At 41.4% G+C, this 53,844-nt stretch overlaps 1 protein-coding gene across 1 annotated transcript; it reads left to right on the forward strand.

The window, feature by feature from the left end:
* Positions 1-12,946: 12,946 nt before the first annotated feature.
* On the forward strand, positions 12,947-51,600 carry LOC112559559 (glutamate receptor-like). Its single transcript, XM_025230891.1, is given in 22 exon segments — positions 12,947-13,461; positions 25,530-25,685; positions 32,035-32,096; positions 32,098-32,284; positions 33,028-33,221; positions 38,140-38,193; positions 38,421-38,594; positions 38,857-39,060; positions 39,642-39,749; positions 40,667-40,727; positions 40,765-40,790; positions 43,975-44,044; positions 44,596-44,738; positions 45,777-46,129; positions 46,403-46,601; positions 47,210-47,230; positions 47,232-47,303; positions 47,607-47,758; positions 48,002-48,121; positions 48,380-48,504; positions 49,131-49,258; positions 50,423-51,600. Coding segments are annotated over 20 exon segments (2,769 nt in total). The 5' UTR covers positions 12,947-13,067; the 3' UTR covers positions 48,399-48,504; positions 49,131-49,258; positions 50,423-51,600.
* The last annotated feature ends 2,244 nt before the right edge of the window (positions 51,601-53,844 follow it).

Raw genomic sequence — 53,844 nt, forward strand, 5'->3', positions numbered from 1 at the left:
TAACCATAAGTTATGTCGGAAACTGTTTGATGTCCAGAAGAGTCTGTAGGAAGAGACAAACAGGGCTTCTGCTAAGGCTAAATTCTTTGGGGTCCCAGGGACCCTTTCTTCAGATTTTTGAGGGGTCCCTGTTCTTCGCCCAAATTTGAAGGGGACCCCATTGACGAAAATTAAAGGGGTCCTCCGAACTTTTAATGCGTACTGTACGCAATTTTTTGCGTAAGCAGAAGCCCTGGACAAAGGAAAGAGGAAAGTTCGTATTTTTGCAACGAAACGTTTCCTAAACGACCCCAGCATACTTCGAAGAAGATACTCTATGGCAAGACGGGTAGACATCCTTTACATATAACAACAGGTATAAAATGTATCAAATACTGGATGAAGCTATTTAGATTACCTGTTAACAAAGTAAACAGACAGGCATGTGTGGTGTGATGTGTACACAGGGAGACACTGGGCGCCTGATGTCAAACGTTTGGAACGAAAGATGGGTTTGTGGCTGGATGGCTACACAGGGAGCAGAGAATGAACAGTGGTTTTTAAAGTAGACTCCAAGGACCGGCTGATATCAGGTTTTATACAAAGCTAGTATTTATCCTTTGAAGATAGTAGCACTAATATCCCTGGTTCCAAGCATTTGAGCCGGAAAAGTACCTTAGAATTGTTACAAATAGATGGTATAGAACTTGCTAAGCTTCAGACTTGGGACATGGTACAGCAATCAGAAAAATGGTTCTTAGGTAACAGTCAATACGAGACCTGCCCATTCAAATGAATGTGACCATGAAAACAAATACTAGTATTTGCAAATGAAAGCAAGCAATGATACTTTTTATGTAATATCACATTACCGCCAGAGTCACTTTGGTTAATATCTTGTAAAAATTGACATGACTATATTCAAGTTAGCCAAATTTATCACAAGTGAGAATTAGGAGTAATAATGTTCATATTACTTTTAAATGCGGGGATTATATTTTTTCGATAAGTAGACTACATATTTATATTTATATATATATCAACTGTTCTCATCGTTGTTATTATTAGACTAAATATATGTTTATAATTCAGCAGTAAAGTTATATAATTGATGCGTAGATATAGGTAATACTAAGGAAGTGAATTTGTGTATGTGTTGTATACAGACATGACGTTCATGTGTCTGTGTGCATATGTAAGATTCTATATCTATTTGTATGTACGTGTATGCATATCAATGTATGTGTAGGTATGTCTTTGTATGTGTATATCTATGTGCATGTATACATGTAGGGGTACACACGGAATTGTGCATTGAAAAATACAAGATAACATGTAGGAGAGTCAGCTGATGATTAAACTCCATTTTAATATTTTATCACACAACCCGCGCACGCATGCAAAAAAAAAAAAAATAAAACAGAAAGACAAAAAAAAAAAAAAAATAAAAAAAAGAGAAAATTCTGCACACAAAGGCAGATGTTGAAGTGAGTTTTTTTAATTATTGTGAATACATTAATTTTGAGCTTTTTTCTGTATATAAAATGCAATTATCTGTTGTCTTTGCATTCTCTCTATACATATATAATATATATTTCGTAACTACATAATACCTTCTCTGGTTCATAGCTACATACTAAGTATGCTTGGTATCTACAAAACCTACCTTGTATATACACGTTAGTAAAATAACAAAGATATAGAAACACACATATGCACACAGAGACATCCTCGTCATACAAAAATAATCTACTTTAATATTGTCTTCGGTATCTAACATCCGGTAGTTAATATCCTGGTTCAATATTTGATAACCATATCTCGAGTTCGTTACAACGGGCCGTTATTACCAAAAGCTCCATCATTCTTTTATCTCTTCCGACATTTTACACTAATTTACAGAGTTTTATGTGCACTCTTTCAACCGTACCAGGTCACTCTCCAAATCTCTGATCCATAAATAAGGATAGGCTGTATCATTGGGTCAATATTTTTGAAAATTGTTTCTGCTTTGGGATGTTTGAAAATAAAAAAAATTCTGATGAAAGTTTCCTTGCTCCCGCAAGCCACTTCGATGACTTTCCAGACAAATTTATGACATTTTAAAGTGGAGTTGAAGATTACACCTCAGTCAGTATATCCAGACTCTGCCAAAAGCTTTTCACCGACATTTTCCCAGTCTTTGATAAATATCTATTTTGCAAAACTTTTATCTCTGTGGAGTCCATGGTGACTGTGAGATCTCATTTGTCACAAAATGCTTCAATAATTTGTGAAGGAGGTTCACCAGGATGGTCAGCAACAATAATAGCATCATTTTCATTGTGTGTCTGTGTGTTTGTGCCTCCGAAAATCTCTGTTTTGTCTGATTTGAGATAATGCCACGGAAGGTTCAATAGACAGTGATCGCTGATACCAAATTGGTTTTTTACTACATTTATTTTGTTTCATACAATACATACAATTTTTCTTACTTGCAATTTCTGTAGCATATATGTTTTTTCGCACAACCAAAGAAAAAAAAAACCGAAAACGATATTTTAAAATCCAGTCTGAAGCTGGCATTGGATGAAAAGCTTGCTGGCCTCAAATGTAGCCGAGGGCTGCTTGTAGAAGTGTTGTGAGGCATCCTGGGAATAAACAGGAAGAAGGGAAAGGGAGGCGTGCTAAGGAACATAGGAGAGCAGACGGAGAGTTAATGAACTTAGATTGTCCAGCTAAAGCTGGAGACACGCGTGAATGGCGTGCGGATGTCTGTCAACACGCGATCGCCGACTGTGGCCGCGCCATCATGAAAAGCGAGAGGTCAGACATGGCTGCCAGAGAGGTCGTTGGACACCCGCTTAAGTGCAAGATGCAGTTTGTGTTGCGATGTTCCCAAATCAAGAATATTGGAGTCATGGCAACACGCTTGTCACGTCTGTTAGAAGTTCTTTCCTGTCTTCTTTCACCGAAGTGTATTCCCCGTTTGTTGTTGCCATTAGCTGTGATAGAATGTTCTCGTGACGAGCTGAGTGCGAGAAGAAACAAGTTTCCGCTCGAGCGGACCGGGCTATAGAGTAATTATATAACAATTGTGTTTATAAATTCAGATGAAGAATAGTTATTACCTCAATTTCAACAAACAGTCATAACTAAAAGGAAGCAGTGCCTACACGTGTTGGTCCAAAAAGTTTATTTCAGCGTCCCTTGCTCTCTTTTTGTGTTTTTTTAACACGACAACAACCCCGACAATGAGTGTTCTTGAACATTGATACATAATATAAGCTATAATGTAACACATAAGGTATAATGTGACATCATAATCTAATCTGTAGTTTAAAATACAACAAACTTGTGGCAGCTCTTTACCGAGCATGGTTAGTCTTATAAGCCAAGACCCTGAGTAAGGACACTAACGATTAGCTCTACAGGTCTCAGACTGGTTGTTGTGTTACACGGCTAAATCTCGTCCTATGTCACGTGACAACGAGCATCTGGACCATTCTCGAGGTTCCGGACATCTCAGTTAACGGACAAGAGCTGGATGGTCATCAGTTTGTACTTAACCAGCGGATAGTGCTTGATGGTCATCAAGTCGTGGATCGTCGGCTGTACAACAGCGACTACATTCTGCGGTGGACATCCTCATTCTATTCTTCTTTCTCGTCCAACTCTCTCCAGCATCCTCTGTTCGCCGCCATTCTCTGCACAGATAACAGTCCACTCTTGGACATTGTCTTTTTATTTTTCTTGTCTCCATCTTTTTCTACCTTTCTCTGCAGGATCATCTTAGCTTGTGTTGCTTCACTGTGGACAGTAGCATTTTTAAAACCAAATTATTTCTCTTTCCTCTTCCCATCGGTGGGGTAGTCTTTGTAGGAGATGTTTCTCCTGGAGCGTTTCATCTTCGTGGGCGTAATTCTCTTTGGCTGTCTCCTGTCTGCTGTCAGAGCTGGTCTCACATTCCTATAAGGAGATGAAGATGATCACTAAACGCCTGATTTTGAATGGAGATAGACGTTGCGAAGATCTCATTCCACACGCGTTTGCAGTTCGGTGAGTGCGGTTGATGTTGCAAGTAATTCTCGGTTGTTATTTTGAGGTGGAAGATTTACTTGGTAGTCCCGAAGTCTGCTCTGAAACTGCACAATTCCTGTGCGTGGGGATGCTGATGATTGTCTGGACTCCAACTCTGCTAGGATGGTGTCGGTTGGTGTTGGCGCTCCTTTCTTTAGCGACCTCGGTGCTGCCTCTGTTACTCCATGAAAATTGGGGTAGTCATGGTCACGTGGGATCAGAACATCCAGCATCTGTGGGTCTCCTGGGCTTTACGATTGTATAATTCAGAATAGTGCTCTGTCGATTGCTGAGGACAGATTCATTTTGAGCCAATTTTTATTGTCACAAACAATGCCATGCTTAGCACTTGCTTGATTATCATACGCGCGCGTAATTTTGTTGTTGTTGTTGTTGTTGTTGTTGTTGTTGTTGTGTGTGTGTTTGTGAGCGTGCAAGAGAAAATATTCGTAGCTCATTGTATCAGTGGTACATATTGATTTATTTCTGTCCAGAATGTCCAATTCGTTCAGAGGATTATCTTTTTCTCTCCTGACTTGTGATGAAAATGAAACCATGGCAACCCCGAGTTACCAATAACTAACCCCTGGACCCATCATCTCACCATCTCATCATCTCTCTAGGGACTGGAGAAAATATGTCACCGTGATGCAGGGACAGACAAGTTGGGGGTCATGGCAAAGACAAAGTCAGACAGACAGACACTCAGACACTCATATATTCCGATGCATAGAATTTTAGAAAACTATACAAATTGAATTGCTTTCATCTGAAAATGCCGGAGGTCCATCTCCAAAGAAACGGGAATGCACTGTAATATGACATCTACCTAAACACCCGTCATATATTTAATATTATTAATAGTTAGAGAACGATGGACAACAAAAGACTGTCTACTTGAACCAAACGCAGATTAATTATTAATTTGAATTAATATTTCCCCAAACTAAATTTTCTACATTAGCTAATGATGTCATTATTACAGTACGAGCGTGCAAGGTACAGAACAGAGAGTAGAAAGAAAGAGAGACAAAGAAGAAAATAAATGAAAAGAAAGGGAAAGAAGAAAGAAGGAAAGTGAAGATTGGGAAATGCTGATGCAGGCTAGTCAAGGGTGCCGAAGCAGAGCGGTAATTAGATTGTGTTTAGCTGGCTTCTCCTCCGGCCTCTGGACGGTCGATATACAAGTCTCCATTAGTTACAGACACACTCCTCCACGCTCTGCACTGCCGTTAACTCGCCACAACGAGGCTGGAAATGTCACAGTAATAGAGCATGTCTTCTGCATATTACTGCTGTTTTTATGTATAGATATGCAGGATAAAGGATTGAAGTATACGAGAGATAACAGCGTGCCAGCGAGCTTGTAGAGGATGAAGAAAGTGGTGTGCATGCATGGTCATACTGGGACTGCATCTGTAATGACAGGGACAAGGGGAGAGGAATCGAAAGAATGTCAGAAGGAAGACACGAAAGCTCTCCTCCCACCATTTTGCTTATATGTAAATATATGTCTATATAATAGAGTCGTAAATGAAACTAAAAACAAATAACTGGGAGGATATAAACTAGAAGTAGATTAAGCGAAAATAAATGACTGTTCTTGTTGCTAGATGTGTGCTAGATGGAGATCGCCTTGAGAATTAATAAATATCATTCAGCAAAAATTAGAGAGGGGAACTTTGTATGTATTCAGACACATCGATTGTTATGTAATGTAAGCTTATTTCGCTAGAGCAGAAATGCGCAGTACACACTGGACATCTTTATGTGAAAGCACACACACACTTCACACACACACACACACACACACACACACGTGCGCACACACGCACGCACGTTAAATCGGCAAAAGAAATATTTTAAATTTAAGCTCAAAAGCTAACCCTCTGCGTTTTAGATAAAACGAGGTCGGATGCTTTTTACATTGCCCTGGGCTTCTGTTTGGAAAAAGCACACACGGTACCCTGCTTTACAAACCAGTCACGATTAGTGTCCTGCAAGAAATGAGAGAGAGGAAGGGCTAAATTAACCAAACGAATGATTCAGCTCACATAACTAAGGGCAGCAGCTAGGTTTTGATGCTCAAGTCGACGCTCAATACGTGAGCTGCTTCATCGCCTCCTTCTTTCCTCTTGGAACAAATGGTCCACAGAGAGAGAGAGAGAGAAATATCACATAGTACTAAGTAAAGTAAAGAAGGAAACAACAGCCACAGATCTGAGCTTTTTAACATCAGCTTCAAGCAACACAACATCCACATCATCGAATTTAATATTTCATCGAGCAGGACATCGTCAGGCGCTGGTAGAGCAGTAGTGGCGAAGAGAAAAGTCGTGTTGGTAGAAGAAGTAGTCGTTATTTACAACAGCACTATGAAGTCTTTCGTCAGAAAACTGAAAAGGAGACATGGTCCTCGCTCATCAATATTTTATAACTTGAAAAACAACGAGAGTAGTCCGTCACCCAGGGGTTCTTTCTGTCCTCCAGAAGAGACACAGCCCCTCTAAAGTGAAGAAAGGTTTGAAGAAATTAAGAGCGCAAAGAATGAAAGACTGTTTCTAAACTGGACGTGAAGTTGGGGCGACACAGGTTTTTTTTTCCTGGAGAGTTGGTGGGCAACACCAGACAGTGATAAAGCACGGGCTGAATTGCCAGACACAGCCGTAATCCGTACTTGGCATGCAAGAAGCGCCACCTAGATCTGGCTAGTCGCCCTTCCTCACACCCCCACCCTCTGCTCACCCCCGACAAAAAAGACGACATGCTGGAGAGGAAGACGTGGAGCTGTCGCTGTAGCAGTGATGGTCTAATCATGGAGAGGCCCCCACACTGTCATGGCGGCTAAAGGCATTGTCAGTCATAAGCACACCATCTTGCATCTTCTTCCAGGAAAAACAACTTTCAGAAACAGACCCTTACTCCTGTTAGACAATTATTTTATTATTTTTCTTGAAATTAAACGAGCTCCAAGTTATTGGCATTGCTCTTATGTTCTTCATGCCATCTGTGGGCTGAGCAAAAGTGTGGCTTTGACAACTTAACATCCAGCTGAAGTTTTTTTCGTTTCTTTAATTTCCGTTCATTGTGGTCCTGATGGCGCTGCTGCCGACCACGACTGCTGCCTGAGGCAATACTCTTCCTAAGACTGAAAAAGTGAGACTGCACAGAAAAGCAACACACTTTCATGCCTAGATTACTGCATCGGAAAAACATTCTTCCTCTTTTCTAGAGTGCATTGCATATTAATGATGGAATAATGAGAGCCTTATTAAGCCGTATACTGCAGGGGAAACAACTCGCTTCTCTTGCGTAATGAGCTTGAGAAAGAGCTGATGGCACGAAGGACTATTTTTTTCTTCTTCTTCAAAAGCAAATCCTCACAGCTCCCTCCAGCATGACAAAGAGTTAGTGAAGGACTCCATTAGGAAGCACTGCGTCTTCAAAGAGCCAAGCACAAAATCTGGCAACAAAAGACAGGAGGAAAAAAAACTTATTCATCCCCATTAGATGGAAGATTTTTGTCTTTCCGCCACACACTGTATTCGTACGCCTTAAGGCGTGCATAAAATGATAATCTTTGGGGAAAGGGATCCACGATAGAATAATATCTGCCTTTTAGAATTAATGATCTTCAGAGGTTTGTCCGTTTAGAGACATTTGGTTGTCGTAAACCACAGATGTTCGCCAGAATAGCAACGGTTCCTGCGCTGTTGTCTCCTCTACCCTGTCACTAGCAGTTTTATGATGCTTTTATTATATTAGTTTTATGTCTTTACATTTATTTTACCGCAGAATGTGTCTTTATGTACAATGTTAGCATAATATTACAACTTAATTCAAGCCATGTGGAAGGCAATCCATTAAATTATTATACATTAAAAAACCAGGCAGGTCCAGCCTCCCCCCTAACCATGTCCTTTACAAATGCACAAAATACCCTTAATGATATGGGTGCTAGGATACTAAAAAAGTATATAATCAAGGTATATTAATGTTTACCATTCGGTCCAATCTTCTGCTTTCTGATCATCATTCCTACTGCTGCAAATATGTAGTCGACCTGCTTGCTCGCTCACACAAATACCTACTAAACTCGCTTACTAGCGCCCACAAAGTCCTCATTTCTTGTGATGGAATTAAGAAGAACTAAACACTGGTGTAAAACATTTTTCTTTCACCTGACAGACTGCCATCACTGAACAATATTTTTTATGGTGAAACTCAGTCTGTCGACCTTTTTGCCGATACAACTGTGTCACAAAAGTTAATGTATGTCAATGCTAGTACAATTATTTAAGTTACTATGCTTATTTACAATTCATAAATACATAAATAATAGATAATAGATAATACTATACAGGGTTTAAATGTAAAAGCAGATGTTAAAGACCTCTGAATCACGTTGTTAACTCTTCCAGAAAGAGGTAACTATATTTATAAAAGTGCTTATTTGTAACAATTCTCATTTTTCTGTGATAGGCGTTAACCTGATTTCATCTAGCTCACCTTTATATTTCACCACAATTTGCGAATTCCTATGAGCAAAATTTATTGTTTTCTGGTGACTATAAAATATAGTTTTGGTTTTACTTAACATTCTGCATTCTAACCACGGTAGAACAGGTAATAATTATTTTGAAACCTTATTTTATCCCCACAAACTGTACCCTGCTCAGTGTTAAAGTCTTCTTAAGATACGTATTGAGACTCGTGTAAAAACGATCAGGGTGACATAAAAAGTTTTGTTTTCTTTGCAAAAAATCTGCAAAATTAAGCTCTGACTTTCTGAAAGAGCTTCACTGGTGGCATTTTCAGCTCAGGGCACTAAGAACAACGAGTTCCAATGTTAGTTGCGGGTCTGTACTTTGTTTGCTCAGTCGTCATTCATCCGTTCAGAGCAGCGATTCCTGCCTCAGCTTGTGGTTGCTGGTGAGTTGCTTGGTGTGGGACATGCTTGCAGGTAACACAACCCAGGGAAAAGGCACCGACTTGCTCTCCTAGTCCTGGTGTCCTAGCATCTCTGACAGAAGTCTGGTCAGCTGGGAGCTCCCGGCATCCAACACCTTCACCGGTAACCCGATGTATGCATTCAGCGTGACCTGTCATAAAATTCGTCTTGATTTGTGGATGCTCGGGGTCCTGACTTTTATTATAAATTTGTGTAGGCTTTGTGGGAAAATGTTGCCTTTGTTTATTGACTAATACGGACTTTCGGGCCTAGTCTTGACCCCACACAAAAGGATCATGTTTTCATTCAGTATTAACGTATTCAGTCACCTGAGTATGTCTTCTCAAACCCATGTAAAGGGTGACCTCAGATATTTGTTTAATTATTATCAGTGTGTTAATTAATCGTTATTTAGTGCGTACATTGAACTTTAGGTGTAAGCGGAGGTGAAACTCGGATGGTTTTTGCGCTTTGCACGTGCTGTTTGTTATCGAGACAAACTCACACTGTGTAGGTATCAGTGAAGACATAGAGGGGAGAATATCTTTTAAAATGCATCAGTGCAGATACTATTTTCTTAAATCTGGGTTAATACCTCCTTATGTCATCAAAACACTCGCCTGCAAACATTATCCTCTTCAGAAAGAGGGAAAATCTTGATGCCATCTACAAGCATCATGCTCAGAAACAAGGCCACACAGTGACGTCACGTTTGTACACAGATGTGTGTAATTAACGTACGGCTCCAGCTTTCCCACTGGGTGAGAGGTCCTCACGACCTAAAGCTATCCATTACAATCCTGCTGTCTGTGTTGTTGGTGGCTTTCTGTGCATGGTGATGTTTGTAAGCGTGTATATCAAGAACACAAATTTAAGAAAATATTATCTTTCAAAGGTTTCATCCAATCGTTACAAAAAAATGTGCATCCCAGCAGGATGCAATGTCAGGCACTTGCTTGCATTTTGCATGACAAGTGAGTGTGTCTCCGTGTCGTGATACATCCGATGTCGGTGGAGCGTGCTGCCGCTAGATGTCCACAGGGTATTGGCGTCGGCAGTCGCACACGCACACGCGCGGCAACAGGCACATGCATTATGGGTAAACAACAAGTGCTGTCCATACAGCGGGAAAGGAGGTGACGATGATTATGGATTGAGGATGACTTTGCAGATATTACAAGTACAGTCAAAACACTTAAACAAGACAAATACATCTTTAACAACATATTTTCTTACTATAGCCAGTTTAGGTAGGGTAATTTTGACCCGACATATACAAATATAAGTATTCTACTGTTATGAATGTGAGCACTTTCTTCCTCCATCAAACACAGTCATGTATCAACCACTCAAGCAGAATACCACACAGTCCCTAGCTCATACAGCGAAAGCACCTACAAATGCGGTGTCCACCCTTGGACGCCGTCTTCTTCCTCAAGTTCGCTCTGTGCTGGGTACAGAGCTCATAAAGCGGGTGTGTGACACTAACCAACTCTAACATGCGGCATGAAATTTAATTGTTTGCAGAATCAAGTAGAATAAATATCTAGCTTATTTCATACATATATATTAATATTAAAACATATAAGTATGTTCTTAACCGGGCAATCTTAAAATTGAATCGGCATTCTGGACTGTCCAGTGGCAGATCTTGAGATGATGTACCTTCACCACACATCCTTATTAGCGACAACGGTTCTTTATTTGATCGGTTGAAAAAAGAGAGCTCTCTTGTGTCAAAAATAACACGAAAATGACAAAACGCAGCAATATATTATAACCCAAACAAAATAATCAAATAAACAGTAGTATTTGAGCTTGTAGACAATGTAGAGTATTTGTTAAAAATAGATTATGAGCGCTTTTTATCTTTTAGATTTTTTAAAACACAAATTAACAACAGAAGTGAGAATTATTTTAATTGAAATTTATTTTTATGCAAGTCTTCATGAAACAGTTTTTGAAACAAGAACGAAAAGATTTTTAAAAATAGCTTCAAAGTCCTTCCTACTTGATATCTTAGTGCAATGCATGATGGGAGCAGTCATTTCACCAGACTGAAGGCGAGATATAGCCAGACTAAGAATCGCTAATCTGGTAAAGACAGACAGAAAGATTGTGGTTATCATGGTTGCTACACAGTGCCTTTAGTTCTGGAGGATAAGGTTGAAGTACTGAGCTCGCCTGTGTGGTTTGCTGAGGCAGGATGACCCGGAGCGCCCCGACACTTGGCTGTAAGGTGTGTTCCTGGAAAGGGACAAGTCCGAAAAAGCAGCAAGCGAAATTGCTTTCGGCCAAAAACCGAGCTAAAACGCTTTTCTGACGAATCTTCTAGTCTGTGAAATTAGAAGTGTTTTCTGCACTTTAGCGAGTAAAAACGTTAATAGTACTTGTCGTAATCTAGTCTTGTGCCTTGAAATGTCATTCACCTCCACCACCACCACCAGCACCACCACCACCACCACCGATTCTGTGTGGTGTTTGGTGTAGTGGGGTTGGTTGATATGCGCTTACTGATTCCATGTGAAGGTGTCAGCTTAACCTCGTAGCCTCGTCATCACGAGTGAACTTTGCGCCGTCACCCTCGTGCCTCTCCAGACCAACGAGGATCTTGGAACGGCTGCTCATGATAGGCTGAGGACACTGGAAGGTGTTGTCTCTTGAAGCACCTTACGGCAGCAGCTCTGTATCAGACCACTTGAAATAAACTTTCTGTGCGTGATATGCAGAATGTTTTCTTTGGGTCAAAGAATTCGACTCTTAGAGGCTTCCTCTTCTGAAGAAGTTTATGATGGCAAAAATAAGGCATTTGCGCTTCAGAACACATGCTCTCTCGGGCATTCCAGGGTCACTCGTATGCAGCGCGTGCAAATATTTTGTAAACAGCGATCAGTAAGGAGATAGTCGTGGAATCAATACTGGCTTCTTTGTTCTTAAAAAGGGTAATGATGCCGACATCCCTCGTGTCTTGTGCATCGATTCTTCTTGCCCCGCGTAGCCCGGAGGTTCAGGCCATGGGCTGCCCATAACTTCACCAAGCTGATGTTAAAATGCTTTAAAGCACAGCTAACAAATACACCTTCTTCTTGGAAGAAATCAGTCTCTTTCCTTCAGTTTTCCTATAAATAATCCGGAAATACTATGTACACAATGGTAATGACTTTAATGGTTTCCGATATTGCCATTGTCGTTATAGGGACATAAGGATAGACAGCAGAAACAAAGAAAGACGAGCAACAGGAAGTTGACCTTAAATGAATACTGGTATAATAAAACTCCTTGCCAAGAGAAAGATGTATTGGATGAGTCCTCTCAGACAAATATGAAGGAGCTTAGCAGTGCTCGGCCTGCGTTGTCTAATTCTCCAGTGACGGCAGACTGGGATGGGGCCGGGGTGGAGGGCAAAGTGCTGGCCAGAAGTCAGGAAAGGGAGAGAAACCGATACAGACGGCTGGAGAAACGAGCGGAGCGGGAAGTGGTTGTGGGGGTCGGTGGTGGTGGTGCACAAATCAATACTTACGAAAGAGAAGTTGTCGTGGCCTTTGTGAGTTCGTTAGACACTTTGGCTCTACAGGAGAATTGTTCGGTGCCGGGGAAATGGGATCCAGCAATGCAGGAAGACCTACTGCGATAGACACAACAAAGAAATAAAAAGAATAGAAGATACACGTATTACAAAAAAAGGAAAACAATCCTGAAAACAGACAAACAGACACGCAGACACTTTAGGATGCAAACAGTACCAGAACTCTATAGGGAATTAAGAATAAAGAATGACCACTAAACCGTGTAATTAAACACAATCAATGATGGAGAGAAAGTTGGAAATAAAAACAGTCAGCAGTTAAACAACTCGTCGCATCCCTCATCTATCAAACACAGCATTTAGTCTCAAGTGCAGGTGAATGTGCAAACAGACCAACAGAAAAAAAGAGCGATGAGACGGCAGGATGCAAGGGGGCGGGGAAGTGGGAGGAGCCATGCTAAAACAGTTGTCCGCTGGACTGCTGGCGTGTCAAGATGCTGCACGAGCGGCTGTACAGCTGTCCGTTGGACTGCTGGCGTTTCCAGCTGCTGCATGAGCGGCTGTAGGGAGCTGCTGGACTGTCGCCCACCTTCACAGTTCACAGCATCCTCCCAGCGCCTGTCCGCCGCGCTGGCGTGTGTGTGGGAGCACGTGCAAAGTGCAGACCACGTGACAGCAGCAGCTTCTCAGCGCACGAGCGTCCAGGCCTGCGCCTTGGGAGGGGGAGTCGTGAGTGTGTTGGTGGAGGACCCATTGACTGGCGATGGAGGAGAGACGAGGCGTAGATACCTTCACCGCCATTCAAACTGTGAAGTCCCGCGCCAGGCGCCAGTGAACGTGTGTCACACCGGCAATATGTTGGATACTGTGTTGTTGTGCCACAATCTTCGGTGCTGCCTCCTGGCGGCCTGTCTTCTGAGTGCTGGCTCCCTGGATGTCCCTATTGGTAAGCAAAGCTCGCATGTTACCTTTGTTTTACATTTTTTCGTAAACGATCTCTTCTGTCATGAAACAAAAATATTAGAAGAAATCGGTTAATTCGTTCTGGCGTTCGAAAGTAATTATAACACGAGAAGAAAGAATTATCAAACAGATCATATTTATCACTTTGAACTGACATGGGTTGTTTCACACGAGTTTTTAATTTGTTTTTGTGTTATTTAAAAGAAACACACGCGCGCACTAACGTTAACACACACACGCACACTAATATACACTTAAATAAATTTTATTATTATTTGCAAAATGTTCAAATTCTGTTTTTATTTACAAAAATTCCAACTTATAATCTGCCAAAATAAGAAGTAAGACTGTATTACAGACGGTTAATTTCAAAGACTTCCCAAAAGAGAACAAATAAGACTTAAATACTTAGTGTTCTTACCGAGCTCTGAATTGAGAAGATATGTGATTCCATCTTCGAGTTAGAAATTAAAAATTTCAGTCAAGGATATCGATAATGTCTTTCCTTTCTATGAGTTTAAAGAATTTGCAAGTTTTTGTCAATCCACGAAAAACCAAGCATACACGGCATTTAAAGTTTTTGTCTTTTAAAGATGAAACTTGCTTGTGTTTTGATGTGTAGTCCGACAGGCAAACACAACACTCAGCAAAAGACAATATTTTGGGCGGGTTGTCAAGCCTACTGACCCACTCCATTCATATGTGCTTATCGGCTTTAAACGATTTATTAATACATGTCACACACACATATATATATCAGGCTACACTAGTCACTTTTGTGATGTAAGCCTCGGCAGATTCGTGTGTCACATAACCACGTTTGTCTAAGGTAAGCCACAACAACCACGTGTATGAGACATGCTACAGCAACTACTTCTGTAAAGCATGCCACTAGAGCAACACCCCACAATAATATCAATCGCTACTGTAACATGTACTTCAAAATTTACAAAAATGAAATATAACATAGACGACTTTGGTCGTGTCGTCTCAAAGAAATCTTTTACATATTTAAAATAAATTTGTTACACATAAAACTATGGGCTGGTCCTTCTTTCCTACAGTCATCAGACGAGTATGAAGGTGAGGTGATGTGGTGGTCAAGGTTTGCAAGCTGAGAGCTGTGGCTACAGTTCTCACCGCAGGTTTTCGTTTTGTGCTTATCTATTCCTCCTTGATCCTTGTGGCCTGCCTTCCTGACTACTGAGCTCACGAAATGCCCGGATGTTTTCACGGTTTGTACTTATAAGCGTGAGGCTGCTGTCATCAGTACAGCAAACTCTTGGCCAGTGTGTCTTCAGTCGGTCCTGCATGGTTTTTACTGGATCATGAAACCATTTGTTGGGTCTACTACTCCTTTGACAAACCCCGCAAGGACAAGTTGGTCAAAGTGCTTGTTGTGTCAATGGATGTCCAGGGGTATACTGGTTGTACTGGAGGTCACATGGTAGAGTGGATGTGTTTGTACACTCGTACACATGCAAGCACGCAAATATTGCTACTACATACAGCACCTACAATGGAGTCATTTCTTGACATTAAATATTTCGATGACAAGCAAAGCAGCTAAAACAGCAATCAGCTGGAAATCTCGCGCCAGAAGGAACATTGGAGAAGTGACTGTCCTCTGAGAGTAAAAGGCCGGTACACGTCCTCCAACGGTCCGGACAGCGCGAGGCAGTGTTTACCTGGGAAATTGCTTTCACATTGTGTGTCCGCTCCGCTGCAGCAAATATGCATTCATTCCACATGGCATTCTCGGTTTGTCTCCAGACGAAAGTACCATTCTGTAATGTGATGGAAATCCGCAGCGGGATGATACTGCAGCAGAGAGGAATGCTGGGTAATATAAAAATATGGTCACGCTAGGATTAGGTCTTTGCATTTGCTTTACCTTGAGTTGGTTTAACTAGATTTCACCTGCGTTCGCGTGGTTGAGCTAAATAACGGTGTTGCATGCACTTCAGACCCAATCAAAAATTGCATCTCTATTTTCACAGAAAAATAAACTCTGCACATATCGTAAAAGAGTAAACTTTCCTGAAATAAAGGAACCGCCTTTAATTTTCTGTAAAAATTGGTTTCAAAGGTCAACGGAAATCAGTTAAGCAACTGCTTAGAAATTTCTATTTTCTTCCTACAGGTGCTGATAAATAAAGTGTTATTTTGGAAAAGATACGTTGGAAACCTTTGCTCAATAAATATCAGAAGGCATCAGACAAACCATATAGTTTCAGTTAAGAATTCTTCATAGAACTGTGCCACCAGGTTCCTATTCATGAAGAATAATGTTAACGCAGCCAGAGTATCAGTGACCACTCTACTGGAAAACAATAATCACTATTGTGGTGTGGAAATGACTAAATAAAGCATAGGGACAACAAAAGCTCTACACCCTAGTGTGTGTGGGGAGGGAGAGAAGGAGGTTAGCATTAAAACAGCTGATGATTAGTCTGTATTTCTGGAAATGCAGTCGAAGGCCATGTAAATAAACTGAATAGAAACCAAATATAAAAGTAAACATTTTCAAAGGAAGATATAGAAGTATTAAGAAAGTACGAAGGTTCCAGAAATTTTTTCAAAAGACAACACTGAGCTACGGTTAGTGGGACACTGGTCTGCTTGGATCTTGAGAAGCCGGCGAGAACGTTAGTGAAAAAATTTATTTAAACTCATAGTCAGCGAGTATTCCTTGAATTTTAAAGCATAGCCTTTGAAAACACATCTTTGAACACTTTGTATTATTTTTATTTTTAAATCTTGCCATTAACGTATTTTTTGAGAGTTGGACTTCCCACCTGACGCATACGGATGTTTAATCGATAACATAAGGCTAGAAAAACATTCCTTCTTGTCATTTCCCCTGACGAGATACAAAATAAATTCAACGGATGTCAGCATTTTTAGGAAAAATTGAACTGTGCTAATCATTACTAGAACACAAACATAAAGCAAAGGAATAGACAGAAGGACGCGTTAACACGTAGTTGACAGGAGTATGTTGACAGTCACACCTACATACCTGTAAATAAATATTTACACGACAGTTAGTGCAGTTATCAGTCACACCAACATGCCTATAAATAGACATGTACATGACAATCAGGGCAGTTCTCTTTGGCAAAAAATAATTAGTTTCAAGATGCTAATTAAAAACAAAGCCCGTGTAGCTCGTGGTTGGCCTAGTAAGACAGCAAAAGATAAATAAATGATTCATTGACTCAAAAATCTTTTGCTTGTCTAAATTATTTTTATTTAAAATTATTAATAAATTGAGATAAAAATATACTGATATATATAATATCTCATTCCTTTCCTCTAAACCTCCCTCCCCCTAACATACAGACATAAAGAGAATGAGGTAGAGATTCAAACGGAGGTGAATTTGATGACTTAGTGACTGGAAGAACAAAACATGGACATTAATATTTCATTCCAGTTCATACGCAAAAGTCAGTTTTAGAATAAAGTCACATTAGGTTTATCTGTAAATGCTGTGATTTTTAACCAGGTCGTTTCGATTTTTTTTTTAATGGAAGAAACAACAAACATTAATGTTTTCCGGTACAGCTTGACTCTGTTCTGTCCGATAAAACAATGTCAGGTCGCAGGAAATGTTTTCAGCATTGCATGACTGTTATCTGATAAAACAACATTGGGACTAAACAGATATTTACACAGAGGACTGGAAAAAAGCCGGTGGCACATCAAACGGTGGTTATCATGTGAACGTGATACTCGTCTGCTATGTACAAACAACACCAGAAGTAAATTGCCTCTGGCATTTATGCACTTGCAGCCTCTCAGTATTTCCCTTCTGGTCGCTGTAAAAGAATGTTCTTTGACAGCTTAGACAACTTAGACACATACTACATTCTCACGGAAAGAATTACAGAACTAACTGCGACCTCCTTGGTCTCAAGACAGAAGAGTTTACGACTGGACTGGCCTTAAGACAAAGACAGAATGAAGGAGGACGTCGATAGTCTCAAGACAGAATAGAATTTACTAGGACTTTAATGGCCTTAAGACAAGGAGAGAATTAACTGTGACTTTAATGGCAAGTCGTCTTCAGCAAAATTACGATTTTTTTCTTCTTTGTCTGCTTTTTTTTTTTTCCTTCAGTTTCTTTCCATTTCTTAAAAAGTTTACTGGTGGAGAAAGCCTGCTCTTGCCTTCGTAATCTACGCTGTGAAAGAGTTGGAGGAGACATCAAAGAGACTTCACAAGCACGAGGGAACGACAGAAGTTCACGGAAGCAGATCTTTACAAAAGCATTTCGGTCTTTTGGTGGAATCCCCAGCAGCCGAACAAACATGCTTACTGTTTGTTTCCTGCAAGGATCATGGTTATGCAAACCTGCTTTCTTCAAAACCTATCGATTTATTTATTCGTAGCTCCCATATTTAATAACAATATATATTATAAGAAAATATAAGAAAAACAATGATAAAAGTGGTGAGATCAACAGAATGCAGAAAGCTAAGTCCGCCATGTATGAGCTTTGCTCGCGGCTGCTGTGAAAGGTAAACAAGCGATGAAAGAGCCAGAACCTCAACACATCCGACAGGGACGCAGACACATACACAGATGAAAGCTACAAAGACACTCGAAATCTTAAAGCAAGGGCACACAGACACAAGGACACATTTTATATATATATAGCTACAGACATTATAAGCATAGCTACAGAGGCATTAGCAACATTACAGACATTATGTACAGAGCTACAGAGGCATTAGCAACATTACAGACATTATGTACATAGCTACAGACATAGCTACCGAAACATTATGTACATAGCTACAGAGGCAGTAGCAACATTACATACATTATGTACATAGCTACAGAGGCAGTAGCAACATTACATACATTATTACATAGCTACAGAGGCAGTAGCAACATTCACAGACATGTACATAGCTACAGAGGCAGTAGCAACATTACATACATTATGTACATAGCTACAGAGGCATTAGAAACATTACAGCAAGTGCAGGGAGGTCAAATAAGTCTGTTGTTCAGAAATCTTAACGTTTTTCAACGGTCAACTGAAGCACAACGTTACGCACGGGGTTCAAGTCGAAGTTTTTGAGGAGAGAGTAAGGTTACTGAAGACTAAGGTGAAAGGCTGTGTGCAAAGTTTAATTAAAACCGTGCGATCTAAGAGAAAGGCGAATGGGTAAGACCTGTGCATCACGATTCATTCTCGCATTCATCTCGCAACTCGCCCGTGCACGCGAGAGTCACGCGCTGTGAAGACATCGCCAACTGACCCCACCAGGCGGCGGCTTACTGGTCGCAATCAAACGTGGCGCGCATGTAGTTGGCGTTTGATGGACTGGAGAGGGTCTGGCATGTCAGACACGAGGTCATGCAAACATTGCCCCGGGTATTCACTGTGCAGAACCAATCAGCGTTTGGCGTGTCCCTTAATTGCCTCGCGTCATTCCAATTACGGGTGTACCGCGCGTGCAAGCTTTCAAGTGTTTATCAAAGAGTTTTGTCAGACTTAAAATGCTCTTTTCTTTTTTTCCTGGGAAACAATTTTTTAATCAAGCTGTACAAATGTTAGATGTTGTTTGTCAAACTATTCTTTCGGCCACTTGCGCTGAACTGAGCCATTCACACACCGTCATTAGGGAAGAAATATTTGCTGATATTGTATTTCATCAAATAAAATTTTATGCGATGAATTTTGATTACAGTTCTTTTTTTAACATTTATGATATATTCGGTATTAAAAAAGTTCCCATCATTAGTCTTCACCGACTTTTCCTCTGACGTGTAACCCTGGCCGGGTTTCTTTTTCCTTCCATCAATTTCTGGTCCGCCATTCCGGTTTCCTTCCCTCTCCCTACTCGCTCTCTAGTTTCTGTTCTAACCCTGACATTAAAATCCGCACAAATAGTGTAGCTTTAATGAAAAAAATATTCTGGTCCTAAACCAAGAACTGGCTGAAAGATGCATAAATATCAGAGAATGCCCGACAAACGAGAGAATAGAGAGAAGCTGAACACTATGCATTTTCATTTTAAATCAAAGGGAAAAAAGAAGAGCACCGACATTTTTATTTCTCCCTCTGGCCTCACTAGTCTAGCTTGTCGCTATGAGAGACAAGAGAGAGGACACTTACAATTCCATCTAACCTCTGGTGGACGTGGCTTGCACGGGGAGGTAATCTACTAGCCTGCACTTGGGACATGGGTTACAACACGTGACTCACGTGGGGAGGTAATAAACTCGCCTGCACTCCGCCATGATTTCCTGGAGAGACTGCACAGGCAGGACAGCAAACTGATGTGTGTAATAACGGACAATTGTAAACAGGACAGAAGCTCAGTAAACAGGTACTGCTTCTTTTCCAAACACATCTCTTTCCGTGCTTCAGTCTTCGTCCCTCCTGTTCTAGCAACACCAGGTCTGTCTTCCTTTCCGTCGCTGTGTGTGTAAAAAGAGAAAGAGAGAGGAGGGAGGGAGGAAAAGAGATTTTTTTAATTTAAATTTGACTTTGAAAAGTTTTTTTTTAACAATTTGTATTTTCTAATAATTTGTAGTAAGACTTTTTACGACAACATGTGTCGATACAGTTATCATCTGTAAAGTAATATATACATTTTATATTTTCGTCGTAAAAGCTCAGTTTTTTGTCATATGCTGCATCAGCTGTTCTGAAGTTGTGGTTCAAGGGAATACCATTGTGGTTTACAGTCTGGTTTACAGTCTGCTAGGAACCTTTGCGTCAAGAAATAGAGAGGGAAACCAGCCTGACACCCACCCAGTGCCTGTGCGATTCCGTGCCTGTCTGCACACGGTGACAAGGCTAAATGAGAAATCGCGGCCCTCGTCATCGCTCTTGAAACTCCCCAGGCCCGTCTCGTCTGCTCATGTGCCTGTCCGTCTGCAACCAGTAACTTTTAAGAGGTAAAATGACCTAGACTTGGGCGAGGAAATAAATAGAAACGGTTATTTGTCTTTGACGGTGATGTAGTACTCAAACTTCTCGCTCTGTCTTTCCTTCTGCGTGAAGGAGCGGATTGGCTGGACGGTTGGGATTATTCTCGAACACTTTAATCTGCAGCTTTCAGGTAGAACCACACACCCTGTCTTACTAACAGCCTGCAGGTAGTATCATACCCTGTTTTGACTGACAGCCTGCAGGTAGCACCACACAATGTCTGCTGCTCCTGGTTGCCCGATGATAGCATCTGGGATCTGGCTCAAAATGTAGCAACCACTTACAGCGTGTGTCTTCTAAATAGTGACTGGTAGTGTAGGACTGTAAGATGGATGCTTTCATCTGGTGCATATTCTGGGTTTTACATATTCTGCTTCTCGTTGCTTTGGTGGCTTTTGCCTTGTCCTCGTTCGCTGACGCCGAACATCATGGCGGCTCACATGGCGGACAATTTCCTTCTCGCGTATCTACCCAGCCCAGTGTTTGCGCCCCACCATCGGGCCTCCCACACACCGACTGGACCAAGCACATCTCGGCGTCTGACCGAGAAGCATAGACAGAGACTATTAGGGAAGGACGACAAGAAAAAAGTGAAGAAGCGAGGGTGTGGAGCAAGGGTGGGAGACGTCCGGCCCGCGAAATCATTTGATCCGCCCCGGCCTAGACAACCGCAGGCGCGACTCCGAGCTCAGTAAATCTATGGGGGTTTTCTTGCATATAATAAATAAAAAATGTATGTTGAGTAAATCATAATGATAACAAAGATTTGGAGAGCCAAGCAGGGAATGTCCATTACGAGATAGACAGGACACATACGAGACATGGCGGGACAGACACGTAGACTTCTCGCCGGCTGCCTCGGTCTAGAGGACGATTCTGGAGAATTATGCATGTGACCTTCACAAGCCGATGGTTTACTAATTTCTATTTTGTTTGTTCTTGATACGTGAGCTATTCTTAGACACTGTCAGCTCTTACAATAAAAAAAAAAGAAAGAAACATTGCTGTGTACTTCAGTGTACAGTAGGCCTACAAATGTCCAACATTATTCTGTCATGGATTTCCAAAGGATGAGCAAATAAAAAAGCTTTGATAACAATTCATTTGGGTTTATTAGTTTGTTGAATTATGTGCAAGCATACCTGTGTGTGTCGCATGTGCATAGATGCTTTGTAAATGCCATTAGGAAAAATTATGTGTGAATTAAATATTCATTTTGTGGCCTGCAAATTATGAACAAAGGGTCCCCAAGGATCGATTTACTTTCCTTGAATTGAATATCTTTGAGGATTTTTCTCAAACATTTTTTTTTGAACGGTAACGATGAACACTTTGCCTGATTTTCAATATAACTTCCAGCATTTGGTATTATAGAACAAGACCCAAAGAACATTGCTTCTATGTTGTAATTTTGATCATTTTTGTTTTACTTCTGTCTCGTTTCATTAGTTTTCCGGTGTTTAAGTCCTATTTTTGAAGCAGTTTTGGTCAGATGGTTGACCTTTTACTATGCTACCTAGCGACACGGTGATTATCCATCAAGGGAACTAATAAGTACTCTCGTATCTTATTCATGGACTTTTCACCTGTGCTTAACACCATTCGGCTACACTCGATATTATGATGTCTGGTAGAGCTAAATGTTAACACTATCCGAGTAGTCCTAATTAACAAGTTTCTTCGAGACTGGCCGCAAAGCCTGAGCTTAAGAGGATCAGTAACAAACATCATAAATAAAAGGGCCCCGCAAAGGTGTTTTGTTACCGATACCATTCTCCCTATTTACAAATAAAACCCTGACAGATTTCTCCAACTGTGCTCACTGGTGACATTCTCATATGATGTGGGACATGGTTCAAGGACGAGGACTGCTCACAATCTTTCCTTTAGATAGAAAATTAAAATTCGCGATTTGAGGAAAGCTGTTTGGTGCTTAATGTTTTTGAAAACATCAACCTGTCTCTTCCTGAGTGATTATTGGCAGTGAGATAGTAGGACAGGTGCAAAGTCAGAGGTACGTTAGGACAGTGATTGACATCGTTCATGAAGCACATTGGAGTTTGTTCCTGTTGAGGCAACTGGGAATTTAGTGGTCGACATCCCTGTCTTCGAGTCGGTCCAGAGACTACATTCAATCTATGTGGTTCGGTGTCAAGGACCTTGGTCAAGACTGGTGACGAATGCTAGTAAGATCCAGTAATCTTTCCACAAAGACCTTTAGGATGTTATACACTGCGACCCTAGTTATAAAGCGAGGGTAAGTCGTAAGGACAAGCGTCTTGTTTCCAAAATTGTAAAGGGGTGTCCATACCTTGCATTTATTGTTTTGCCCCTGGATCCGTAAAGCAGTGGCAAAGGTGCCGTATGATAGAGAAGCAGGAAGTACTGTCCGAGGGATCTGGACATCACTTTATTATTCAGAAACAAGACGCTTTTGCTTGAGTTGCCAAGTTTCGCCCTGCGGAAACATCTTACTCTTGCTTCATAATTACTGCCCCAGGGCTGTGAGGTTAAAAACTGTCAGCACTGCATCACTCAACCCTCTCAACCTCTGCATCCCCATGTTTGAATGCTACTCTCTAGCCGCAGATTGAAACAATTGGTCGCCAAGAAGAGTGCTTTTACCAAGTTCTTCTAATCAAATGCAAATCTTTCTTGGGACTGGAAACTTTTCCCTAGTGCTCTTATCTTTCGCATGTAACACTCTGATGTGCCCTGACAATCGTCCTCGGTGGGTGGTTGATGCATGACTGTGTTTTGTTGTAGTTAATTACTTGTGGGTGTTGTCAACGAAGAAAAATTTGTATTTCTGTTGTGGAAAGAAGTAGACGATAAAGACTATTGCATTGTATTAAATTTTCTATTATCCATTATCGAGCAGCTCAATGGATTAAATACTCAAATTGCTAGTCCACGACTTACTTTAGTCATGGTTCATTTATAAACTAGAGATCCTCACATCTTTGTCCACAACCTTTGTTTGTACTGGCTCTTGTCACGTGCACTTGCATTCGTTGTCTCCCTTTCACTATTGAGTTCCTTGAATTATCTTCTCAACCGATCTTGATTCACCAACACTTCAGTTAGGAAACCAAGTACTTCGAGGACAGGCTCTACTGCTTCTAGTCAACACATCTACTGACATCAAGGGCTTTTACTCTCCAGCAAGAAGGTTGCCTTCTCCTTCAAATGGTGTTTATTCGCCAGCCACTTTTTACTATTCAAAGCACTCTGGCCACCATCACTGTGAATATTTGCGCGTCAGTCCAGAAAAGAAACGGGTAATATGGCGTCCTTCTCCTACTTACACAGTGCTTACACTATCGACCACTCTCTTTAAGCCTCTCAAATGTTTTTTCCTATCCAGTCTCTGACCTGCGGTCTTGTGTTCCTCACGCCTCATGTTTGGTCTCGCTCTGATGGCGACCACGGGGCTGGCGACTCGATGAGTTCCCCAGGAACACCTCATGGGTGTGATGAATCACGACCACTGTGTTCGCAATTCGAAAAATTTCAGAGAGGTATTTTTAAAATCTAAGAAAATGAAAGAATGTCTGTTAATGCATTACAATACTTGCATTACAATAATTGTGGCTGATGGTGTGCGCGCTCGATAATAGTCGCAGAAGTTATTATCGTAATCATTATTTTTATTCAAGTTCTCACTTTCCACTGCTTGTACATTTTTTAACCAATACAAGTCTTTTTCTTTAAACGGTGTAATTATGACGGATTGTGTTTTTATAAAAGGTGCATTTAATTTTGAAAAACGTTGTGTGCGTTAGAAAATAAATTTCTTTTAATCAACTCACGCATTGTACATCACGAGCTTTTCACGGGGGACAGAGGACAAAGGTGGCGACCGTTTGCTGGATGCGGTGAACTGGAAGGCAGCCAAAACAAGTATCACCCGTGGTCACAAAAATGGTTTTGAAATTACTCCATGTGGACTTTTTCTTTTCGTAAACATTTAGCGATTTTGTAAATAATAATGCCAAGCTTGCTCTTGCCGTAAATCTTACTTTGTGTTTGCTGTTGGATTTGATGGCCTACTTCAGGGTTTTGATGAATTTGCTCGAATAATTAAGTGTTCTAAATGATAATTAATTAAACTATAACTCATCCTCTGGCAGGTAGAGCCAGTTTCATATCGTCTGCTTTCGCGCACTCACGCACCTGAAGGATCTCTAGTCTTTTCTGAACTGAGAAGTGGGCGGTGAGAATACCAAACCACCCTAATACACACTGACACACTCTGACACACACTGACACACACTGACACACACTGACACACACTGACACACACTGACACACACTGACAGTGGAAATCCTCGCCACTGCGTCTTGTGTGAATACGTAACAAAGCAATATCTGTATTTAGCTTACATAGTAAAATAGTGATACTATCTATTACTCGGTCTTTAACTAATACTCATGACAAAACCGTGGGAAACCTAAATCCCGGTATTTAGCTGACAAAAACTCGATGGGCAACTCTTACAACTATGTATTTAGCCCGACAAAAATGTGAATTCTTCTGCAAATGTGTATTAATCTGACACACAAATAAAAACAGTGGAAACCCTCACAGTTCTGCATTCAGTTGACATACAAAAAAAAAAAACAGTGGAAATATCTACATGTCTTTAACTAACATGTGTGACACGACAGGTGACACACGACAAAACAATGGAAACCTTACAGCTCTGTACATAGGTGACACAGAAATACCACTGGAAGCTTCACAGCCATGCATTTAGTCGACAAAAAAGTCGGTAAGACCCTGACAACTCCATCCTCAGCCACCACCACATTGTCCCTCCACGTCCCTCACACACACTCGGTGCCTGAAGATACAAGACTACCAGGACTGACCTCGTCAAGGAAGAGAGAGAGAGAGAGGAAAAAACAGTTTTTTGGCATGTTTAATTCGTTTATATCCTGTAAATTTTATGAATATAGTATCAGGGTTAGGGTTAATAATGACTTTCTTTTGAGAGAAAGTGTGATAGCTGGAACTATTTTAAACACAACATATTTCTGCACTGTAAAGGCTAAAAGTCTGCTTTCACATGTTTCATCTCCTCCCGCAGGCGCCATTTTTGACAGCCGTGACATCGAATCGCAGAAAGCATTCGAATATGGCATCATCCGCCACCGCCAGAGCCCCCAGCGGGAACCTTATTTCAAATTCAACGTTACCATGGATACAGTCGACACTGCTGACACATTCCAAGTCGCCTCTGCAAGTAAGTAATGGAATTTAAGGCAGTGCTTACACACAGCTTTTGTGTGTACAGATGTCACAGGGGACATCACAGCGCTGCTGCCCACAGTTGATGCACCGGGGAGGCTGTAGGGACAGAAACACCCAGCAGTCCGTCCACAAACAGGCGGGAGCTTGAGGCCACAGAGCTTGTGCAGGTTCCCTCACCATTGCTGCCACTCGACACACACCACTGAATCTTTGTGCATACAGTGCACGTGCATGTGTGTCAGTGTGTCTGAACACTCCCTAGATGCTACCATGGCGTGTCTGATCACTATCATGCCCTGTAATATCACTGCTAATCATGCCCTGTGTGATCACTCTCCCTATCATGCCCCGTGTGATCACTCTCCCTATCATGCCCTGTGTGATCACTCCCTATCATGCTGTGTGTGATCACTCCCTATCACACCCTGTAAGATCACTCCCGATCATGCTCTGTAAGATCACTCACCATCATGCCGTGTCTGCTAAATGACAGTTTGAGCAATTGCACTACACGACTCTTCGTGTTTCGTTCTTTTTAGCGATTTCGAGAAATCCAATTTTTAAAAACTATAATGAAGGGTGCTGACGTGTCTTTGGCCGTGATGGGAATCAATGTTTTCCTGTCACGTGATGCCTTCTGTGGGTCAATATTTGAAATTGTCCATTTGTTTCACTGGTAATGGAGATTATTTTCATTGGCATTGCTTTTACACCGAATATTAATGTTTTTTCGGTACCTGCTGTCAGATTGTGTATTTAGTATACCAAACATCTCTTAGTTTGTTTGTATTTTGTAAATTATTCTATTTTCATTCCCTAATTCCCTTGTATTGTTTCTCGTGTGTTTTTCATTTATGTGCATTGCACGTATGGAGGTCACACAAGTTTAAATCTTCGCAAATTTTGTTTCGCCAGGAGCAGTTCCTATTTCTTAATCAAGACCAAAAGACCAATAAACTTTAGAACAAACATCTGACAACTCTTGTCCTCCTGCATTGCCATTTCCGGTGATATTTACATTTCTAAATCATAATCAACGATCGATCTTTATCTGAGTTTTAAGTAACATTAGATGCATTGGTTCAATGTGCATCTAAGAATTCCTTTAAACATCGGATTTAGAAAATCTTGTGACTTCTTGCAAAAGAAAGGTTTGTGCAATGTTAGATCGATGAGGGTGGTGGAAATGTGTAATTAAGCTTAGAGGGAAAGAGAATCCCTTGAAGTTTATTTAATGTAAAATAATATTTGTCACTGGTAAAAAAGTTGTAGAAGCAGACAACACAGGCCTTACATCAACTCCAATCCATTTACACGATGCCAGTCTCACCAACAGTAGGTATAGCAGCTTCCATCAGCTCATCACAGGAACCTTTATATCTCTATTCTCCGATTCAAGACGCATTTTTTTCTGGCTCCAATATGTTAGTGAATGTCTAGGTCTCCTGTCTTAATGTAGAACTGGAATTGGCAGTGCTTTATGCTCTTCTTTAGAAAGACCTTCAGGCTAATGAACAGTCGTATGTTTCGGAGATTGGGAAACAGTGGCAGCCAGTTCATCAGGAACTTTGCAGAGAGAGAGAGAGAAATAAGCAGGAGATAGGTGCTCAGATGGATAATGCAAGGCGGCCTAGTGAGAGCAGCTGGACAAAGAATGATTCGTTCACTTGGTTTCCTTTGAAGATACTGCAAGCAACAATTTGATGGACGAACATCTTAACTGTAAATATTTTTTGTATGTGATGTATTAATAATTAACCTGAAAGCAACGTAGTGATTGTGAAGTAAGTTTAAGGGTTAAAGACCAAGAGAGAAGATGAGACAGGAATGGACGCAGCAGGCTTCATGCCCCCAACTTGTATCATTTTAGTGTCCTCTTGTAGTAAAAGTATCAGACTCTTAAAATGGCCTATGGTTAAAGACAGTTGGAGAAGTCTCAGCTGCGCTTGTCTCCAGGGGGCTAGTAAGGTTTGTGTCAGCCGCAGCTGCAAGGCCTCTCAGAATCGATGTCTCGGCGAGCCACTTTGTCTTCCCGTCTGTTCTCTCACTTTACCAAATTGTTCCGGCATGGGCAATATATTTTCGTCAGCATTTTCGGCAGGCAATTTCTGCCATTTTTTTTCTCTTGGGAAGATGAAGCTCCTGAACTGAGTTCTCTCTCATCCCGAAATACAAAAAGAACAATTTAAATGTGTCTTGGGTCAGTATACATGTGCACGTGCACGTACGTTTGTGTGAATTGTGTGTATGCGGGTGTGTACGAGTAATCTGCATTCTAACAAATTCTAACTACTGGCTGAGATCATGTGTCGCAACCTTCTTACTTCTGACTTTCACGAGTAAGGGCCTCCCTTCATTCACTCTTTTTTCTTCCTTTTCTTTCTTCATAATGTAGCTGTGAAGGAATCGATTCTGTTGCATTTGTTTCTCCTGAGAAGCTTACATTACACAAGTGAAATAGTCCTTACCTAATCATCAAATAATGTTGAGCACATTCCGCTACAATCAACACCCGTTGACCATTTGCAAGAGCATTTCATTTTCTCGTTAATGTTGAAATTACTCCATTTTCTGATTTTTATCTTAAAATAATTTCTGGAATAATGTCGAACTTGCTGCTTTTAAAATTTTCGTTTGTCGCTTGGAATTTTTTTTTTCTTGGGTGCACGCGATACAATTTGAAATCTCTCTCTCATATGAATTTTTCGTTGTTTTAAAACACAGAACCTCTTGAATACTTATATAATGTTATATTTCTATCTTTGTTTAATAGAAGAGTCTACCCTTTCCAGAAAAAAAGTTTTTCTTTTATTACTTCAGAGTGATCACCCGTGATTACAGTCACAGTCAACGACAGTTGTTTCCCTGTCAGAGAACAGGAAGTCTGACCTTATCATTCCTCTCCTGAACCCACAATAAAGACAAGAATGCAAATCCACGGACGTGACGTCAATAATTAAATAAGCAATTTTCAGCCCTCGTCCAGCTGACTCTCGCCACCACATAAAACGGCGGTACACGTGTCAGTCCCTCCAACACTTCACACTACAAAAACCAGAAAAAAAAAGAAAATCATGCAGCTGTCGACTTTTGGAAAGGATTTACTGCTAGAAGCTCAGCCAGAGCCAATTATCCCTAGAGATCCTTGTTCCTTGAGGAGACTAGAGAAAACCTAAAAATAATGAGGTCTGCGCCAAGCCATTTCCTGCAGCAGTCCCGCACCCATTGTCAGGTCTCGCCGTCCACCTCCACTTGCGTCCATTTCCTACAAGCTACTGTTGGCCACTTTGTTTTTCCTCCTGCTTCCCCCCAACATTCTTCTATGCTGCATCCGAGAACACCGTGTCTCCCAGGTCTTATACAAACACGCCGACATTCTAAACCAGGCATGTCAGTCGATTCTCAAAATTACCATCATCATCGAATTTTTCTTTTTGTTTTTTAGAATTTTCATTTCGGCAGCTGATGAAACCTGCAGCGACGTGTTGCCGGCTGACGACAACAAAAACAATTGTGATCTTTAACTGTTCTCTATCTCACGACCGCAAGATGTGACAGCGATTCAGAAGCCTTCAACTTGCCTCCAACATATGGCACATAGTCACAAGTCTACAACATACACCAAGCTTCGTAGTCCTACAAAATGACCCCCAGGATATGACTGATGAACAGATAAACTCATAAACTTACAACTTGACCAGTCAGTGCCATCACTGTAATCACTGGTTTATTGCAGAGATACGAGTGCCATTGAAACACACAAAGTAAAGGCTGGTGCTATTTAATGGTGATCAACAAGATATTTATCTCTGACAAAAAAAAAAACAAAAAACAAAAAAAACAAAAACAAACAAAAAAACACAGTGAAAAGAGATGTATTCCATAAAGATAGAATTTTATGTTTATCTCTTGTTGTAAGCTAAACCCTCACACATACCAATCCCATAAAAAGAAACTCGAGAGGTGCGTGTAAATCTTCAAAAAATCTCCTGTACATGTAACCAGAAAGCAGAGGAAAAAGCAATGTTCTTAAATTTTTTTCCACTTCGTCCATGTTATTTAATAAATTGTTTTCTAAGAGCAGACAAATCTTACTAAATGTGTAATAGTCTTTTTTTTTCTCCAGATTTTTGGTCTGCAGAAGCTAGGCTCCTGTGGATAAAATTGTCTGTCCCCTGTTTATGCCAGTGTCTGTCATGTAGGGGGAAAAGCTGCTGGCAGAAGACAAAAATTCAGTTTTCTGACGTGGGGCTTCTTTAATTCAAAATCTCTTATGTCTATACACGAGTCTACGTTTATAGTCGTCTTCATTTCCTACCCAGTCATTGAAGACCGACGTTTCCTTCCGCAATCTCTCTCTCTCTTTGGGAAGCGAGTAGTCTAGTGGCTAGTGGCTACAGCAGCAGTTGGCTCAGCTGTGGAATGGGTACCCGACTCCTTCAAGGGGTGGGAAAGGTAAGGCTGTGAAAGAAAGATAGTCTTCGTCCTCAAAAAAGCTCTTACACAATAAGGGAGGGTCTTCAATAATGCACTCCTCCAACGAATCTCTTGGTCTATACAACACACACATTACAATAAGCTGGACTAATATAGTACAATGTAATAATTAAATCGCTTAATCATTTTACATGCCAGAAAAGCTACACATAATTATTTACATATATCCTTGTGAAGTAGTTTTTATAACATATACAACTCATATAAAGAGAGTTCTGCATCGTAGGGCTATACAGTTAAATAATGAAACGTCCATATGGCTGTTTTGTAATGAAAGAACTTATCTACATCATAGCTATTTTAAAACTCATTAACAAAGCAGTCAAAGTTTATGTCTCGCTTGTATATATCAACAACGATAAATAAAGAATTTGTTACAACTAGCATCAAACGAACTTCGAAATCCAGCTAGATAAATGTGTATGTCGTCAGCAAATGAAGATAATAAGACCTCTTTATCTGGGACTTTGGTTCCTTTAATAGTTATATTGTTTCTTAAGTTTATTGCCATTAATTCTGCTTATAGCAGAAAGACTTAATGTGATAGGAGACCTCCCTGACTACAGCCACGCCCTACACAACTCTCTTAGAAACTGTAGTGCTCAGGCTTCAATATTCAGCACCGATAATAACCAAAGCTGTATGTCAATAATAACCAAAGCTGTATGTTCCAAACATTGTCAGAAAATCTCTTCATTTTTCATTTCTACAGGACAGTCTCTGTTTGGCCCATGGGTATTTATTATAGAAATCACTAATTTTTATACGATTTGTCCATTCGTAATTACCATAGGAAAATTAGGCACCGTTATGTGAAGCTGATAGAACAATTGACAATTCCTGAGTGAACATATCTACATGAAAATTTAAATAATTATTTTTCAAGTAACTTGAAAGGCTGGCATTGAAACATATCCCTGTGATTAAAAAATAAAAAATAAAAAAAGAGAAAACAACACAGACGAAAAGAAAAACAAAACAAGAACAAAATATTTGCAAGAGTATAGAAAAGAAAAAAAAAACCCCTCAAAAGACATAAATAAGTAAACAAGCACAACAATTTCTGTTAACAGGGTTGGCAAGGTGACATTCCATTTTCACATTTGCCATGAACAGTGCTAAAGTATTCCGGCATTAGTGGTGAACATGTCTTAACAGTGAGTGAAACTTGCAAGAAGCCTTCAGCTTAGAAATATTTATCTTGACAAATCTTGGCAACGAAGCATTAAAACGTGTGTCTTAAGAAAAACAGTTCGTCTGTCTACAAGGCTAACGCCAAAGGATATCTGGTTGTGCCTACGTGTGTGGGTGTCAATGTATATATATATTGTATGTGTGAGTTATTTGTGAGTGCATAGTGAGCTGTGAGCAGTTAAAAGATTAAAAAAAACGACCACTTAGGTTACGAAAAATTTATCTTTTCTTTCACCCCATCTTTCTCTCTCGTTATCTACTTAGCTTATTCTTCCTCCGTAAATAGCGAGGGCTAAATGAAAAAAAACTAAGTCTTGCTTACTTTACCACTCTCCTTAATAAAGAATTTTCACGGTCACTCTCTCGACAGCGTTATTCTTTAAATAAAATAGATGACAATAAAATTTCTTACTCTTTTAATAAAATTTTAAGGTTTAGTCTTGGACCAAGACAAATTTTAACCCTTAACCTTATACCATGCCCATAATCATTCCATATCCGACTCGTAAACGATTCTTGACTGACAACTAACTCTACAGCTGACAGAGCAAGACTGACAGTTTATAGTAACAGACACGTGACAACACAGTCAAATAAAGGACACCAACACGCAAATACAATTAATGGACTAATTAATTCAACTGTTTCAGTATGTAGACAGATGTCATCAGGCGTGTTCGCCATCTTAGGACAGAAGGACTTTTCCTCGGCCTGACATCGTCCGCTCCTTCAGCAACACCTTCCACATGCCCTTTGTGACGTCATCGCGGGGCGCGCCCTCTGCACTCAACGCGTTCAGCTACGAAATCCACGTGCGACCTGACAACACTGCAGCCATCGTGGACATCATAAAACACTTTGGCTGGCGACACATATACTATCTTTACGATTCAGATGATGGTGAGCTTCAAAACAGTTGCCTAGCGACAATCAACTTCCGCCTTCCGTGACTTCGTTTATGATGGCGGGACAGGATTCTTGTTTTATTTAGCGGCCATCTTGACCGGTGTAAAGTGGGAGTTGCAAGTGTCTGTCGTGTGAAGATTGTTGTTTAAAGTTAAAAAGTTAGTAAGCTGTAAAATGTTAAAAGAGTTCTAGAAGTGAATTGTTATTTTGCACCTTCACGCTAAAAAAAAAGAAAATTTTTTTAGACATTCTTAAACCCATGAAATATAATCCATACATGAAAAAGGTTTATGTCGCTTCAAATATAACCTCGAATTACTGATCTTTTTTCGAATTAAAGGATGCTTGCTAACCAATAACTGCACATGGCAGCCTTGATCGTAAAAACAAGAACACTAGAGTCTGTCAGGTTACATTAACTGTTTTTATGGAAAGTTTATAGCATTGAAATTTTTGGATGTTTAGCGCTTAATCCATATAACATCGACTTTCCCTATTTAAAAGGATTTTTTTAAATTTTAGTTTTTTTCATGAATTCTTGGGGTTGCCTTGAACTGGATTAACGAGACTAATAATTTCTTGCCATTAATGCTGAAATAAAATCAAGTATGGCAGGTTTCCCGTTACTTGTTGATGCAGAAGATCTCCATGGTTACGGATGTAGTGATAGTGATTTTGACTGTATTCTAACATGTTGCAGGAATTTCGGTAAATGCAGTTTTTTTTTCGTGAAACAGGGTTGATGAGGTTGCAGCAGATATTTCGAGCGCTGAGTAACAACAGTCTCATCTGGTTCTCGGTCATTCGGTTTCGTGACGTCACGAGGGTTCATGACGAGCTGCGGTCAATTGACAATGGTACGACGAGGTCAGTCAAAACGGTTGTTCTGGACCTGTCCACTGATCTGGCTTACCAACAAGTCTTAAAACAGGTAAGGTTTGCTCTTGTGTAGACATTACTGTAAAATATTTCTTCGTCTTGTTTGTTTGTTCTCACAGATAAGAACGAGATGTGTGTTGACATTGTATTATGATGTTTGTGTAGATGACTGTAAACATATGCTCAATGATATTTCCAGGTGTTTGTGGATCTTTCTTCTTTTAGCCAATCGTTCTGATTATTTATTATATTGGTTTACTTAATTCTTGGATTAAGTATTTTCGTTCATTTTCCTTTCTCTGTACATTTCTTTGTCCTTTTACTTTCCTTGACCTGTTTCATGTTATTTATCTCTTTGCCTATTCCACCAATTGGTTAACCGCACTCATCTCCTTCCTCTGTAACTTTGCACTTCTTCCCTTCCACTAAAGTTTCGTTGCCTGCTAAATGTATCAAAAACTCCTCAAATAACCACCCCCATCTGCCGTCAATGGATGATGTCCCCAACGCCCCCCATGGAATCATTCTGAAGTTTTCAAACCAGACTGCTTCTCTCATCGGTCAGAGGGTCACCGTCGTCAAACCGAGTATTCGCCGTAGCAGCAGAGGGTCGAGGTTCTCAAGGGGAAAAAAAGCTATTTCGATTTGCCCGGAATATCCAAAGCAGTCCATCTTTCCTTGCACTGCTCTTCAAATGTTTGGCAGGGAACAGAGAAAGGCGTGCGGTACCAGACACCATCCCTGCTGTCCGACAAGTAAAAGCTTTCTCGCCCGCCTCTCAGTCTTTTGATCGCTGGCCGCGCGGCCAACTGTGGCTGTGGTTTTATCTCCGACTTTCTGGCCGAGCGCGGTGCCTGACACTTTGTCATTCGCAGACTATCTGCAGTCGGTGCCAGCAATGATAAGCCACCACTGCTAGGGTCAGTTTGTGTGTAGACATGCATTTATTATTGAGTTATAAACGTGTTTATATTGATTATTTGTTGATAAAAGAGGGGTTCCCCCAAAAAAACTCCAAAGAAGGCAAAACATCAAAACATTAGGGATGTCGGGTATTTTCAGCGGCTTGTTAGCTGATTGCTGTGTGTCATGAGGTATGTCAGAGACATGTTAGCTGACTGCTGTGTGTCATGAGGTATGTCAGAGACATGTTAGCTGACTGCTGTGTCATGAGGATGTCAGGACATGTTAGCTGATTGCTGTGTGTCCCTCATACATCTATCTAGAGTCTTGCAGTGCAATGTTCACCCAGCCCCAGAATGTCCATGTATTCGGCATTGGCGTTTTCACAGGGCATTATTCCATTGCTGTTATTTAAAGGCACTTTGGATGCTTCATGGTTTTGTCTTCCTTTTTGTCCCGCGTGACATGACAACCCAAAGTGGCATGCTTTAGCTAAATATTGGGTTTGAGCTGCATAAAAGCCACGCATTCCACCATCACAAGATTTTCGCTTACCGCCGCTAACGCAGACATGATACACAACCATAGGACTGCTGCTAGAAATAATGATGGCTGTTAATGATGATTATTGACCACAGTCTTTTTGGAAAAACCTTATATCAGAACTGGAGAAGAACTGCCTTTAAATTCGTCCGTAAGTCAGGGCTTCTCTGTATTTTTCCCTGGACAGGAGAAGCTCTGTAATTTTTTCGTGAACCAGTGCTGTTCGAGGGACGGACAGGTGGGAGGAAGAGGGGGACAGAGAAGACAGAGCGAAGCTTAGCAGGGAAAGGGGGTACAGGGGTTAAAGGTGGAAACCTTGACACTCCATGTTTCCAGGGTATGGCGTAGGACATGTCTCAGCGGCGTAATCCATCTGTCAAAGCTCAGCATCCAAGCCAACGAAGCGCATGGGCTCATCTGGATGAGGCATCAAAGGTAGAGCACTCTGTCGTTCTTGATTTATGAGGTGGTTTTAGCTGGTCTTTCTGGCCATCGATGGGACGCTCTTGTTTGAAGCCGGGTTTTCCTGTTATCCTCTATGCCATGTTTATGCGTTTATGCTGTCACGTGGCAGCGATGGTCCGGGTCATGACCGCAATGTCTTGACGAGCGCGGACACCAAGGCCGCAGCAGTACAGAGGACGCATCGCGGATACCCTTGTGTGCAGGGCACCCAGAGTCAGCAGCATGAGCGCAGGACTGCAGGCAGAACTACCCTGACTAACCACAACAACTATGTCACAGAGGGGAGGGAAGTAAGTCTGAATAGCGCAATTCTGCAGGACTTAAAGACTCAACATGAAGCCAACTTCTACAATAAAAAAGTATTTCAACGGGAGAAACCTAATTGTATGGATGGCTACTTTTTTCAGGCATTCTTTTGGATATTTTAGTTTCCATTTTCCTAATAACAAAAATAAGTCGGGATGGTGAGTTTGGAAAACACGATTACCTTTTCCAGACAGGGTTTCCGAGTATAGCTATACAAATCATACCCTCCTCCATCACCACCCGCCAGGAGGTTGCCCAGGGGTAGCAAGGCCTGTCTGACTCTGTCATTTCCACGTTGCGTCCATGCCGTGTGCGGCGGCCCGTGGGGGGAGGAGTGCGGGGGCTAATCATGGCGTGCTTGCCTCGCCTGGAGAAAGTGAGAGCAGAGGCGTTTGGCAGTTCCTAATGATGGCTTCCTACTCCAGAGGTGCCAGCCTACGGTTGTCATTAGCAACCAGCCAGCCCTGTCATTGGTGAACTCTGGGTCCATGTCTCATGCGGCTCGCAGAGCGGGTGGCACTGACAAGTGTAGATAAAGATGTCGGCAGGCGGGTGTGCGAGGGTGGTGGGCCCAGCGCCAGGTACAAAGTTTACCGCGAGTAGAAGGGTGAGAGCTAGCTTCTCCTAAACAAATATGTAATCAGTCTTAGAGAAGAAGCAATGTCTATGCAGCAGACACTAATTAACCCCTAATCTCAGAATGTTGGACAAGTTGTCTCTGAAAAGCCGCACGCTCGTGCATAGTGACTCATCCCTCCGTTGTTTTCTATCGATTGATCATCCTTTCACTTCGTCCTTCTTTTGTTTATTCCACCGTTCCTTCAGTTAATTCATTTTATTTCGTTCTTGTGTTTTGTGAAGTATTTTTTGTTGTGTTTTATTCTATATTGTGTAATACCGAGTCTCTGGTTTGGAAGGACCATTTGTGCCTTCTTACTATTATGTTTTCTTTAATCCAGCGCAGTCTGTTTATTTATTTATTTTTTTTTTTTTGGTTAAAAATAAAATGTTCTTACGTATGTTGTGGAAATCACTTTTTTTTCTCATTACAACTGAGCCCTCAGAAGACTTCGTTCATCTGTTCATCAAGACCTGAAGAATTGAAGCTTAAAAAAGTTTCTTTCGTTAAATTAAATTATTTTGAGATGGAAATTGCCACAATGGAAATCTCACTCGGGCAGACTTTTTTCTCTTTTCCTCCTGGAGTAATTTAGTTTTTCTTCCTTGAAATTTTTTTTACCCTCAGAATGTGGCCTGACTGAAATTTTGCAGCACACAAAAAGCCTTCCCATTCCTTCTGTGGGTCGTGCGCAGAGGTCTGTGCGCGTGGCGGCTAGAATGAAGATGCCATACTTGTTTTCACATCTTGTCTTTGGTTCCAAAATGGAACTTCGTCTTCAAAAACGCTAGACCCTATTCTAAGCTATTTACAAACGAAATGTGACATGTTGCTGTAATTATATTGATTACTTTTATTCCATGTGGGGTCAAAACATAACTATTTGCTTGTGCCACAACCGTTGTCCATGTCTTGTATGTAGAGTTTGCCTTCTGTGAGCACATACAAATTGTTATTGTTTTTCAAACCTATTATTGAGATTTATATCCTATGTCAATCTGTAGAACGCTTCCACTTTGAAGCCGTCTTCCTACGAGTATATTGTTACTAGACATGGGTACCCGGTCGGCGTCGGGGGTAATTTGACTTACAAACTCAGATATTTTTGCTTACTTTCGATCTGTCTCTCATTTGAGTAATTGACGGTCCACTCAATGTACCAAAATAGTGAAACATTCGTGCATTTGCAGCTGCTGCTCTCTGGCTGTCCCTTTCTTTAGTTGTTGAGGTCGACAGCTCACTTTAGGTAAGGGAAGTGGGGGGCAGTAGCACCGGCGTTTGGAGTCAAGGGGAGATAAACTATGCGGTGATGTGCCTTGGGGACGTCCCGTCTCCTGACTGTGGAGCAGATCAAACAGCCATGCGGGGTGGGAGGTGGAGGGAAGAGAGGGAGAAGCATGTAGTGAAGGGGAGATAAAAGTCCCCTCCACGAGATTCGTTCACTCTCTCCTCCCTTCCTCTCTTCACACTTTTCTCTCTCTCACACACACACAAGGCACCACTCTATGAGTAGTCCCCAGTACTTTTCAAACGTTCCTGGTCTTCATCTTATACTAAATAATAAGATGAACATCCGAATGAGTAAAAGAAGAAAGCAAACACAATGAATTCAAAGTGCGGAAATTGAAGGATGTATGCAAAAGTGTTTTGTGCATGTATTACTCCATGTCCGCCGCCCTTGGGTGCTCTTTGCTGACCTTAGGCGAGTGGAAAGAAACTCAACATAAATAATGTTTAATTTGTGAATCTCATCTTTGTCATGTGCCGCAATGACTTTCTACACTCCTTCTCCACAACCACTTTTGTATAGAACTATAATTTGATGTGACCTGTCTGCACTGATACTACATCTATATTAGCTTTTTGGTGAGCTTTGGGGAGTCGGTCTGTTTGTCTAGGGCTCTAGGCCGTATCACTCACCTTCCTGTCTTCCTGACCACCATGTCTCTTTGCGGTCACATCTCTATCATGTAAGTCGCCTTGTATTTCCCGATTTCCTAGTCCATTGTTAGCATTTATAAGAATTTGTGAACACATTTCTGTGCTGACCGTGCACACACGTTGACAGTAATTTTTCTTTCGTTTCGGGTTAGTCTCTCTGTCAGCTTACTTCATATACGGTTTTTTTTTTCAGATCCCTGAAGTTGGTATGAATAAATTTGGATACAACTACCTGCTAGCTTCACTGGTAAGATTTCCTTCGTCACCAGCAGCACTTTGCATCTGAAAGCAGAACTGTCTGTGGATGAATGGAGGATGTAAGTTGTTTGGACGACTGTTTGCTTTCATGAATGGTTGCGTACTTGGTCTGTGAATCTGTCAGTCGTGGTACATTAATGCACTTTACGGCTTATCACTCGCACAGTGATGTACAAGCAGAAGCCAGCAAAGCTCAGGGAATGTTTTGTGCTGCAGGACTTCAAGCGACTCAACCTGTCACGCTTCCGTCACGGCGGAGTCAACGTCACGGGCTTCCAGCTGCTGGACGAGCAGCAGGCGCCCTTCAAGGACCTGCGCCGCACCCTCATCGCCATGCGCGCCGGCAAAGTGCAGGACGACATGGAGGCGCGAGACGTGTACCCCCTACCGGTGACACAGCACACTACCTCCTCTGTCTGTTTGTCTGTCTGTCTTTCTGTGTGTTGGCCTGCCTGCCTGCCTTTTTCAGTCCTATCTTCATTGACTCCAATATGGTTGTCAGTGTACCGTTTCTTTATGCTTCACTGGTGGTGTGTTTATTTTTAAAGCTCGTATCTCTTGGTGTGCTGTATCTCATGTTAGTGATAGAAATATTACTGGAATTGCTAGATATGTCTCCCATCATTGTATAGCTAAGCATTATGGAATTCAGGTTGGAGCGGCCTTGACACTGGACGCCTTGAATCTCATCGAAAAAGGCATCATGGGAGTCATGGAGGAGGATCCCGACGTCTTCCGTTGGATCTTCCGGCGGGGAGATGTGTACAATTACAATCGTACCAGGGGGGTACCGTGCACGACACGCCCCCCTATACCCTGGATGCTGGGCGCTAAGCTGCTCTCCAAGATGAAGCTTGTGAGTCCAAGTTAGGGCAAGGGTTGCTGTTTGTTGTGAGTCGTTTTTAAGAATAACGAAACCAGAATTCGACTCTCTCACAAAATGTAGCATTTGCACGATTCTGTTGCTGCTGAAGCATGCCTAAAATATTTTTCCCCACTCAAAGCCCTTCATCGCTGTTTAATCTTCTGCTTTTAAAGACTGTAAACATGGGACAATGACTAATGATTAAAAAATGAACTAAGACATTAACTTCAGAAAATCTATGAAAAAGTCTGCGGTACATGATTCACAACGGAGCCAGCAGCTCAATGATTTCTTCTTACAGGGCTGAAAACTACCGGAACAAACAAGATTCCATCTTAAATGCTACTCATAAGTAATGCATGAAAAATCTAAGGTCTAAATTTAAAAACTTTTTCTTAATATTATTATCTTTGTGTGTAGTTCCAAAGTCTCTCTTTCCTTGTGTCTGTCCAAATGGCATGTGCATACACGCGAGCGTGGGTGTGTGCTTGCATGTGTGTGTGTGTGTGTCTGGAAGCTTATTGTTTATAGCTGACATTTGCTTTTTTTCTTTCTTTGCTCATGCCTTGCAGAAATCCCCTCAGGGGCTGTCTGGAGACTTGGCATTCAGCGAAGACGGTTTACGCAAAAACTTCTCTTTGCGCGTGTACTCGATGGCACTGGATAAAGGAGTGAAAAAGGTTTGCTGCAGCATTTCTTCTTTAAGGAACACCAAAGGTCTTTTCTTTCCCTTCGTCAATTTTAAAAGGACAAGGCATTACTGCTCCTTCGACCGGCTGACATATTCTAGGTGGCTTCTCCAGCTACAAATGGACACCATTAGCATGACACGCTCCCTGCAAGCTTTTCCCCAAAAATTGTCAAATTGGTTGTTTTTTTTTTCTCCTCTCTCTTACTCACGCTTTTTATCTCAAATAGACACTTAAAATTAAAATAAAACAATGATATTCTTTCTCTTGCCGTTAGAAAAACTGCGATAATTAGCACTCCAACCGTACCATGTCTGCAAAATCAAAATTGTTCATCCTAACCAGTTTCTCCAAATTGAAAGCTGTATAAAGCATGAAATATCAAAAGTCGTGTTTCATTCACAATTCATCGGCTGTGTACTGTTCCTGCCATCTGGTCGTTCTGAACACTGAGTTCTGTCTGCTTTGAATAAAAAGTTTGAAGAGGAAGCAAGTTAATTTTTCTGAGCCACCAAGACACCATACCAGAGAAGAGAAGCTCAACCCTGACATTTCTACTTCAAACTTAAAAATATCTTCTTGTGTTCACATTCACTCCAACCCTTTTTTCGCTTTTTCCGTCCTCCGCCTTAGAAAACCATTTCAACAACCAAACAATGAATACACTCAATAGTGGGAATACAAACAATGCTAATAACATTACAGCTATATTTGCAAAAATTACACTTTGAACATTCTATAGTATTCCTCCTTATTTCTAAAACTATATCTAATACTTGTGCCAGTTATCTTTGTGAGTGGCATCGACTATATGCATGTGATTTTGTATTTGTTAGTGATAGTGTATGTGTTTGTGTGTGTGTGTGTTTGAATGGAGGACACATGCTCACGTACCCGGTCCTGTGCAGATCGGCACGTGGTCAACGTCTGGAGGGTTTCGCTGCGTTGACGCGCCGGAGGAGGAGACCCGTTGGTCCAGGAGGCGTCAGGACAACGCAGTGAACAGAACCAAAATTATTAACGTCCATCATCGTGAGTTGTTGGCCTTTCTATCTGTCTCTCTCTCGTCTGTCTGTCTGTCTGTCTTTTCTTTCCCTTCTTCTACCTTAACCTCCATCGATTGCTCCTCCCTCCCTTGCCAATTCGCAAGGTATAGTTAATCTCTTTCTCCCTGTCGATCGATCACTGTCAAATGATATCAGTCCTTCATCGCATTCATACATCTCCCTCGTTCAGTTGCTCAGTCTTCTCTCAACTTTCCTGAATTTATCGGTCAGCACGGTCATTCAAACGCCCTGCAAAGAAAACTAACCATCAACAACATTTTTCGGACCACATTGCCAGTGGGTGCATGTTTCTTCCTTCTGTGTAGTGTTGACGGGCACAGCTGGTCAAACAGGGAGCAAAGTTGATTAAATTGCGAGAGAGAAAAGCCGTCAAAGAACTAATCTAACTTTCAGTTAGGATGTCAGCCGGTCTCGTCGAGAGTAATCCCCCCACAACTTTTCATCGCGGTGGAAAAGAGAGGTTAGTAAGGAAGAGTAATCCAAATTTAAAGTAATTATGAATATTACTCAATTTTATATGCCATTAATTTCATTTGGCTCCCGAGATGCCTGAGATAAGCTTTATGAAGTGACGTAGCACAACGTGCTCGACTGTAATGTCTTCCTCCCAGCGGCCGGGGGTCAGACTATAGATGACATGCATGGCTTGCACCCTAGCCTCAGTTAAATTGTAGATCGGATAACAACAACCTTTTTGGCCTACTAGTTGTCTTCTTTGTTACCCGAGAATTTTCGAGCTGATACAAAAAAGTCCTTTGTCGTTTTACTCCTGAGCTGACAACCATCAGCAATAAGAAACTGGTTGCTTTAACTTGCTTCTCCATTTTTATTCCATACATCGAGCATTGTTTCACTGTGTTAAATAATATTTATACTTTATTCCTTTTTGTTCATTTTTCATTCTGTTCTTAGTTCGCTCACTTTCCAATTCGCTTGCTCAATTTTCTCTATATTTTTAACAACCGGCATCTGCGAGTAAGACGGGTCACGATGTCCAGAAGAAGTTATGTATTCCGGACTCTCCCTTCCCCAGTCTGCTTGAACCAGCCAGTGAGTTGGAATAAAATGGCTGAATAACTGCGTCACATTAGAAAAGGGCTTAATCTTGGGGCAGAAAAGAGAGTCGCAGAATTCATTTAAGACAGGCCTGTATCAGTGAACGCCTTCTCCTCAAATGTCCCTGGATGCTGATTGATTCTCGGGTAACACGTCTGAAACTTAATAACTTTTTTAATGTACCAGTATGCAAATGAAGTCTTTTCCATAGAGATTTTAAAAAAATGATCTTTATGGCTTCGTGAAATAAATTGGAAAAGGTAAGCTGAAATGCAGAAACGCTGTTTCGAGAATATTTTCATCAAGGCAAAATGTTTGCTAAAATATGTGTGAGGATACAAGATACAAGAGTATCTCGGGGACTCACTGAGTCACCCATGAGTAGACAAGATAGGTCAGAGAATGGAGGTTGTGTTTATGATGTGTATGTTTGAGTCATACATAGAGATTATACTCGTGATTTCTCACACCCATATGCTTCCCTTGAGATTTTTTTTTTCTTTTATCGCGAAAGCAGAAAGCCTTCGAGTTTTTCTTTCTACATCCAGCAGTTCATAAGGCCGTGTCTGTTTTTTTTTTAAAAAAAGTGATTTAAGAATCCGCTCAAAGCTTTGTCAGTTTTAATCTTCTGCACGCTTTGCTTACCTTTTTCCCCTTTCTTCTTCACAGTTTATTAAGTTTCACATTTTCTCACGTCTTACATTTTTTTCTCAGTAGCTTTCATCTTCCATTCTAGTCGCCTCCATGTCGATATCAAAGACAGACCAGCTCCAATTACGTGTTTTTGTACACAAGTATGCGGGGAAATCAATGAACAGTTTAAAGAGGCCATTTTGACCGGAAATGGATTGGCATACAAAGAAGGAGAGCGAGGCAGACATCCACAGCGCCCTCTAAGGACGCGGGCGGCAACTCGCAGTGTAAACGCGCGCGCCTTGAGCCAGACACGTCCCCCGCCTGTCGTGCCGCACGTGTGTCCCGCCACCTATCACCACAGTCCACATGCAACTTCCTGCGCGGAAAATAGGTCCCTGGCGGAATGTTTCAACTCGGAGAAATTGTAACACTTCTCTTGCAATAACTTCGACATTATTTACTGTTAGTCTGCTTTAATCCCTTCTTGCGGGTTTTTTTTTCCACATTTAAAACTTGTTCAAGCAACATGTAAAGACTTGCTTTCACGCATTTTAAAGGCAAGAATTATGATTTATAAGCAAGAGGATGAGAGAAAATCTCTCAAAATTTTGAATCCCTGTGGCAATGTGCACGAAATCTCCCTGTCATATATAAGTTTGAATATAAAATCAAAGGAAATGCATAAATTTTACATAAAGCTTAATATGTACATCTCAGTGGCTCAACGCCGACAGGCTGCGAGTGAGGGTAATCTTTCAACACAGTATTATTATCTGATCGTACATTTTCATTTAAAACTCTTTTCATCCACCCTTCCCTTGTTGTTGTTTCCTTTTTAAGTGTGCTGAAAACAAATTAACATTTTTACATTTTTATAAAGAAACACGATAGGATTCTGTTTGAACATCCTTATTGAAAACCCAGTGGGAGTACATCAACGTTGTCTCCAGTCATCTGTCATATTTAACCAGTTGCTGCTAGATAAGTTCTTACAAGCTCTACAAGGTTTGCTGATAAACGAGGGGACCTCGCATTCCTATGGACCTGCTGTAGATATTCTCACAAGTTCTTTAAAGAGTTTGTCCCATAAAAAGGGTGAACATGAGGTGATCTCTCAATCTGGCAAAGTAGTGGAAATTATCTCAACATCTCAGATCATGTCGGTGTATTTTTTAGACCTCCATAAGAAGTTTGAGGTAGTACAGTATACAGTCTCACAAGCATGTGGCCTACACACATTTCAGGCAAAAGGTGAGGATGGCGACACCAAGAGGGGATACGATCTCTAACTTGCGGGCTGATCCGTTCTGTCCAGGATTTTGTTTTGCGGAGATAACGAGTTCAGACTGTCAAGAAGTAATAATATGTAAAATTTCTAAAACCACAAGAACACTTGTTTTGATGTTTCAATAGCAGTACAAAAATAAAACAAATATCTGTATTTTCCTTTTCAACAGTCTCAGCCGTTTCTGATGTATAAAGAAAAGGATGATGGGCACCCACTGACTGGCAACAACAGATTTGAAGGTTGGTTCAAGAGAACTCGACAAGCCAGATTCTCAGTTAAAGAACGCATAAACCTGTTTTTGCACTTCCCTCATTTCTATTTGTCCCTTTCTGTATTTTCTTTACCTAATCTGTAATGCTATCTGCTTATCTATTTTCTTGTTTTTCTAATTTCTACTTTTCTTTCTTGTATACATCCTTTTGCTTTTTTGTCTCTCTTCTCTTTTTTGCTTTTTTGTTTTCGCGCTTGTGTGATTTAAACAATAAAGAGATTGCATAGAAAATGATGTGAGTGAAATATTTTTTCTTCATTTGACTTGAATAATAATAATCATATGAGTATCATGCCTGAACATCATGACATGATGGCAATTATAGAACATTAACGATAATTGATTTTGGTGTCATTATCCTATTTTGATAATGATTAAGTTTTAAAAGTAATTTGGATGAAACAAATACAATATTATTTTATTAAATAACTTATATTTATGTATGACAGTGGGGTAGGGCTCCTCCCGAGGCTGCTCGTTCAGCATTTGCGGACAGTCTGTTCGTCTGTCGGTCGCTAGGTTACGCAATGGACTTGGCATGGGGGCTGGCAACAGAGATCGGCTTCGACTTCCTGTTCAAGCTGGTGCATGACAATAAGTACGGAGCACGGGAGCCGAAAAACAACACGTGGAATGGCATGATTGGTGAACTAATTAATGGGGTTAGTACGAAGGCGTGACTACTAAAGTTACTGATGGGGCTAGTGCAGAGGGTACATGACTGCTGAACTCACTGATAGCACGAAGAGTTACAATTAGTGAATTAGTAAACCAACTGGAAAACACCAAATTTGGAGAAAATAAAGTTTCTTCATATGGCTAGTGGGGTCGACTTTAAGCTTATTAATACGCGTTCGTGCTTCTGACAGACAATCTCCATTTGCACACCCGCAAGTGATGGGAACCTGAGTTTTCACGACGGGTAAAAGATAGAGAAGAGTTGCGGTCCACTCTCAACATACCGTGTCCTAGAAATGGAAACCACAAGCTGACTGCTCCTGCAATAAAATATTTATCTAAATAGTAAACAAATGTGTAAAACCCACTCAGGGAGTCTGGCTTTTATTGTTCACATCTTAACGATTATAACCTGTAAATACTTTCCCGTCACGACTGTAATCATTATTTTCACCACCACAGTACCTGGCTCCAGCCTAATCCTCCTCATCACTCATCATCACGCCAACCTCATCAGGGGTTGTAGTTATGCAGCGAGAGAAACTCGTTCCGCGGAAGAAATGAGAACTCGCGGAAATGCGTCTTCTTTTCGTATGTAAAATACGATGCCTGACCCCACGAACATTGCTTCGTGTTTTTTCTCCCCAGGGTATCTTCACCATCGGTTATAACTACGGCTCCGGGGGTAAAACAACACCTATGGGGTCTGGACACCCTTTAAAACTTCGGCAACTAGATGCTAGTCCTTGAGTTCCCCATGTTGCCCCAGAGCGACGACTTACCCTCGCTTCATAACTACGACCTCTCACACATCATTACTATCGCTAGTCATGAACACCACGCTATCACCATCACAATCACAACGTCCCGCACAATCACACCAGTGACACCCACAATGTGGTCTGTTGCAACTTCTTATCTGTTAAGTGATAGATATCCAAGCACACATTATTTACCATCACCACCACACCCGCGATGGGCGCCTGTAGCGGCGTGAGTGACAGAAGTGTGGTGTGCTGCAGAAGGCGGACTTGGCCATCGCGGGCTTGACCATCACAGCCGAGCGCGAGCGCTACGTCGACTTCTCCAAGCCCTTCATGGACATCGGGGTGTCCATCATCATCAAGAAGCCGCAGCATCAGCGCCCGGGCGTCTTCTCCTTCATGGAGCCGCTGTCCATCGAGATCTGGGTCTGCATCACCATCGCCTACATCGTCGTCAGCGTCGCCCTTTTCGTCGTCAGCCGCTTCAGCCCGGTGGAGTGGAAGAAAGACCCGCACAAGAGCGGTGGCTATGGCAACGACTTCTCGCTCCTCAACTCCTTTTGGTTTTCCATGGGGGCGCTGATGTTTCAAGGCAGCGACTCCTGTCCCAGGTCAGAACTGTGTGACAGCTCGTGCCAGTCACAGTTTATGCATGAAATATTCCGGATGTTTTCTGTGTCAGCTGATCAATGGCTGACTCCCGAACGTCTGTCGATCGAGCAGTGTGTAAACTGTGCAAATTGTTTCCCTTGTCACACTTTCTTGCAGGGCCGACACAGTACCGTGTCTTTCTGTTGCTCTGTGTGTGTGTGGCTAGCGAGTGTAAGGTGCGTGTGAAGATGATGATGATATGATGATGATGATGATGATGATTTCGCACTCAGGTCGGTGTCTGGTCGCATCATCGGCGGTGCCTGGTGGTTCTTTGTGCTAATCATCATCTCCTCCTACACTGCCAACCTGGCGGCCTTCCTGACCATGAAGAGGATGGTGAAACCCATCGAGTCTGTGGACGACCTTGTCAATCACCCGACCATCAAGTACGGCGCGCCCAGTTCCGGAACTACCTTACAGTTCTTCAAGGTTTGACTCAGAATAGAATGAGAAGTCAAATTTGTGATAATAACTTTAGGTTGTTGCGTTTGATCAAATGGATATGGCCATACAACATACTGCTTTCTCACCTGTGTGGAGTAACCGTTTATATGTATACGTTTGAACTGATGGTATTCTTGTTTTCCTATTTTAAGTGGCAATAATATGAATGTGAGAGACTGTAAGAGTCAGCGTAAATGAATTGGATATAGTAAGTTTGTTTTATTTTTATAGGCTGTTAATGTTTTATATAAAGTAATGTTTACACGTTACCGTTGGCAAATAAAACGATGTTATATAGACATGTTATGCTGGATACGGTTTAAACATTTAATGGCATAACGATATGGAGTTTACCTGTCCACAATATACCGGATTTGAAGTTAACCTTTGGCATTATACATGATGTGGAGCAGAACATACTATGTAACAAGTTCAACATGTTTCTGTAATATTTTTAAGTGTTTTGTAATAATGATAGCTTGTAACGAGAGAATAATATTATACCTTTGATGTTGTTGCGGTTGTTATTGTTGTCAGTGAAGCCCTTGAGGTAATTTTGTAAAGGGAAGGTGGCTTTTGGGTTATTCTTGCAGAATTCTGACTTACCTGTCTACAAAGCAGATGTATGAGTACATGATTAGCCATCCTGAGGTGTTGACAGAGACCTCCGACGAAGGAATCGAGAGAGTAAGGACATATGGTGTAGACAATAATTATTATGTTCAGCCTACAGTCACTGTCTGTCGTGAGCGTACTGTAGCTCGTGTCTGTAGCCATTGCCTACGTATCCTGATATGCTCTGACTTGTTTTGGACTTGTTGGATTGCTTTTTGTTTGTTTGTCTGTCGAGTTTTTAGTGTTTTTATTTTTTTTTCTCAAATAGTCAATGGCTTATTCTCGAATAATCAGTGTGACTGTCCCACTTGTCACAGTTGTTTGCTGGGTTTGCGACTGACCCTAATCCTCTGACACGTTTTCATGTCGGTGAAGGTGAAAAATATGAAGGGAAAATACGCGTTCCTGACAGACAGCTCCGCCATCGACTTCGCCAACAACCGCGAACCTTGCGACACCACCACTGCCGGCTCGCCCCTCAACAGCAAAGGCTTTGGCATCCCCACGCCGCGCGGTTCGGAGCTGAGGTAAGTTTTCTCTCACTTCCATCTTCTTTTTCAACACTGTTACTAACCTGGTGAAGACACTTTCAGTCTGTGTCTGTAGCACTGTAACTAACCCCCCCCACCACCACCACCACCACCACCACACACACATATGATACCTAACACACTATAAATAGCCTGGCCTGCAGCTAATCTGCATGATGACAAACGACATGCCTGTTAGGAAGATTGATGATCATGACGACAATGTTGTTGTCGTTGCAGGGACCAGATCACGCTCGCCGTGCTGAGACTTAAAGAAGGAGGAACTCTACACACGCTGCATCAGAGATGGTGGATTGAAAAGGGGCAGTGCGGAGGTGACGCCGGAGTGCCAGTTCAAAGGTCATCCCTTTAGTATATGTATCAATTTCGACAGTTGTATTCCATCCCACATCGTTCGCTGGTCCTTATGTTCTTTCTTTCAGGCTGAATGTGCCTTCATTTATGTGCGTGCACTACCTTATGACAATCATATATCTACAGTGTACGTGCATGTTTGGTTGTGGGTTCGTTCATGCCTATCAATACACATTGGTTTTGATGTGTGTGTATGTGCACTTGCACGCGCACTTTAGTCTTTCTTTCTTTTCTTTTTTACAGCAAGGGAAGACGCCCCTAACTTAAGTAACGTGGCAGGGATTTTTTACATCCTAATATGCGGTCTTGTTCTTGCTATCATTCTGGGCGTGTTTGAATTCCAGTGCTTCCGCTACAGAAATGGAAAGGTATTTGAAAATAAACTACTCAATAAAATAAAGCTTTAACAATCAAACTATGCACAGCTAAACTATGACACACGTCCAAAAAAAGTCTGTACACCTAGCGTATCCAGTACTCTTAAGTATTATTAAGTATTTAAGTAATATTAAATATCTGCTTTCTTTTTAAAGCATTACGACATAAATAAGAGAGCAGACAGAAAAGAGTAAAGCTGTTAGCATTTTTTTTATTTTAGAGAATAAAAAGTGCTAAGTATTTGTGTCTTTATTTGTTATTTATTATGCACACTGTCATTAATTTCTTTTAATAATGACACTTTGAAAGGCGGTTACAATGGAAACTAGGGGTAAAGTGCGACCTTCTTTAAGGTTGACGACTTTCGCCTTTATGGGTCAGACATGTTTATGAAATATTCATGAGGAGGCCTCCAAACTGCATCAGCAGAATCAATTACCAGGGAGACAACCGATCCGTCTTGCGGTGGGTTTGGTCCCCCTCCCCCCGTATACACGTTAGTGAATATTCATACAATTAGGCGCTCGTCATCAGTGGTGTGCACTCTTCTTTTTTTTCCCAAATTATGATGCGAATTGTTCATAACAGATGACTGGTTTGCTCCCGCTGCTTCCAGAACTCAGACAACGAAGCTGAAAACCGAGTGAGTCAAACGCACACTCAGACGTCCCTGGTTCAAACCCCTTGCTCCCAGACGATGGAGCTCTTCCCTACGACATGGCTGCCGCCAAAACTGTTACAGAGGTAACGAGGGCCTGGGACGAATATTGTGACATATACCCGCATGTGTCTCCATGTAGTAGTAGTAACAGCAGTTAACACTCAAGGAAGTAGAGGAAGTGGTATGATTGATGAAGGTATATGTAGCAAATGTACTTGTGTGTGTGAGTGTGAGAGAGAGAATTAAATATCTAAATGCCCCTCAACAGAAAATGACAGGAATGTAGTTAATTATCTCAGTGATTTGACCGACACGACACCTTTGAACTCTCGTGATTCGAGGCTCACTGTAGCCACTGCCTGGTCCTTCTCTCTCTCTCACTTTGTGTGTTCCCCTAATAGTGATGGCGCCTGCTTTATCAGGGAGGGTAACAAGCAGTAGAAGAAGGTTGTCTCCCCATGCCATGTCCTTGAAACAGTGAACCACTTACACCTCGCACCGTATATTTGCCTATAGTTGCCGTCCCTACCCTCCCTAACACACACATAAACTTCACGGCATGGACGCTGGGGGACTTTGACTTTTATGTTAGCGGTTAATGTGTCCTGTTTCGAGTACTGGTCATCTAACTTGTCGAGATCAGCCAACGCTTTGTGATATATACCCTAGATGTTTACAACCTTATGTTTGCATGAAGCAAACCATCTCCGAGGCAACACAGTAATACTGTATTGACATTTCATCAGAAGCTAATATAAGCGTTTCGGCTTTACTGCACTTGAGGATGTTTGTAATGTCTCCAGCTCTGATTTACACTGACTGCATGGTGTCATATTAGCAGAGACATTAGTCTGATTGACACCCCTTCCTGAAGCCGTAAATTACCAATAATTACCAAGGGAGAAGAGAGAGAGGACGAACGGTTGGAGGGGAGGATCATGTGAGACAGGTCAGATGTCAACCTGGTCACATCGCCAGCCTCACACACAGTAAGTTCCCTGGAGGCGCTGTGCACACTGATGGCGGCTGCTAGGCAACCAGATAGCCTGAGGCCTCTCTCTGGAAGCGTGTAAATGGAGTGTGCTGGAGCACCACTGATTTTGGTGATTGGGTACAAATTGGCATGTTCACACTCAGTTGCGAATATCACACACCTTTTGATACGGTGTTCACTCTTTACATTTGCAGTTTCCAAAAGTGAAGGGTAAAGGGATTTTTTTCACGCGATCCTTTTATTTTCATTTCAGTATACCTATGAAGCCCCGCGACTCATTGAATTTGAACCTCTCATGCACGAGGTGGACCATGCGCAGTCTCAGAACAGCTTCGGTTATTGATCGTTATTATCGAAGATAAACTGATTTTTAAAACAACACTACAATTTTAGTATTAACCAAATTCTGGTAGTATTTGATGTATTCTGGATTAGTAGAACATTTTCTGATTTGTATTTAAGAGATTCAATTGTCGGCCCTGAAGCCACTGGCACCAAGTATTTTCTCAACTGTTCAGTATTATTTTACAAGACTTATGTTACCTGTCTCAGTGTTTTACAGGTAGCCGACTGGTTTCAATCAGTATTTCTGCTTTCAGTCCATTATCCAGTGCTGTACATTATCAATTTCGTGCCACCCCATAACGAATAATGATGAAAAATACTTGTGCTTTATCTTCACGTTAACTTCGTAAAAAGTTGTTGTAGGTCTCATGCAATAGTTGACATAAGAGTGTGCTCTAAATAATACTTAAACTGCTCAAACAACGTTTTCCATTGTTAAAAGTGCCTTTTTTACACCAGTGTAATATAAACTGTATATTATTACATGAAAATGGATCTGCGAAAGTGCTTGCCAAAGTTTGCTAATGCTGCTATTATGTCAAAATGATTTTCATGTTCGCATTTGCAAATGGGTGGACTCGCATTCGTTACGCGTTTCCTTCAATGTTTATTGAGGCCTCTGCTGTTTATATTTCACTGGAATTTGTAAAGTTGCCGTCGCTGCCATTGTCGGTCGCCATGTTAGCGGGATGGACAGGGCCGAGAGATGATTGAACTAAAATACTGCGCTTTGTGTATCAGATGTGAATACTGTCCATTTGGAGGATGAAAAAGATGGATTTTTAGCAAGCGACCACCATTCGTTTCAAAAGATCTGCTGTGTTCCATTATATCTACATTTTTCTTCTTCTTCTTCTTAAGATGAGTTTCTTTGATCCTCGACTGTCCGAACGTTAACATTTGTTCATGGTTTTTAACGTGCTTAGCTTTTTTTTGGAGTTAATGGAAAAGTGAGTTGGTTCATCTATTTGTTTCTCGATTTCGGGTTAAATTTTACCACCAATAAGCATCTTATGTACTTTTATAGACACCTTAAGCTGTATTTTTAACTGACTTTTGATTATTAAATATTGATTTGATCTCGTGTGAGAGGCGCGCGTGAGGTGACAGACAATCGTCAAGTTTAGCCTCCATCGTTGACTGAGAGTTGAGCGCGTGCGATGAGACAGTCATGAGAAGGGAGAAGCTGGAGAGAGAGGAGAAAGATGCTTCCGAAATTAACAAACATGCATGAAAAATGGCTATAACAGCCAACTGTTGGGCTAAATAATAACAAAACCAATAAAAAAGGAAAATCATGAATATTGCATGTGGAATTGAGCTTGATTAAGCAAAGAGCACACCAGATAATTTACATTTCACCCTCCCGCCTCCTCGGTATGAGTGAATGTCTTCATCAGCGAGACCACCGATGCTTGTGGTCGTGGGCCAGAAAGAATTGGATTTGACTTCACAATACCAGCAGCTTTGAAAGGGTCATGCTGACCTGATAAATCCAGAAACACTGCCTGAAGAGAATTTATAAGTGTCTACACGACATCTGACTTTGCATCTGTCCAGGGTATTTAAAAGCAACGCCTCTTAGGAAACAAAAATTAGCAAAATCATCCAGTCTACACTGCAGCCAGTCTCCGAGCTGTGTTTTCTGTGTGTTAATTATCTTTTGCGTAAGGCCAGATTCCATGGTAACCGAGAGGTGCTGCCCGCTCAGGGATCATTATGGCTTCGGGCCGCGTGCCCGCGCGGCTGGTGCCAGCCCTTACTGTCACAACAAACGCAACTTTGGTTCTCTCCATCGGTGTCAGTTTTGTCCAATAAAGTCAGCAGGGATGTCGTCTTCCAAAAACAAATTTGCCCAAAAAATGGCGCCTCTATGCTGCGATATAACTTTGTCCATTCGATTTTCAAAAATGCATTCGATATCAAGCTCACACCGAATCTTATCGACAGAAATGACCTGAACAGATTATAACAAAAACATCAACAAGTCGAGCCGAGTGAAAGATCGTCTTCCGGTGTCGGGTTAATCTTGAAAGAGATTGAGAAAGTTACCGGATTACGCTTAAAGATCTAATTAATGCGCACGCCTTGTGCACCCCTGCCATCCGGTACCTGCATTTATGATGCTAAACTCAGCCAGAGTAACAACATCCAAAACAAGACACATTTTTTTTTTGCATTGTTAGAAACATCTTTTATATTTTCTCGGAGTAATAATTATCACATCACCTAACGGACCATATTGTCTGGGGATTATGACAAAGTATACAAATGCTCTCGAATCCATTTTGGAATTGTCCCTGTGTGTGAGTGTTGATAGAGAAAGTTTCGATGCCAGCTGTTACACGGTATCTAGCACTTTCAGCAGCGGAGAAGTAATACAGCAAGCGCAGAGAGATCTCGCTATTCATAAGATCAAAAAGACTACCCCAAGAAAACTCCTCATCAAAACACAACCATCCATTCAAAGACGGTGAAAATATGGAGCTACCTTTCATCAATACTTCACTAATTCCGTTTCCTCTAACCTCCGCCTCCACCCCCTTCACTAAACAATTAAAAAAGGATTCCCTACAGAGTGAGAGCTCAATGCTTCCAGAAAACCAGCCGTTAGACACAGGCCGTGTGATTCTGTCACAATCGCGCTATGTACAAACAAGACAACTATGCATAACAAACATGCCCCGGTAACAACACAAGAACATGAAGAACGCAATATAGAGTGTTGAAAAAGAACAACGCATACAAAGCATGCGACCATGAATGCCACAGCCCAGTGCGAATGGCGTAGAAACCGTGCCATGTCCCGTCCGCTGACCGAAAGTGTCAAGCTACTCTAAAGCGCTCAGCAGAACCAGGAAGAGTATGAACATGATACAGCAGCATCTATGACACATAAAGCTACTTAGGAACAGCAGAGGGAATGTCTGATCGACCAAGAAAAAATTTGCAAACAGATTGATGTTCTCGAGGACCAATAATGAACGAAAAGAACCTCTAAGATTCTAGACAACGGATCTGTGGGGTATCCGAGAAAGTGTTATCAATTTATGTAACTGAGATGTTAAAGAGTTCTGTATATCTGTCGCATCAAAATACAGTGTGACGAAGTCGAGCGGTTCTGCAGAACTGGGAAGCAAACTGTGAGTTTGCAAGCTGGCCAATCCAGAGTGTACATCACGGGGCCAACGTGCGTGACATAGCCAGTAAGCAATAGGAACCGATACTAAAACCTGACGCACTCCAAAATACAACAGCATTCTGATGCAGAGACAGTGACACTAAACGACTTGAGGCAACTGAGACATATAGTAGAACCAACCTCCGGAA

This window comes from Pomacea canaliculata, linkage group LG3 (assembly GCF_003073045.1).
Source record: "Pomacea canaliculata isolate SZHN2017 linkage group LG3, ASM307304v1, whole genome shotgun sequence".
Classification (NCBI taxonomy): domain Eukaryota; kingdom Metazoa; phylum Mollusca; class Gastropoda; order Architaenioglossa; family Ampullariidae; genus Pomacea; species Pomacea canaliculata.